This window comes from Carassius carassius, chromosome 18 (genome assembly GCF_963082965.1).
Source record: "Carassius carassius chromosome 18, fCarCar2.1, whole genome shotgun sequence".
Taxonomy (NCBI): domain Eukaryota; kingdom Metazoa; phylum Chordata; class Actinopteri; order Cypriniformes; family Cyprinidae; genus Carassius; species Carassius carassius.
Window position 1 is genome coordinate 22,619,642 of NC_081772.1, and position 72,089 is coordinate 22,691,730.

Sequence of the window (72,089 nt, forward strand, 5' to 3'; positions counted from 1 at the left end):
CCCTTTGGTCTGTTATGGACACTCATAAGTTTCAGCTGTGTTTTATTAATCATCTCATCGCTCATTTGCTCATGTATTTGAGATCCACTGTTGCAGTTCTTGGTGGTCGGGTCTTGTCTCTACTATGTGTTGTGGTGCTTACCTTCTGTGTTGGGTTTAACCTGTTGTGATTATTAAAGACTGTCTATTAGCTTCCCTAAGCATGATAGGATTATCTTGTGAATGTTTGCAATAGAGTTGTATGCAGTAGAGCAGTTTATTTGTTTGCCTACCAGAAAAAAAAAGAATAAGAAAAGAAAACATTATACTGAAAACACTGATTTGAGAATTGTTTATTCTAATTTAGGACAGGGGTTGTTACAAAAAAATACAAAAGTACTGATAATGGCCCTTGTGACAACTTCCAAATGTAACAACTAGTCCCAATCTTTTTTATTAGTTTTAAAAAGCAAAAATGGTTTGAGATCAGTGTATCTAACAACTGTAATTAAAATAAGCATGTTAGTCTGTCATTCTACAACATTCCAATTATCTTAATTAAAAGACTAATTTTTATGAATGTACTTCACCATCATTCACGATTGTCTGAATGCGGATGTTCACCATGTGCTGCCAGCTGACGCAATTGGTGTGCATTGCACTGTCGTGTCCAGCCAAGCATATCCCTCCTGATCCCACCACTACAGGGGTCAGACATGAAGGTCAAGCATCTGTCCGACTCCCACCAACATTAGTCTGGTGACATCATCACTTTGAGACTCACACAGAGCTGGTGGTGCAATGAATCATAATAACCATAGAACACAGAGTCATGGTAGTTTGATGCAATATTATTAAGTTTGATTTTATGACATAACTGTGCTGTAATTGTGTGGGAGAAATGTTTAAATATAAAATGTGACAGTGAATGAAGAAAGTAAACATTTTTCATTTCATTTTTTCATTTACTGTTTTATGAATACTATGAATTTGGATATATTAATCATTTCACATAATGTGTTGCGATTCTGAGTCTTTTTATATTTTCCTTTTTACATTTTTGTTGCACAAGCTGATATGGTCATCTTGGAACTATAATGCCACCTAGTGGCATGGATGTAATATTAAACAAAGGCATTTTTTTAAGTTATCAGTGCTATTGTAGAAATACACCATTCTATATAAGCCCACTTCTGCCTCTAAATAGAACATTAAGGTAATTGCAAATTTTGATATCACAATTTTTCTTACAATTTATATCTTGCTATTTTGATTTTATTTCTCAGAATTAAATCAATTAAATCTTACAATTGCGAGTTTATATCAGAATTACAAGATGTAAACGTGCTATTGCGAGAAAAACATGTCACGGCGCGGTAGAGACGGCGCCGTGGAAAGAACAAGGTCAGGGTCCAGATGCAGGGAAGAATTTACTTTAATCCGAACAGAACAAAAAGGCCAACAAGGCAAAAAAAACGGGCTCAAACACGATCACTGGCAAACCACACACATGCATATCTCGAGGCACACTATAGAAATAACAATCAACAATTCTCAAGTACAATTAATCCAGGCAGGCAGAGTGGTGGGAGTGAGGAGAATATATGTTTGTGAACAAATGGGGAACAGCTGTGTGTGTCTAAGTGAGTGAGTGGATGCAACAGGTGTACCGATTGAACCAGGTGTATAGTGTACGGTGAATGAGTCCGGGAGATGGGGAAGTGGCGCCCTCTGGTTGTGAGAGGGAGGAACACCGGGTCCGGACTCATGACAAAACAAATGCTATTATTATTTTATGTAAAAATGTATTCATTTTGTCCGATTATTTGAATAACAATATGAATAGACACTCTGAACTACTCCAAGGGTCTCACTTTAAACTTTTCACATCACAAATAAAAACAGTATTTTTTACACTATAACTGCAACATTTAGGAGTTAAATTCCTGTTGATGGTTTTAGAATCAAATCACTTGTAATGTGATGTAATTGATTATAACTTTTGACCAATAGTTGGCACTGTCACCGCATAGTCAGTGTGGGGTGGTAATGACCAAAGACTATAGAAATACAAAGACTGTTCACTCCTATACTTATGAATGGTAGAAACTGCAAGCTTATGGGGAACCAGTACAATCCCACCCCCACCATGCTGTGTTAGAGGAACAACCCATACTTGAACTTGCATTGAGCACAAAGGGCCCAGATGGACCAAGTAATTGCAGGGAAGCCCTGCAGAAGGGATAGGGCCATACTCACTGAGGTCAGCACGTGCTTAGTAATCGTTCCAAGTAGAATTAGTACAGCCTCGGAGCCCATAAGAGGCCAAGAGCATACAGAGAAGGCAATGCCTTATTAGTACTGGTTTGCCAGAGTAAAAACCATTTAAGCAGAGAGGACCTGAGCCTGTAAGGCCGGGACGTTCAGATTATAAAACCTGGTAAATATGGACGGCGAGGACAAGCAGGTTGCTGCACAAATTTCTGCAATGGAAACTCCACTAGACCAAGCCCAATAAGAGTGTGGCAGGGGAGGCGTGGTTCAGCGAGGTCTGTGACGGGAGAGAGAGTGAAGAGACGAGCGGTGGTCAAGTGAAAAACGAGTGACACCTGCTTCTCATTGCAGTGATTGGCGTGGGGAAGCGGTATTTAAGCCAGCCGCTAACCGGCGAGGGCAGAGAGAGCTGAGGACTCGTGGGGACTCAAGCAGATACGTGGAAAGCAAGACTGTGAATTGCCCAGCAGTGGTTTGAATTAAGAGAATGCGCAGGTGCCGCGACTTTGTTTTATTTTTGTTGATTAATTAAAAACCCACGAGCCTCAGAAACGCCGACCCTGGTCTCCTTCCTTCTCTTACATAAGAACTTTATCACAAAGAGGCAATGCCTCTTGTTGAGGGGGCCCTTACTCCCATGGGGCATTGAAGGCCCAAAGAAGAGTCAAGAACACTTTACGTACATAGCCATGCTCTGGCTTCAGGACAACCTTGGAGTCATTGGGCCCGAATTCGAGGCAGGTAGGGCTCACCAAGAGCACCTGCAGATCACCCATACACTTCACTGATGCTAACGCCAGTAGCAGAGCTGTCTTCAGTGTCATGGGACAAAGGTCAGTAGACTGTAGCGACTCGAAAGGAGGGGTATGGAGAGCCCTCAACACCATGGGAAGGTTCCAAGTAGGGACAGTGACAGGTCGGGTAGATTAAGACACCTAGACCCTTTCAAAAAGCGAACAACTAGGTTGTTCCTGCCCACCGACTGGCCAGCTATGCTATGGCTGCAACATAGACCTTGAGCATGGAAGTGGAATGACCCTTATACATCAGCTCCTTTACAATTTCAGGACAATTTCAGTGATTATGTCACAAGAAATCAGGACTGCTCCATGGGTCATACACCAGGCAGAGAAGACAGACCATATAAGGGCATAGAGCCGTCTTGTAGACAGTGCTCTAGCCTGAAATATTGTGTTTACCAAACTATCTGGAAGGTCCGCAGGCTCCCATCGAAAGGCCAGAGATGTAGAGCCCACAGCTCTGGCCAGGGATGCCATATTATTCTATTATTCTATTCTATTGCCTGAGAGAGTAGGTCTCGTCTCAGGGGGATGGGTCACAGGGCTACTAGAAGAAGCTGAGACAGCTCTGCGACCCAGTGCTGGATCTTCCAGAGCAGGGCCACCAACAGAACCTTGTGATTCTGCTCCTTGATTTGCCTTATTACCTGTGGGATCAGGGCGATCAGGGGGAACGCATAAAAGAGGAGGTTGGGCCATTTGTGGGCCAATGTGTCTTTGTCCTTCGAAAAATAAATTGGGCAGTGAGAGTTGCCTTCTGAGGCGAAAAGTTTGACCTCTGCCTTACTGAAGAGCTTCCAGATTGTTTGAACCATATGTGTGGACATTGCTTCCTGATAGCATGTCTGCTCCCTGGTTCAACCTGCCCTGCATATGCGCTGCTCTTAGCGAGCACAAGTTTAGATGAGCCCATTCCAGGAGGTGCTCTACCAGAATGAAGAGGTGCCTCGAGGAGAGACCACCCTGGCAATTTATGTACGGCACCACTGTTATGCTGTCTGAGCAGACTAGCACATGGTGTCATTGACATTGGCCAAAAGCCAATTTGTCATTGTACAAAGCTCCCCAACCCATGTTGAAAACATCTGTCGAGACTACCGTTTTTCTGCAGACCATTCCCAGAGGCACCCCCAAATCCATCCACTGTGGGTCTCTCCAAGGGGCCAGGGCTGACACGCAGGCCTGGCTCACCTTGAAACGCATGCGTCCATGGCGCCAAGCATGGGATGGAACTCGTTGGTTTCAGCCAGTACTGAAGGGGTCACATGCGAAGCAGGCCCAGCTGAAGTACTGGAGACGTGGGGCCATAAGGCCCAACATCTTCTGAAACACCTTGAGAGGGCGAAGGGCTCCAATTTTGAATGAGGCCGCAAGCTGTCGAATAGCCAGTTCTAATTCTGGCGCAACTACCTACCAGTCCTAGGCACTGTAAGTGGCTGGGGAGTAGGGGACTGTGGGATAGTAGCTCATTCTCTCTAAGCATCTTAGCAGATGCAGTACAAGTAAAGTATCGATAAGGAACAGATTTTCCATGAAAAGGGACTTTGGTAATGACACACATAAAGTTTGGTGCCATTATGCCAATGTGTTGCATTGATACAGCCTTTGATTCAAACTGGCATCATGCTATCAACTTTATTGATGCAGCAAACAAAAATTCTACTGACAGACAGTCAACTTTTTTTACCAGCATTGTCTGAAGATGATCTGAGTCAAATTTTGTGCAAATCGGATCTATGATCTAGGAGGAGTTTGAAAAAGTGAGTCGATAAAAAAAATAAAATAAAATTCTAAAATGGTGGACAGCAAGTTTGGCCTAATATGTCATATCGCTATTACTGTTCTCGGTATGACCCATTTTGGTCAACAATTGTATATCATTGTATAAAGGAAAAATTGTATATCATTTGCCTCAGGTATGCTGCATATACTGTTAAAAGACCGGTGTCATGATTTGTGTGTGTGTGTGTGTGCTTGTGTCTCAGTGGTGTGTGGTGGTGTTCTGAAATGAGAAGGCACATTTTCTTGGTTACATAAATATTACTTTAAGAAAAAAACTATTCAAATGTATATTTTAACATTAACAATGTAATCAATTTTCTATTTATTAAAGCCACTTATCAAGTGTATATTCATCAAAGCTGAGTAAATGTTGATCACAGACACCAAGATTTACTTAATATTTCACCAAGCTGATTACTCACTAAAAAGTCCCACACAAAGGATTTCAGAAGTTAGGGGTACAGAAATGTTTCTTGTTGTTGCTGTTGTGTGTTTTTTTTTTTTTTTTTTGCTTGACAGGTTCTATTATTTATTCATTAATTTATTTATCTTTTACTTTTGAGTGCTGTTAGGCAATGACAAATAATTTATATTCTATAATATGTTTTCCTGTATTTTCCTAATGACAATTGTATGATTGATATATATATATATACACTTTTATCCCATTTTTATCACAGAGTAAATCAGAAAAAATATTTTATAGTTTCCAAAGGCTACTATAATAAATGATATTAGCATTGCATTATACATATACAAACCCTTTTTCCAAAAAAGTGGGGCACTGTAAAAATTGTGAATAAAAAAAGAATGCAATGATGTGGAAGTTTCAAATTTCAATATTTTATTGATAATACAACATAGATGACATATCAAATGTTTAAACTGAGAAAATGTATCATTTTAAGGGAAAAATAAGTTGTTGTCCCATTCTTGTCTAATACAGGCTTCTAGTTGCTCAACTGCCTTTGGTCTTCTTTGTCGCATCTTCCGCTTTATGATGTGCCAAATGTTTTCTATTGGTGAAAGATCTGGACTGCAGGCTGGCCATTTCAGTTCCTGGTTCCATTTTTTTTTACACAGCCATGATGTTGCAATTGATGCAGTATGTGGTCTGGCATTGTCATGTTGGAAAATGCAAGGTCTTCCCTGAAAGAGACGACATCTGGATGGGAGCATATGTTGTTCTAGAACTTGGATTTACCTTTCAGCATTGATGGTGCCTTTCCAGATGTGTAAGCTTCCCATGCCCAAAGAGGCCCAAAGAAAACGCCTGCGCTTCTGGATCATGTTTAGACAGTGGCGGTTTCTCCATTAGGGCGATTGGGCGACGCACCACCAAAGGAAAGGGAGGGATTTTTTTTTTCCTTTTACATTCGACCACAATGTTACGCTAGCTTTCACTATTGGAGACTGTTTGTGCTGCCTCTAAATAGTCCAATCAGCGACGTGTCGCGTTTTGTGTAGTACCGCCACTTTTTGGGCGATACTAATCGCCCCGAGTTCTCTCACAGACTTCCACTCAAAGATCATTTTTTTCGAACTGCAGGCACTGCAGTGCAATCTCAATGAGTTCCGGGAGGGCTAGCCCTAACGTGCTTTCGTCATCGTGTGCGTAAACTATTTAGAATTTTATTAACAAGAAAATATGAAAAATATAGAAATATCATGAATTCATCATAGCAATAAGCCCCAAACGTAAACATCAAACAAGTATCTACAAAGTGCGGGAAGTTGCATAAACAAGGATTTTCGAGGACTTGGTCCGAGCGGAGAAAAAGGCTAGCCGGCTGCAAAGTAGCTTACACTTTACTCTGCTCATTTACTGCTGCATTTTGTTCACTTTCGAGAGCGTGACGGACATTGCATGGACAACTACAGGCGTCACCGAAATGCATCATCTCTCGGAGATGGTGAAAAAACACGAAAGAACAAAGATGCATATGGATAGTAGGGAGCAGTGTAATATAAGTGAGTAATGTAATTTAAGTAATCAGTGTAATGTAAGTGAGGAATGTGATATAAGTGAGCAGTGTAATACAAATGAGCAGTGTAATATAAGTGAGTTGTGTAAACAGTGATTTATGTGACTTTAATTATTTCTTATTCAACTGAAATCGAAGTAAAATGTTTTTTGTTTTTGTTTTGGGGGGGGGGGGGGGGGCAACGTCCTGGCGTCAGTCTTTATTTGCTGCTGAATTATGTTAACACACATATAGAAACATAAGGAGAGCAAGAGATTGATTCCTAGTGTCCGTTTATTTTTAATAGTAGTTCAGTTCCCTTTACATCTTTAACTAGCTGTTAATAAATTGAATGGGTGACCTATTGTTGTTAAACAAGCAAACATTTGCCCCCCCCCTGAGAGAATTGGCAGGAGCCACCACTGTGTTTAGATATGGCTTCTTTTTCGACCTATAGAGTTTTAGCCGGCAACAGCGAATTAAATTGTGGATTGTGTTCACCGACAATGTTTCTGGAAGTATTCCTGAGCCCATTTTGTGATATCCATTACAGTAGCATTCGATATGTGACATGTGATGCAGTGCCGTCTAAGGGCCTGAAGTTCACGGGCATCCTGTATGGTTTTCTGGCCTTGACCCTTATGCACAGAGAATGTTCCAGACACTGTAGATGCTGATAACAAACTCTTTGCAATTTTTCTGTGAGAAACTCCTTTGTGATATTGCTCCATTTTTTTTCGCCGCAACATTGGGGGAATTGGTGGTCCTCTGTCCATCTTGACTTCTGAGAGACACTGCCACTCTGAGAGGCTCTTTTTATACCCAATCATGTTAAGAAAAGAAGAAACAAAGTCGTTACATTTGCCAAGTATGGTTACCCATAATCAGAATTGGTGCTCTGCGTTTAACCCATCCAAGTGCACACACACAGCAGTGAGAAGTGAACATACACCCAGAGCAGTGGGCAGTTATAGATCCAGCGCCCGGGGAGCAACTGGGAGTTCAGTGCCTTGCTCAAGGACACATCAGCCATGGGTATTGAGGGTGGAAGAGAGCACTGTTCATTCACTCCCTCCCACCTCCAACTCCTACCAGCACCGAGACTCGAACCAGCGATCTTCTGGTAACTAGTCCAGCTATCTAACTGTTAGGCCACAGATGCCCCAAATGATTGTGCCTCGGATGAGCCTCATAGGCTACAATATTGCCTCTGCGAAAGAATGTTGCCAATTGACCTGGTCCTCCAGCTGTTCCTTATATGTACATTTAACTTTTCCGGCCTCTTATTGCGACCTGTCCCAACTTTTTTGGAATGTGTAGCTCAAATGAAATCCAAAATGAGCCAATTTTTGGCATGACATTTCAAAATGTCTCACTTTCAACATTTAATATGTTATCTATATTCTATTGTGAATAAAATATAAGTTTATGAGATTTGTAAGTTATTCTATTCCTTTTTTTACTCACAATTTGTACAGTGTCCCAACTTTTTTGGAATCGGGTTTGTATTATATTTATGTATTTATTACCTGGAGATGACTTGGAAAAACACATATAAACCATATATTGTCGCAATCGTGTGTTTGTCTTCATGTTTCATCAGTCAAAATGTTTCAGCTTTTTATTCAGCTCAGCTACAGCTACAGCCATAGCCAGATGACTTTTTTCTGTATTTAGGGCTTTCCTGGCACTCATAATTACTTTGGTTTTGTACTTTCTGCGAGAGTGCCCTTTAACTTCGAGTATGAACGAAACACATACTGCAGGAGAGTGTTCAGCTGCAATGTTCACAGCTCTGCATTCTGAATACAAATAAACATTACATCAGGTAATGCAATGACTGTCTTGTTTGCATTTAAATCTATATGTATTCACACTGGACGAATTTACATTTTATTAAAAGTGGGGAGGCACGCCCCCCAGGTATTCTATGCCCATGCCCCCACAAGTTACTTTTTCATAACATTTTAAGTCTTATTTTGACATAACACAGTGGTTATTTCTAATGTAAGTGTGTGTGTTGTTTACTTCCTTTTTTTTTTAATTAGTCTTCTCATTAACCATTATATTGTTCATTCAGACGGATTTGTGAACTCACACAAACACAAGATATGGGATTTATCTCATGAACCAGTCACAAGCTTTAGGGCACCAGGGGCCACCAAACTCCTGGAGGGCCAGTGTCCTGCAGAGTTTATCTCCAATTTGCCTCAACACAATTGTCTGGAAGTTTCAAGTGTACTTATCAAGAGCTTGATTAACTGGTTCAGCAGTGTTTGATCAGGGTTGGAAAAAGAAATTAAAGACAGGGCATCTTAACTTATGTTCCCCAGCTTTCCTCATCTTCAAGGTGTGAGTTTTTGGATATTTGTTTCTTTGATTGAATTGATTCTTTGATTGAGCGCTATGCAGTACTGAGGTCAAATTTTAAAGCACAGAATATCCATGTGTTTTTGAGAGATCATTTATTGATTGGAAAATTATTGGACCACCAAAGGTGCTTTGCATGCCACCGTTGGCCAGCTGCCACTAGATGGTGGTACAGATTTAGACTGCAATACTTCCATCTTTAGAAGACTCTAAGCAGAGCATACAGTACACACACTCATCGGAACATGGAATTTCTGATCATGTGGTTATGCCCATGCACATGTCAGCGGATAAAATTAATGGTTGCCCAAAGGCATAGCATTTAATGAGACAAAATGTTCCAATTAACCTTTTTAAGAGTGCCATTTTCAAATTTTGCCTCACTGTTTAAGACATTTATGGTTTAACCCATCGGCCAAGGATTTTCCCACTTGAGGCAAACGATGTCATATTTTTTAGTGTTGATTTTATGTGATTTCTCACCTAAGTGAAGGTTTACAAAAGACATATTGAAAGAACTTGACATTTTCAGATACATAGCTGGCCTTTCTCCTCACACACTCTTATTTTACTGCATGCAAACACACTTGCAAATGAGCACTTGAATGACCTACTTTCTTCAGAGAAATTGGTTTAAAAACACTAACATGGAATTATAAGAAGCATTTACCCAGTGACAAAAGCATAATAGCATGCAACCATCTTTGTTGAGCAGGACTTTTGTCGTGTTGATGATCAGGATGGTCCTCAAAAGCCTCAATGGTCAGCCTCCTCATTTTCATAAATGAGTGAGCAATGTTACCTTTAAAATGACAAATCAGGAGCTCATGAGACATGACAGTATAGAGTCTAAGGAATAACTCACATATGGTTGATAGCATTGTGCTTTATTTACATCTGTATGTTTTTAAGGATGGAATAAGTTGATGTGATTTTTCTGATCTTTCTAAATCTTTTTTTTTTCCAATATTTTTTTTTCTTTTTAAAAAATCCATCTTTGTGTGCTTCATTCAGGGCTGTCAGTAGAGCACATTATTAAATTATTACTTCCAGGCTGATGTAATAATAAGCACAGCCAACCATCTGTGCTTTTTTAGAATACTTGTACATAAGTGACACAATCCTGTAAAACAAACATGATTCTTTATTATTATTTTTTTAAGAACAATGTAAAAATGTAGACAAAAATAAATTTTGTATGTATAAAAAGTAATTCAATTGTACTTTTCCAAAGGCTTTTTTTCAATATATTATTAAATTGTGTGTGTGTGTGTGTGTGTGTGTGTGTGTGTGTGTGTGTGTGTGTGTGTGTGTGTGTGTGTGTGTGTGTGTGTGTGTGTCAAAGTGTATATATAATTAAGTATTATTGTTATATTCAAAGTGTATATATAATTATTTTTATTGTTATTACTTCAATTTTTAATAGTTTATCACAGTTTTTTTCACTGTGACAATATCACAGTATATATATATATATATATATATATATATATTAAACATATCTTTCTTAAATATATAGAAATATAGAAACAGTTTAATAATTTTAAACTTTTAAATCAAATAAATGCAGCCTGGATGACTTGAGATATACACACACAAATATGTTTACTGGACTGTGAATTTGGTCGGTTGAGGTTTGATACAGCGTAGTTTCATATCCTCCAGTGGATGAGAACTGAAGGGTGATTAATGTCTTCATTTCCTGTTATTAAAGACCAAAGAGGGGATGCAGGCTGCAGATAGTCAACACACTATACATCTCAGCAAAATGAACGATCAAATAATCACTCTTCAGAACTGAAATCTCCACACATTAATGCTACCACCCAGACACACACACACACACACACACACACTTTGACAGTGTATTTACCACACAGAATTATAATGTGGTTCATTGTATTTCACCTTCTTGTGTGAACCATTTACTGTACAAAATACAGTTACTTTAGAATGGCCCTGAGATTGTTATGACTTAAAATGTATCTACTCTGTCTTTTTATCTTTTCTAACATCTCTGCCTTTCATCCACACACATGCGTTCCTACAATCCTGAGAGAAAGAGAGAGAGAAGGAGAGAGAGGAACTCTGCTCCTTTGTGCGGGGCAGACGGAGGGAAAGGACTAATCACATGCACTGGATTGATTACAGTGATGATTAATAGGGTATATGGTTTTCATTAACAATTTGATTTATCACAGATCATGAGGCTGAATAATGGTAATGGTCTCCACTCCCTCATATCTCTCTCAGCAGATGGAAAACCAGCCTTTTTTCACTACTTTGTTTCCCCATTTCCTTATTTCTACAGATGGAAGGATTCATTTAAGGGTTTATCTTCCCTTTAAATTTCCATTGCATGAACCATGTTTCTTTCTTTCTTTCTTTCTTTCTTCCTTAATATTTCTTTCTTTTTTTTCTTCCTTAATATGTGTATATTTTATTAGTTATTTGTGTGAAGTGTTTTATTATTATTATTTTTATTATTATTTACAATCTGGCAGAAAATGCAGTAACTTTTCCATAAATTATTCTTTCTTTCTTTCTTTCTTTTATTTGTTTATTTATTTATTTTTTGTTCCTAATTTTAAGGAGAAGTGTGTTGTTTCTTGTGCAGTTTTAAAAAATTACAAAAATAATAAATAAATAAAAAAACTCTGTAGAAAGATAATGTCGTGGCAGACAAATTACCAGGTCAGTCCTTCTCCATCAGGTTTACCAATGTTTCATTCAACCATTTTTTTTAATGCTGTGTAATGCTATGTTTAATATATTTTTCATGTTAACATGGTTGGGCCTTAATTTTTGCAGTTTATTTTACCACAAGCTTATGAAACAGTTACTGTTTTCAAACAGGTTTCCCATAAAGCATTCTGCCAATGGGCGGTTTAACAGAACTCACACCATTGGTTGAGTCTGTTGGTAGTTGGGATGCTCACACAAACATGAATATTTACAGACCAATTCAATGTGTTAAATGCCATTTATAATTATTTGTGAAATTTACTATCCATATCTGAAAACTGTTTCAAAGTAAGTCTCTTCATTGAGTGTTTACACTTGTCAGTGCTCAACATACATATGGCTTACTTATGCATGGTCTCCCCATATTTAGGGATAGGCATATTTATAGGGATAGAAGACACATTTCAAAATATACCGAAAATTACCTTTAATGAACATGATGATGGAGTGTGAAAAGGTTTTCATTTAATCACAGATGTTCTTATTCCTGGATGCTTTATTATACATGGCTGTGACCTAAACTCCATCAAAGTTCGGAATTCTTAGTGAATTAATATACTCTTAAGATTATTTCTATGTTCTGGGTCACTTGTAGTCATAATGAAAACAACTTGCGGTCTCAATGAATGGAGGAAAATATTAAAGCACTGCAGAAAAAGGCATTTTTCCCTTTTTTTTTTTTTTTTTGGATCGCGGATAAAGCTTCTTTATGAGAGGCTGGAGAGAATCTCTTTTTGGTTGAGGTCAGGCTGTCAGCACATGCGCTGTAAGTCACTGAGCTGGAATGCACTGGTTGTACTCCCCCAGTCCTGCACACATTGTGATGTTTGTACAGGGCTGCTCCTGTACTCTCTCGCACAGAAGACACTCTGGATGTACACACACCTCATCCTGCCAGCAAAGTGACAGTGCTTAATAAATATTTTTTCACATGTGCTGTGTGTGAGATACAGGTCACTACATTGTCATCCCCTCCGGATACCTATTTTGAAGCCTGCATGGCCTGCATATATACATGCATATATCGAATATGTACATATTTATCAGCAGCCACAAAAGAGAGAAAGAGGGAGAGTTTGGGCCATGCGCTTCACCCTGTCCTGACAGCGCTAATAATATTCAGGACAGCGGAGGATGATGTCTGATTTTCTGCCAGGCCTCTGTCTCAGCGTGTGTGCGCGTGTGCTTGCTTTGGCGGGTTGGCAGGAGAATTGTGCAACTAGGTTTTTGAGGATGCACACAGGCTCAGACTATGGTAACTCATCACAGTTTAAAGCAGGTCGGGTGACAGCATGAATCAGTCAGCCTCTTCCATGCATACTGTGTAAGCGGGGAGCGAAATACAAAGGAGGAGAAGCGAAAGAGAAAGGAGAGAGGAAATGAAGTCGGAGTGCCAAGAAATAATGTGCATCTCAAGATTTAGCCTCGGGCATGGCGCGCTCAGCCCGTGTCGGTATCATTAGCGTATTTATAATTCAAATGTATGCCTTTAATAATTCACGCGCGCAGCTTTTCAAAGAGGGGCGCGCGAGATTATGTACAGACTGATGAAAGCAAGGAACTTTCCCATCTCTCCTGAAAAGTAAATAAACGACCTCATCACGCAACGCTCTCTCATCCTTTGCCTTGGAACGTTTAAGTGCATATTTGTAATTATTTCGAAGTCCTTTTCAAGTACCCGCAATGTTCATTTTGCTTTTCTTGATGTGGTTGATAGCCTATCTATTTATTATTTTGTGATCGCGTTTTGCATTTTCTTGCTGATGCATCACGCGTTTGAGCGTGTTTGCGTTTGTGATATTCAATATCGCCTATTGCCTTTTTATTTAGCCTATTTATCTATGTAGGCTATTAAATTTATTTTTATTTATTTATTTATTTATTTATTTATTTATTTATTTATTTATTTATTTATTTATTTATTTGTTAAATATGTTTGGTTTTCCATTAACAATGAGGCTTCGGTGAGAGAATTCAAATGTGAACTTGTTCTCCTCGTGCTTTCGATGCACCGCTAGGTGGGGATAGAAGGTAAAGTGACTTTGAAATTGATTGTTGCGCTGGAAAGAACAGCATACGTGAAACTGGAGCGCAGCTGTAGGTTTGCAGGAATCTCGCTGGATATGAAGAACTAGAAGAAAAGTAGGCTATCGTGCGGCTCAGGCACACATCCTGACGGGTCAAGCAAAGGTCAATACGTTTGAAAATAAAGCGGATTATCATCACACCGACATGGGCGAAGAACGCTGACATTTCAAGGTAGTTTAAAAATCCTGTTGAAAATGTTCATAACAAATTTAGCATTTTCTTTCTTTTAAAGAAAAGTTACAATTAAAATGCAATTAAAACAGCCTCATTACAATTAAAGAATACAATTGAAATAAGCTATTATTTTAGTTGTAAGCTGTTTATTTCTTTAATTCCTAATATGTTTCTTAAATTACTTAGCTACATTAATATTAAAGATGACGCTTAGCCTATCATCATTCCGTTAATCTAAATTAAAATAATAATTTATTATTATGATGCCGCACTGCAAAAGTTTATATGGGAATTTATTTGTTACTCTCGGCGTGTGTTTGTAGCAATGTCGTATCTAAAAATATAAACAATACTCACAGACCGTTATTTTTCAGTAGCTTTCGGAAGCATTTTGCAATGCCTAAATGCCAGCATTCTTTTTTTTTAATGAATGAATAAACGGAGACTAATAGGCTATAACAAACGAACGGAATATAAAATATTACATTTTTAAAAATATAGAATTTTAGTTTTAAAACTGTGATGTAATAAAGGGGAATGCTGTTTAAAATTTGGCCAAAAGTAACATTTGTTGTGTTACTCCATAATATGTAATATTTAAATAAAATAAATATTTTATAAAATGTGTTGTTGTTTTCTTTGTTAATATAAGGCTAATCGTTTTAAACTATAATGAATTAAAAATATGATAAAAATCACCATTGATTTATCAATTAAATCAATTTAAATTGTCAAATGCAACGCACAATAAATGCTTATGTACACCAGCTTAGCTTGAGTTTTCATCCCGGTTGATCTCGTTTCCTTTATAGGCCTTTAAATATGACGATGACAGTCGTGCAGAATTCCCTCAGTGTCATTTATGTGCAAAAGCGCTTGGAATATATATATATATATATATATATATATATACGTGAGTCTATAAACTGAATGCATGTTTAGACAGTTTCTTTAATTACTAAAGGAGAACAATATTTCTAACAAATATAGTTAAAAAAAAGCTAAAACATTACAAATTAAAAAAAGAAGGAAATGTAAACTTATTTACCTTCACTATATAAATGTAATGACTTATATAGGTCTATGAGACGCGCAAGTATTGAAGGACAGTTAAACAACGAAGCAGTCAAAAAATTATAGACTGTGAAATAAATATAGGCTACTTTCAAAGGCTCAAACGCTGTGATGCTCAGCGATTTGTTGAAATAAGGTCCATTCCCAGTGCGACTCGGTGCACTGATCTGATTTTGGCACTTTTAAAAATAAAGACACTCCACCCCTAGTAACGAAACGCAGAGGATGGTGGTGCGTCATCCGCGCGCGTATCCAATGTGAACACTCGCTGGCAGCTCGTGGTCATTGCGCTCTTCTTTCTCTTTGCTTGATGTAGAGGTGTCGAACTGGTAACACCCACCGCGCTTCCCAGACTCAGTCATCAGGGGTTCCGTCTTTTCAAGAAGGACCTGCTCCAAATCACCAACACAATCCCAGTCGAGGCAAAGCGTGGGTCGCAAAGAGGGACCATGAGAACCGGATAGCAGTGTTTGCCATGCCAGCCACGAACATCCCAGAATTTGGAAAGGTTTTTTCTGACTTCAGGAATTCTGTGACGGGTAAATTGCATTAGTTAGTCAAAAGGTCCAAGTGGAAGCAAATATTTATAATCTGTACTATAAGGTAAGGTTTTATTCAAGTATATCCGTCAATGTGCGTTTGGTAATCCGGTCGAATTACTCAAAAACTGAAAGTGGCTGTAAAGGAAGCGATCAGAAACTCTTCACTGGACATGCTTTATCATCTCAACGGATTACCGACAGCTCAGTCCTCTTAAACCGGATGCACAAAAGGAATTAAATCAGATTGTTTCCCCGTTGGATTAAACCACAGTTTGCATTTAACATCAACAGAAGCGTCATATCATATGCTGATGGCTCAACGGGTACGTTCTCTTACAAATCCGCCGCGTAAAAAAAAAACTTAACTCATAAAGTTTACCCAGTTTTTAATATGTCTATAAATCTTTTTAATATTAGGTAAACACGTGTGTGTTTTTGAGTTGTCTATGATGCAGTTTCTGTCTGATGCAGTACGAAGACCTTGCCCACTATGGTGGCGGTATGGATGGAGTTGGGGTCCCGACGTCCATGTACGGGGACCCGCACGCGCCTCGGCTGCCGCAAGTTCACCATTTGAACCACGGGCCTCCGCCTCATGCCAACCAGCACTACGGGGCCCACGCACCGCACAGCATCATGCCCAGCAGCATGGGCTCGGCTGTCAACGACGCACTTAAGAGAGACAAGGACCAAATTTATGGGTACTTTCTAGCAGCCATGCTGAATTTGATAGTTTAAACAATATGTTTTATTTTTTTTTTTATTTTAATGCCGTGCAGCATTATTACACCCGCATTTGACACATCGCAATTTATTTGTACTTTTATTACAGTCAGTAAATTCCTGTGCGTAGGCTATACGATCTTAAAGAATATGTCTGTTGGTTAAGCAAATTGCAAATTCACAAAATTGCCATTTAAACAATGAGCTGAAAATGATGCTTATTTTTTATTAGAAAAATTATAGAGCGGTTTTAGTCACTGAGTGTTTAACTAATTATGTGGCCGTCAAAGCAATGAAAGTAGCAATAAAACTCTAATAAAGTTTGTCAGAATTATTGCTCGATTATTGATATAGTGTTTTGATCTGTAGGTTTATGTCAGTGTTTGTGTTGAATCTTGAAGGCACCCGTTATTCCCGCTTCTGGCGCTGGTGTTTGAGAAGTGCGAGCTGGCCACGTGCACACCGAGAGAGCCCGGGGTCGCCGGAGGAGATGTGTGCTCGTCCGATTCTTTCAACGAGGACATCGCTGTGTTTGCAAAACAAGTAAAGTATTGATTTAAAAATATATATTTAATAACAATTTACCTAGCCTAAATAATCGGTTATTCAAATTAAGTAAAGGGGAAATCTAAAACTGTTGGGCTATTTGGGTTTAGTGTAGGGTATAGTTTTTATTATTATTATTATTTGTTCTAACAAACTTGTGACATTTTTTTACAGATTCGGGCAGAGAAGCCGTTATTTTCTTCTAATCCAGAGTTGGACAATTTGGTAAGTGTTGTTTCGCGCAGTTTTTGTTCCAGGTAAAGTCGCCTCAAAGGTCCATGTGAGGACTCTTTGAGTGAAAGAATGGAAGCTTTAGTGATTTGTGAGGCCCCGTGTTATCAGAGGGCGTGGGGGTCTTTGCCCTGGGCTCCCTCAAAGCATCGTCTCTGGAGGAACCTATTTACACTTCTGCTATTGTCATAACATTACATAGCCAACACAGTATGTATCAGACCTGCCAAGTTTTTGATTTGAGTGTGATTTCTCGCACGTATAGAATAACCAACGAAGTTTGATGTTTTAAGTTTTTATTTTTTATTTTTATTAACTTGATATTATTATACACTAATTGTTATTTGCTGTTACTATTATTATTGGTTGCGGATATTGTTGGTATTTTTGTTATATTGTGTAATATTTCATGCATTATTTTGCTCTTTCCTTAGATGATTCAGTCAATACAAGTATTACGATTCCATCTTTTAGAACTCGAAAAGGTATGTTAGCCTATTTATTTTATTAGCATTTTACATACTTAGATTTTTATGTTTTTCTAATAACAAACAGATATGCTAATTGATTTGTCCTCCGGTTTTTAATCAGGTGCACGAGCTTTGCGACAACTTCTGCCATCGGTATATTAGCTGTTTGAAGGGTAAAATGCCCATTGACCTGGTAATTGATGAACGGGATGGATGCAAGACCGACTTCGACGACATCTCAGGATCCTCGACAAATCTCGCAGATCACGTGAGTTTTAATTAGCTTTCTATGACATCATAAAACAGGCCAATTATACAGTGTAGTGGTACAGGCAATTTATGGAGGATCGTTAGTGACGTTTCCAACAAAGCAATAAATGAAAATCCAAATGACATTTATTTTGTATTGTGCAAACAAACCTGGTAAAGTTTACTGAACGCGTTATTTATTTAAATTTTTTAAACTTTATTTATTTATTTAACTTAACATTTGTAGTGTCTCAGCCATGCATGTGCCTTTCTTTTTTTTAGCTTCCTCCATTATTAATCTCCACAATATATTTTTGGAAGAGTCATATCTACTTAGTAACATATGCTAATTTATTTAAACAACATTAGCTAAATCCATTTCTCTTTGCACTGATATGAATCATTAAGGCATTACCCCAGGACATATCTTATTTTAGAAGAGGTATGATGATGACGGTGATGATAATGTTGATGAAGCCCGTCATGTTGGGTTCAGGTGTTGCTAAGGGTCAGGGTCCCCCCCTACAAACACACACACACACACACACACACACACTGTCCAGCCCTCTGTTAGCCCTAATGATCAACGTTACATTTGCACATGAATGCACTTTTGTCTTTGAACTGATTGGATTGTTATTGTCAAGCAGTAGGGGAGTCTTTTTTCACTCCGAGACCAACGGTGTGTTCTTTACAGTTGTGCTTCCTATTATCAACGCACCACCCCGTTACAGGAACAAAACCAGGGAATTAAGAAAAACAGAAATTTCCATTCTGCTTAGTTCTGTTCCAGGTCAAAATGGGAAAAGAGAGTTATTTTCCGTGTTAAAAAACAGATTAAAACTGGTGTTTCGTGATTTGGACTGAATGGTCCTACGTTACAGTCCTTCTATTTTCCATCATGTAACACGTTAGATGACTGTCCCCATCCACAATATTCCTGTAAATAGACTAGATCTGAACCACAGATGGCGAGGTCTAACCATCATACAGTACCTTTACTTGGTCAGCTGAAATGTATTTGATGAATATGTACCTTTGTACACTTGACGATAACTGTAATCTTTTATTGATGCTCCTGTAATGTCTTATCGGTTTACAAGTGTGCGGTGTGACACACAACAATTTAAATTAGGTGATGAAGGGAGACAGTGGCCTTCTGAAACGTTATTAACAACACACACACACATAAACACACAAACCCACAGACTGTTTTTGTGTGTCCTAATGAGAAAACAGTGAAGGGTCTTATTCACACAGCTTTTTTGTTGTAGGAGCTTATTCTGGCCTTTCTTAGGGCTCTTTAGCTGATCACCATCAGGCAAACAGCTGACGCTAAGGGCCTGAAGAGGAACGGCTGCTGTTTGCCTTCATGTTGGGACCTTCTAAGTGCTTTGTACCCTGTTTTGGATAAAAAGGGGACGCTGCCAGTTTCTTGTGAGCATTTACGGTGGCCATCAGGAGAAGCAGTCACTCTGGTTGAGGCTCCATAGGTCTACATATTCCTAGTTCATTTGGATTGTGCATTTCAGTTGTCTCTAATTTGATCAGACACATTTTTCAGCGCAGACATGGTAACTAAAGGTTTAAAAAACCTGCTTTTAAAAAATAGCATGTATATGTGCTAGTGGGTATAATGTGGCTTTTTTCACCCTTCAATCTCTGGGTTTTCATGTACCTGATCCTCAGAATCCAGCATCCTGGAGAGACATGGATGACGCTCACTCTACTCCCTCAGTCGGCACCCCAGGACCCTCCAGCGGGGGACATGCTTCTCAGAGCGGAGACAACAGCAGCGAACTAGGTAGGAAAGCCTGTCAATTTTACTATCACATCATCGTGTGCTTTGCTGAAAACAGAGTTTACGCTGTCGTCTTATTTTGTACTCCACGCTTCAAGTAGTATTGCCACTCGGGGTTGGATTTTTTTTTTTTTTTTTTTTTTGTTTTTTTTTTTTTTACGTTATACACTGAAAAAATGTTAACCTAAAAATGTTGACATTTATTAAATTTCACTGAATCAACCTCATAATGTTCAAAATACTAACACAGTTTATGCCGTAATCTTAAATTGTACTCCAAGCTTCAAGAGGTATTTTCACTTGAGTTTGGATTTTAAATTATGCTTATACATTATGCACTGAAATAAAAATGGTTTTATTCAAAGTCAGAAGTGTTATTAGATATCAGTGAATCTATATAAAAATGGGCTAAATCAATAGAAGTAGCTAACAATTACAGGTTACCACATTTTGCCGTGTATATTTGTTATTTTGCATCATGTTTTTTTTTTTTCCTGTGGACACAATTGGTGTTTAATGTTCTTGAAAGGTTAAGGGTCTCATTTAATTTGCCAGATTTTCCATTTGCACGTCACTTTTTTTTTTCTTTCTAAATTTATATTGTGACCTGCCACTCCATATCTATTGTCCTTTAGCGCTGTGTAGCTTTTGGGGGAATATTTATTTCATTATTTTATTTTTTATGACCTGTTTTTGTATAATTGCTTCAGTTAAAATAGCCTTTAGGGTTTCTCACCTCCTTTTAATAACCATCAGACAACAAAAGCCTGACCATTATGCAGCACAATAGCAGGATGTTCTACAAGACAAGAGCAACCAGAACCAAAACCCACAGCCAGATTGTAATTCTTTGACAATTCAACCTCAGTGTGACAGTATAAAAGACGCCTTTAAAATATTTGGCATAGCAGCAATGCTAGTAGTGTTTCTGCAATACTACTCGGTATAAAAGAGAGAAAAGCATCAGGGTGGCGGCATTTTCCCCACACTGGGCTTTTTTTAAACAACAGTGGGGGAACATCCAAGGCCCACGGCCTTTTGACCCCAAAGATCAAGCATTGAAGAAGGGGAAGAGGAATGACTCCTGCTGGCCTGAAGGACAGAGCTCTTCAAACTCTAGTCACAATAGAGGGTTAATATCTGGGGTTATCAGAGGCAGAGCTTGGGTTAGGATCAGGGACATCTACCTGCTGCTCCTCCAGGAGCCACTTTGGATCGGTGTCCCTCCCTTTATCATTCAAGAGATCGGTAAAGCAAACACCTTTTCCATTACAAGTGAATGGGGAGTGTTACGTCAGTCACCCAACTTGAGTCCGAAGGATTACCGGGGCTCTTCAAAGCACCTGTCTCTTATAGGGGGGTCCCTTTGTTGCTTGCACATCAGTAGAAGTTGCTCTTGTTGAGAAACCGTTATGTTAGGTTAGGCTGAAGGAAAGAGAAGTGCTCCTCGGTTACAGTCCGAATGTTCTTAAGAGCTGCTGACTCACCTCAGGGTGTTTTTTTTTGAGAGTTTGGGATGGTAGTGGGGGGTTTTCCACAGCTATCCTAAACGTGTGCGTGTTGGTGGGAGTGCAGAGCCTAAGAATGTCCATCACAAAGGCCGAAAGGGAACAAAGGGAAGCTGCAGGACATTCCAGGCCAGTGGTCACCTCGAAGGCTAAGACACAGGCTGAGACAGGATGTTTACATCTATATCTGAACCTTCAGTGGAGGTTAAATCCCAGCATGATGTATAGTGGACCAACAACAAGTGTCAAGAGCCGATGCCTCTGTGTTTTAGCCATCAATACCACCCAACTGTGGTCCAATCCCGTGGTCCTCCAGATCATATCATGGCCACGGGGGACAAGAGGATAAGAGCATCTAATCAATATGCTTTAAGTGAAACGATTAGCGAGAACAAAGTCATCTATGTTCATCCAGTAATTATCCAGTCTGTTGCGTCCAGTAGTCAGAATTATGGCCCCTTTGGAGAAGTATAGCTCGTGATAGATTGAGGTCATGGTGAGCTCATTAAGCAAGCAAACAGGATTTATTCTGTGATGCGTGCGGGGTGGCAGTGATCAGACCCGGCTAGTTTGCGCCAGGCTTCTTTGTCTGCGGGATATTCATCTATCTTCAGTTCATCTAATTATCAGCATCGGAACAATGCAGAGCGTTTCAGCTTTGGACCATGTCATCTCTCGGGTGCTGAAGGTACCGTGATGTGACACGGATGCCGTCAGGGTCGGCTTGAAGGATGCGGGAAACCGGTCAAAAATTGTACTTAAATTGGATGTGTTTTATATGCAGAACCCCTTCAGAAGTTTTGCTTTATACGTATGAGGGAAAGTGAAAAAAAATGGTGTTAGATGGAAGGTAGAAGCCTCTTCTTCTCCATTTCTTGGGGTGCTGTTTTTCTCTAAACAGCCCGAGGGCTTACTCCAGCCTTCCTCCAGGCTGCTCTGCTCTGGCCTCCCTCTGCGCTGCGCATGCAGACTGCGGGTTCGGGGAGTGAGGTAGGGCTCAGGGAGCTGCAGAGAGCAGCAGCCTTTAAAGAGAGAGTAGTCACACAGGCTGCACGGGCCAAGTTGCCAGGGAACAGTCAGAAGCGATTAGCGTCGGGTTGGATCAGCCCTGCGGCCTTCATTTTCTGGAACAGGAGGAGAGAGGCTCGAGGAGAAGGGGGGGGGGTGAGTATTTCAGACTTCCTTAGATGTAAGAATCTCACCCAGCTCTCTTTACCTCTCTTTAGAGTATTATCTTACTCTAGTTTCACCTTTTATTTTTTCGATCCTAAAAGTCATCTGTTTTTTTATACTTCCAGAATGTTCTTTTTTAACACTTGCACTAGCACATTTTTGATGTCATATTTATAAACACATTGAAAAGTTATTTTTCTTATTTCCTGTATTGACTTTTATATTGTTTCATTTACAGTTTTCACTTTCTTTTCTTTAATGTGTTTTTACTCGATCTAATGAACACAATGAAAACATCACCTTATGATTTTCTTTATTATTATTAGAATTATTGTTCCATTTCAATAGTTCTGTCCCCCTTTGAATTGTTCCAAATATAAACACACTAGAAATTCATGTTTTCTTTTCTTTTTAATTTCTTTTATTTTCTCTCTATTTATATTGTTTTCATGCTTTCTTTCCCTTTCAGAACATATATATAAAATAAAATAAAATTATAAATTTTTTTTGTTTATTTTATTTTTTATTTTTTTTTTACAATGAAACCGTTACCTCTCTGAGCCAGTCAAGACTCTGGTCAACATGCAAACTCCTGAAAGCACAATGAGAAGAAACAGCGGTCTGTGTTGTGTAGAGACAGACAGTGTGAGACCACTGCCCTGCCCTTGACTTGCATTTTGATTATAGCATCAGTCAGCCAGCCTGAAGTCCATCTACTACCCCCCTTCTTATATTCAAATGTCATTATTCGTTAGCTGAAATATTAATGCACGAATATGGCGCATGCAGTTGCCTTTGATTGATGCATCCCCAAAAACAAGGAGACACAGCAGGCCCAATCTTAAGAAAAGTAGGGTTCCTGTCCCGCCTCCGGGGAGGAGTCCCTCAGATACATTATTCACACACCCTCAGGGCAGGCTTTCAAGGCATCTCTACCCTCAGGGCAAGAAAAATAAGCGTGACTGTTAAAAGTAAATCATCTTGCCTGATGCACAGTTAATGGGAGCAGGAGAGAGGGATGGAAAGAAAGAAAGAGAAAGGAGGGTGGGGAGGAGGACAAGACGGAAACCTTAGTTTAAAAGCGGCCTCCTGCGTGGCTCTGATCTTAAACTAGATCGGATGGTAATGGAATGAAAGCAGGCTTGATCTTATCAGAGAGCTCACAGTTCAAAATGCATTGTTTGCTAAGCATCAATTGATCTTACAGTCTAATGCCTCATTCATATCTAGTTGGGATTACTGTAATTACGCGTTTCTGAATAGTAAAAAAAAAAAAGTGCGTATTATCAAACTCTCAGTTACAGTTACTGGGATTTTGATGAATTCTTAGACTTGTCTAATTTTGGACTGCATTTATATAGCGCTTTCAACAGACCACATGGCCATCCAAAGCGCTTTACAATTTTACAATTTTACATTATATAAAATAATTAATTAATTTTTTTTTTTTTTTTTACATTTTACAACACAATAAAAAAAAAAACATATTACACATGTTTAATTAGGTTTTCATACCTATATATTTATATACAAAATCCAACATTACAACGTTTTGGTCAAAGGTTTGATTCCCAAAGGTAGCAAGCGCTTGGAAGGGAAGTGATGACTGTATTTAGCTGTAGTGTGTGTACGTGGCCACTAATTAACTTAGTTACATCTTGAATATGGCTACTGTAAGTCCCTGCACTGTACACCAGTTACAAACTTCTAAAGTCTAACACGGTTTTCTCAACAACCGCTAACAGGCTTTACCTCATTTATGTTTTCCCCCCAAGTTTTTTTCGATTTTATTTTGAGTGCTAATTCAGATCAGATATTCTCTTTGCAGTGCCAAGTCTCCATTCCCCATTCAAGCACAGAGCCTGGACATTCATTACCCCATGTCAAAGACAGCGCTCACATTGAATTAATAGCACTGGGGTTGGTGCAGAACTTTCCTGGAGATCTCTGACATCGAGACAGCGAGAGAGAGAGCAGGAGAGATCTCGCTCTGTTGATTAGCGTTCCCTCTCACTGCATGGATGCTCCTGCTCACTGCGGTCCTTGTGTTACTGTTGCTAATCAAAACAAGCCCCCCGCGTGGTTCTTTCACATCGTGTTTGTGAGCAGCACTGGTGATCAATAAACAACTGACGGTGATGTTTTATCTCATTAAAGTGACTTTAATGAAAGTCACACCTTGCTTCCTTTATCAGGAGATGGCTTGGATAACAGCTTGGCATCTCCGGGAACAGGGGACGAGGATGACCAAGATAAGAAACGGCAGAAGAAGAGAGGAATCTTCCCCAAAGTAGCGACCAACATCATGCGGGCATGGCTCTTCCAGCATCTCACGGTAAGACGCAAATCAGGAACTTCTGGCCAGAATTTGGAAGACTTTGTAAAGTGGTCCAATGCATCTCTTGGTGAATTTACTCAATTTCACTGTTCTCAGCTCAGTGACCTGCATCTAAACTGCATTAAAACTAACAGGGTGTGTTATTATCTGTCTCTCGGCCCTCCCATCCATTTCACTCGTCAAAACCCAGGGCCTTATTCACCCTGGGGTGAGCACATTTTACCAAACCTTGCTGGTTTTGGACTGATTTGTGGCATTCTCAACCCCCTCAAATCTCGGCACATTTTCAACCGGTCCACCTCCTTAAATTCCCACCATTCTCTTGCGTCTTCCTGTTTTCCATTCTCTTTCAGAATTCCTTCGCTTTTTAAGGGCTACACAGGTCCTGTACACATAGTAATCCTTTCCCTTTTACCCACCTTTAGAGTTTAGAGATAATAAAGGAGAGCCTAATTGAATTATCCTCTCTCTGTTCCCAGCTCCTTTTCAGAGCGATTTGTGAAGCAAAAGTGTTTCCCATTGCAGGATGTGTCCTGACAAAAAAAACAAAAAAATAGTGTTAGAGGGGACTTTGGCCTCTGAATGGCCCCCATTGCAACACCCAGGCGATCATGCATTCATTTGAGCTCGGGCTGAATGAAAGCTGCAGGATTCATTTTGTTGGGTTCTACTTTGAGCCAGTGTGCAACGTTTGAGATGGGGGGGCTCTTACATATGGTTTAAGCCTCCATCGTTTGTAACCTATTCAGAGGTCCGCGATAAAGACCCCCTGTGCTGCCAATTTTAAAGAAAGGTGGAACATTACGATTCAGTGGAACATTACAGTTATAACTGTTAGCTGCACTGGAACGAGATAGAGAGATCTCCTTTGGCATGCAAATGGGGACATGGAGGAGGCTTCTTAAGTGGAATTCATGCAAATATGAGTGATTCAGCGAGCTTGTCGAATAGCTTCATCTTTTGAATACATAGGATCCTTGCTACAACTTCAGCAAACAATCACGGCACAACCTGCTGAGAGCTTTTTTGATAGGAGTTTAAAGATGGATCCCAGATCACAGCTCGCATACCACTGTCACTTGGGTTGTGTAGAAAAGGGGGCGGAGCTTAAAGTCATTCATCAGCACAATGACAGCTAGCAAGCCAGGAGGTGGTCAGGGAAAGCTCCGTCAGTGTGTGAGAGAGAGAACATGACATGTAACTGGACTCATCCCTCACCAGTGACCACGGGAGGTGAGGCCGTGACAGTGCCAGAATTGGTCCACACCCACGACCCTGCGATGTCTATACATTCACCCCTGCCTGCCATCTGCTGCCCTCCCTCTGCACTCACAGTGGGAGCAAGAAAGATCAGGGGCCAGGGGCCACCACGGGGCCACCAAGGGCCAAGCCCTATTCAACCCTAGACAAAACTCTCCATTGTCTCTCTTTCACACCCACTCGATCATTTGTCAAGTAATGTCAAATAATGTCAAACAAAACCACAACCACTCAGCCAATAAGATGCAGGGAAATTTTCAAACTCTGGGATGCATATGGGAAGTCTATCATGCATAATGATGTCATTTCCTGAAAGAGTCATATAGGATCCACGTTTTTGCCCGCAGTCTTGCATGGGGCGGGTAGACTTGATAGTCGAGGTCATTAGTCATTTAAACAGATTACTTAGTTATTAATGGAGACTGCAAGGAGAAATAGACAACTCTAAAAAATGAAGACATTTACATGTTCCATTCATTATCACTTTATGGATCATCAGACAGCTATGTTATTAACTGCGGAAGTTTCTTACACTTTAATATCATTTTTCTTGTTGTTTCTGTTTCTTGCAGCACCCCTACCCATCCGAAGAGCAGAAGAAGCAGCTAGCGCAGGACACAGGCCTCACCATCTTACAAGTGAATAACTGGTGAGTAACCTTTGACCTTTGACTTTTGACCTTGCCAGCTTGACCTCTCAGCATTTAGAAGTCAGGGTTAGGATCTCTGTAACATTTCCATTTCAAGTCCGGTGATCCCGGTTTCTCACACTATTATTAGACGCTGTTCAAAGCCCCAGTGAGACAAATAAAAGCAAGAATAGGAGCAATGATGAGGTTCGCAGGGGTCTCAGAGGGACTTTTAGAAAAGTTGTCAAATGTTATGTTGGCGTATTCCGAAATGCCGTTCAGTCACCAGAGTTCTCCTGAACATTTATTCTTTTAATAACCATCTCTGATCATCACATTGAAAGATTCTGGATGTATGATATGGAGCATTACAGATTGAGCAGATTGTGAGGCCTATTTGAATTGTTTATTTAGACAGGATTTATTCTGATTTATTCTGATAGCATAACTGCACATGGCCACAATCAACACTGTACTTAAGCAGACAGTTTTGATATCTATTGCCAATAGACATCAGAATACTTTTTGTTTGTTTGTTTGTTTGTTTTACTTTTAGATTTTCATCTTTTTTTTTTTTCAAAATTAAGTTTTACATTTAGATTTGCTCTTTCTTTCATGCCACTTGAATCTAGATTCTTAATTGTGTGTGCCTTTAAACCATTTAATTTAGAATCTTTTTGTTTCCTTTTTTTTTTACTTATAATTTTGGATAGCATACACTACTACAATCAACACTGTTCTTAAGACAACTTTGATATCTGTAATGATTGCCAGTTCATTTTACTTACTTTATTTTCAAATTATTTTAGATTGAATTTTACCCCCTTCCATGACACTTGATTATCTATTTAAATCCTGTATGTATTTAAACCATATAACATAGATAATTCAAGCTTATTTACTATAGTTTACACATATATTGTCGTAAAATAAGTTTTAGTTATACAGTAATAAAAAGACCTGTTACTGTATAATAAAGTCATTCATATATATATATATATATATATATATATATATATATATATATATATAATGGATATGTAAGATTTGTAACATGTTAATGTGTATTTACTGCAACAAAATAAGGTGTTCACAAACATTTGGCTAAGACTCATTGTCTATGAGTAATTCCTTCCCCCAGAGCATGTCAGGGGCATTCTCTCTCTGTTATGGGCTGCTGAAGCATATTAGTGTCTGAAAAGCAGTTAGGCTAATCATACCCTGAGGCTTCTAGGCCAATGCTATATCAATTGAATAGTTATTGAGCAATGACCCCTTTACTTGATTTGCTAATATATTGCAGCAAAAAGCACAATTAAAGCCAGTCTTAAAAACGTCATCTTTAGACCCGAGGAAAGGAAAAATACTCCCCAAATCAAATAAATCAATTTGTTTTTATCGTCGTCTACTATCAAATTCACCATTAAGTGGAATGTTTCTCAGACGCAATTTGTAAAAGGTGTTCAAATCTCTTTATTAACAAAACCTCTGCTTGTTTACAGTATAACATAGACTAAAACACTAAAACAGTACATTAGCTTTTTTGTGGACTCCTGACAGGTCCATTAACCCAAAGGCCCGGAAGAAATTGCACTGCATCAAGGGATATTTTGCAGTAAATCATAGCAAAAAGCTCACAGTAGTAAAAGTCCTGAGTGTTTAAATAAGAGTAAAATATACTGTGGGCGGTCAGTAATATAAATAGATTCAGTAAAGCTGTTCCCTGTCTTTTCTTTGACAGGTTTATCAATGCTCGACGAAGAATCGTGCAGCCCATGATTGATCAGTCAAACAGAGCAGGTAAAGTTATGGCTTATTTTCTACAATCTTTACAATCAATATATACACAGCGTGTGCATATATCACATATATATATATATTGTGTTTTTGTGTGTTTAGTAAATCAAGGAAGTGCTTACAGTCCCGATGGTCAGCCTATGGGTGGCTTTGTGCTAGACGGCCAACAACACATGGGTCTCCGGCCTGGCGGTATGTTGCACTTTGATTCTAATCATACATTACACACTTTAGTGCTGTTATAAAAATGTTCAAAGCATTTGCATGGGTTTAATTTTGTTTCTCCATCTCTCAGGTCCCATGGGAGGAATGGGTATGAACATGGGTATGGATGGACAGTGGCACTACATGTAAATGCCTCCACGCTTCCCAAACCATAAACGTAAGGAAACGCTTTGGTACTTTGAACATCCCCTCTCTTTCTCCTTTCACCAGGCGTGTGAAATCTGATTATGGTGGCAATTCTCTCTCCGACCCCCCTCACACACGGACCTTCTTTCCCCAGCTCCATCTTCGCTGCCTGTCTCTGACAGTCCACAAATCAAGACGTATCGCTCACCGCGGGCGGCCTGGCATGGAGAATTTTATTTAATACCCACACTGTGCTGCCCAATGAGCCCCTCCATAATGTCACTTACCTTGATTAATAGAGCTCTTTATATGTAAATAGGCACCGCATCCAGTTCTCCAATCGTGCCAACACAGCCCTTTCCTCTCAAATAACAACCTCAGCCTCTGCTAATGAAGGGAGCGGAGCGGGGAGGTGAGCGGAGGTTAACACCCCCCACCGAAGCCTCAGACACATTGAGATATCAGGAGCTCCAGAAACACGCAGTCGAAATCATTTCCAGACTATTTAATCCTACCTTTTTTTGATTGAATTATCATCGAGTCGTTACTGTAATTGCGTCATTTAGAGGAATGTTTCCCTGTCCTTAATTCGCTCTGGTTAAACACCATATGCTGGTGGATTGTTGGGATCATTATGAAGATCGGTTTCCCTGTGTGAAGCGGATAGAGACACATTCATGACTTTAGAGGCAGGTGTATGTTTTTGTATTTAAGGAATATTTTGAGTTGGCTACAAGTTAAGTTTAATTGACAGCATTTGTGGTTGATTATTACACACACACACACACACACACACACACACAATGCTTTCTTTAAAAATAAATACAAATGAAGGAAAAATTGAGCATACAGTAAGGCACTTACACTCTTAAAAATGAAGGTTCTTTATTTGCATAACTGAATCATTCCGAGGCATGAAAGGTTGTTTAAAGTGGTGAAAAGGTTCACTAGATTATCAAGTGGTTATTTTAGGAAATATTCACTAATTCACATTCAAGGTTCTTTGGGAACTCAAAATGGTTCCAAAATGGCTCCACGGTGAAACCCTAATTTTGCATCCTTTCTTGTGACTTTGGCCATTTTCTGGAGAATTTAAAAGCAGAAATAATTTCATAAAAGCACTCACATTGATTTTTCTTTTATTATTATTATTATTATTATTACTATTATTTTTTACTGTAAAGCTATTTCAACTGTCATTTTATGGTTGTTGTAGGGTTTTAGACATTGCATGTTATGACACTTAAGTTTTTTCATTGGATGTAACTTTACTCAGAACAAGTTATTATCAACTTGTAAACACTAAAATCATGTTTTCTGGTTATACACTGTGAAATGTATTTATTTATTGATTAATTTATTGTTTGGTTGATTGATATATAATGTATTTATTGATTTATTAATTTTTATTACATTTCTTTTAGTTGCAAATAAAAATGGAGTATGTTTTACTATATATATATATATATATATATATATATATATATACTATATATATATATTTACTATTTTACTATATATATATATCCTTCTACTTCCACATTTAATATTTAATGCAGTGTTACATGCTATTCCTTTGTAATAATCTGTGAGATTTCCTAGCAATTTCTGTGAAAATAGTTTATGTGCACTACATAATTTCACTGCAGAACTAAAAGGTGTTTTTTTTTTTTTTTTTTTAGTAAGTAAATTCACTTCTGTTGTAAGTGCCTTACTATAACCCTGATTTTTATTTTATTTTTTTTTAAGAAAAAAAAGAGGGGCGTAATCAAACAAATTTATCTCGTAATGGGCACCTACCCCAAATATTCCTTTAATGCTTTCACAGATATAAGTGAATACATCTCTTAATATTGTATTTTTCACTCCATGTTGTAGGTTTTGAAGGTGGCCTCAGGAACAGTCCCAGTACTGGCCAGAGGCATGAGGAGTCACGTCACATTCATCCTCACGTGATCACGCGCCTCCTGTCTTCACCAGACCTCCCAGATCTCTCACGGACCCCTCATCATCTGGCCATCATATCTCACCAACATCACAAAATGTTGGAGCACCAACATCACAAAAACAGACTTGAAGCATTTGTGCCAAAAGAGAGACTTCTTCAAAAGACAATTGGAGATCTTTTCCTTTTAAATTATTTATTTATTCTTGTTTTACTATCTAGAAGCACGGGGACCACACCATTTGTGCACTTTTGCTTAACCACAGAGAGACACACAGAGAGTGCACACGCTCACATTAAACACATTTAACTGTGGAATCGAGTAAAAGATGCTAAAAGCCCTCAAAAACTGAAATGTGAGTGTATGATGAGTTTTATTTTGGGTAATGTTCTATGTTTGGGTTTGTGTCGTTGACTAGTTTTTAGACCCTTGCATTTATGATTCTGCAAAATTTGAAGGAAATGAAACCACTTGATTGGATGATTATAACACACATCTGACACAAATACCAGTCTGTGAAACCACAAAGTCTTCCCCACATGCGAGGTTTTGAAAAGCATCGTTTAGGAAATGAGTTATGCGTTTATTTGTCGAATTGGAAAGCAACCGTGCTCTTGTAAAGCTAAATACGCCTGGAGGAGTTTTTAAACCACTAGAGATGTCCCATTGTACATAATTATGTAAATGTTATTTGTAAAACACATCAATGTCAAATAGGCATTCAGTCGAGATCCTTTAAAAATGAAGTTGGGATATTGCTGTACATTTTGGTCCGTTCTCACTCGACGGAAAAAGTCGATATATGTTATGTTTGTTGACGTACTGATAAGTTTAATCGATCTTCCCGCTCTGTCCATGTTTCCTTTTAGGAGACTTTTAAAGCGTCACACTATTTCTACACAGTCAAAAGTCGAATTCTTGTAATAAATGCTTCATTTTTAAAATGCTGGATCTTGCTTTGAATGTTATTTCATACACTGAATCGATACTGACGCAGTTAAAATTCATTTCAGTTATAAACAACTTTTTATTTAGCAGATAAAACGCAAATGTGCTATAAAGTAGTTAAATAATCATTAACTATTTGTCCGTTTAAAAAAAATGAAACGCAGACGAAACCACACAATATATATAGGCTATATATATATATATATATATATATATATATATATATATATATATATATATATATATATATATAATGTGTGAATATATGTGTGCATCAAACAATCATAAAGGAAACGGATAATTTACATAACTAGGGAACATATAATTTCATAACTGTCTATAGGCTACCCCCTAAACCATTTAAGAAGGTAACCTGTTCAAATTTGTGTAGAGGTGTTTTGTAAAATGTTTGAGGCAATATGTGAAGAAATAAATCACATGAAATCAATATTTCCAAATCAGGCGGCTGAACCGAGGGTAATTTTTCAGAAACACAAACCCCGCGCGCTTCTTCATCTCCAGCATCTTTTCGCGGTGACTTTTTCAAATAGTTGTTCTCCTGCTGTTTGATATCCTAGCTAAGACTGCCCTAGCAGACGTTTTTTATTTCGTCCTCCAGTTTGTGTTTCTCTAGCCTGCAGTACTGGTGAGGAAATGCTGTAGTTTGGTGGTCATTTATCAATGTCAGCGGCGTAACGATCTCGCGCAGTATTGATGAGGAGAAGCCACAGGCACAAGAATACCTGCAATCACGCGACGCCTCGGCCCTCGCGTTCCAGCTCAATCCTTTCGATTATCGAATTATTTGAATAAACCCTTCCAATCCGTTTTGTCTCTCCTTCTTTTATCTTCTTTCTTTTTTATTTTCTGTTTTTATTTTATGTCCACTGCTGAACGTATCCACATATAATTGTGGAAATAAAAGGCTAGTTTTAGTGCACAATTCGTTCAAGACATAAGCTATGTATATTTCTGTTGGATAAGACTGTGTAGGCCTATAATAAAATGAATTTCACTTCGTAAGTCATCTTAAATTTATATTAAACCAAACATTAAATTGTCGTTGCTGTTTTAAATCATAAATAGCTAGTATTTAGCTGCATGTAAAAATGTTTTGTAAGGACATTTTTTTTATAGAAAATAGTTTACTGGAATTCCAACATAGGAAAAACGCTTAATATGAAATTAACATCTGGAAAGAAAGAAAGAAAGAAAGAAGGAAGGAAGGAAGGAAAGAAAGAAAGAAAAAAAGAAAGAAAGAAAGAAAGAAAGAGAGGTTTAAAGCTGTATTTCTATCTCGAGCACAGTCAGTGTTGATACAGATAACTCAGATGCTGAGTGTATCTTGGTCAGAGATAAATTCGTTGTGAAAGCTGCCGGAAACAAGAGCACAGCTTAATGAAATATGGGTCATCCTTCCTACAATGAGCAACATAACGTACAAAGATACAACATACAATTAAGCAAACGCTCCACACCCGGCTAATAGGCTAACATATTTTCACAGCGGTGTAAAAGAAGATCGCTTTTCCATTATTAAATAATAGTGTTCAAAAAAGAGTGCCGCGAGCATGCCTAAAAAAATAATACAACTAAATTAATGAATACAATTATAGGCATAGTTACAAATAAATAAATATAATAGGCCTACTAATAATAGAATAAAAATCTAATTAATGAAATAAATAACTCGCTTAATTATAATTATAAATGGCTTAGGCTACTTAAAAATACATTTTTTTATATATACACAGGCTTAACCTTACTTGATCGTAATATTTCCCTATTTTATTTTTATTTTGCCACACATATTTGGTGATTTTCCTGGGTTTTTCTCTCTGCCTGATTTCCATAAGCATTAATTTGGAACCACGTCCTGCTATAAAAACTCAACTGAAGTGAATCTCACGAAGGAAACAATAGCGATGGTCTCTAATGGTGTTTCGTCACGGCCGTAAATGTAATAACAACTGGTTCAATAGGTGCAATAACTTCTTAAACCATGAAATCACAGTCTATTACTGAATTGTGGCAATAATGATTTTATAAATCGGCTTGTCATGGCTGTAGCAATTCTGCACACCCCTCCTCATTTCAACAATAGTTTACATCTCGCTTTGACTGCAGCCAAGGACTTGTCCGGACCTGCTGAATCGAACTTGTCAAACACAATTTCTATTGTGTATATCTCCTCTCTTTTTGGATTTCTTGAGTGGTCATGTTGAGAACCTGGCCCACGTGAGGAGATGTTTATCCCCTGGTTACAGAACAGTCAGAAGGATTGGTGTTTAAATTTGAGGCCAGAGGAAATTAGGTAGGGAGGCCTCTCTTCAGCTTTATTTACAGCAGCACGTGTGCCAATAGGTCAGGGGTCAAAGTTGAGAATTGGGCCAAAGGGAGAGCTATCTTGCTCTTAACACTGATTGTTCCACATGCCTGGAGTTCTGTGCATTCTCTCTTTCAAGTCCCGGCAAGATGATCCACGTTAAACCGCTGATGAGAAAAAGCAGGTCTTTTAATGTTCAAGAAGGAAAGCAGACTAAGTTTTTGCTCATTGAAAGATGTGAACTGGTGAGTAATGGCTAAATGATATCAAAGTATTATTAAAATGATGTCATCTATGATGTCCACCAATCAGAACCCCCCATTAAAGTCATTGCACAAAGGCAAGTGTGCCATAAAGTGAAATGTCCCCCAGAAAAATAAATAACTAAATAAATGTCAGACTGAGGATTGCACAATGCAGAGGGTCCCCAGCTGTGGAGCTGAAGGATTTTCACTTTTATTAAGATCAGAAAGAACTCAATTCGGACAGTCGTGCTGGACAGTGGACCTCAGCCATCGACCAGATGCGGTGAAATTAAAGTGACACATGTCGGTCCAGGTTTTTTTCACCTGACAACTTTATTTCCGTTTGTCTTTCTTGGATCTGACAGCCTCACACACTGTAGTTAGTGTCTTTTGTGCTTTTAATTCAGCCATTTCTGTTCATTTTGAGCTTTGTTTTGTTGTAGATCATTTAATAAAAACAAGGTTGTCTTTTTGATGCAACTTACATTCAAATGTTCTGCAACACATAGACAACCATTCGTAATAGAGCGATAGTAAAGACATTTGAAAATAAGAAGAAATGTTTTCTGAAAACCTAAACAACCTGCTTTCTGTAGGTTCATGTGTCACTGAAGACTGGAGTAATGATGCTGAAAACTCAGGCTTGCTGTCACAAAAACAAGTTACATTTATGCTGTACAAACTGTATTTTCTATCCCCATTACCTAACCCTACACCTACCCCTCAAAGAAAAGTTCCTGCAACTTTGGATTTTGAAAAAAAAAAATAATAATAATTTGTATGATTTATAAGCTGTTTTCTATGGAAGCCCGTTTCTGCCCCTGAATAAAAAAAGCTAATTCTGACTTTATATCTCGCAAATTGTCTCAATTGTGAGTTATAAAGTCGGAATTGCGAGATATGAACTCGCAATTCTGAGATAAAAAGTCGCAAATACCTGGTTTTATTTTTTATTTAGTGGCGGAAACGGGCTTCCATAGTTTTCCTCATGAGGACCAAACAAAAAAGAATAAAGAATGTCCCCACAACATCATAATTTACTGGTTTTATTATACTTGTTGACCCCACCACACCACAACATAGGGAATAGGTACACACACACACACACACAATCTATCTGAAGTATCTTATAACAGTATAACATTAAACTGAGACCTTTGCTTCAAGTCTTCAGTTTCTCAAGTTCTTCTTCTGAGAAAAAGAGCACACCATATCCATCTTTAACAGTGTGCTGAAATTTACACACGTCTGCATTCAATAGCTTCCATTTCAATAAGAACTCAAAACATTTTTCATTAGAAGACAAATTTATCTACGCTATGCTAATTTTACAGCTCTATAATTCTTACTCACATGACTGTCTTTCTTATATGTTCAAAGGTCAACAGTAAAGTTGATACACAAATAAAGCACAACTGAGAACTCCATTAAGTCCTTTGTGCCATAAAGGCTTGTTCAGAGGATTTCCTTGTGGATGCTATAGACAAAATATTTTTACATATGGTTTAAATATAGACATCCATTGACTGTGACCCCTTTTTCTGTCGGCAATATGTTCATAATACTCTTTTTTTGTGACGTAGTGTATCATTTGTGAGAGATATTGTCACCCCTCTGAACCTACGTACACAGTAAACATCACAACCGTCTACAGACTTCAGTATGGCAACACATTTCAAATACTCTAAACAATGTGTTTAATCAGTGAAGGCCACTGCTCATCTGATTGATACTTCAATCCCTTGAGTCATGTTTGCCATGGTTTGGCCTTACATTTAGATTGTCATCTATCAGAAGGTGTTTGTGTTAGTAACTGTTCTATTGCCTAATTGCTCACACATGTGTGGGGCTGCTTAGATTAGGCATGTGTTAATAAATCAGATATCGTATATCAGTCGGAATGAGATGAATTGTGGGTGAAAGGGTGAACTGAGATGCATGACTCAAATGTGACTTTGATTATAAAACCAATACAGCTTCATATATAATACAGATCACCCAAACACAAATACAATCAAAATATGCACATCCCATTATGATCAAAATAATGAATATTAGAGGCGTTTGATTCATGATTAGTATTGCAGGACCGTATTGAAATGAAGTGGAATCTAAAATCTGTACTGGGATATTTTTCTTGTACAATAAAAAATACAACCAAATACACAATCAGTGCTGAAGCAATAAACACAAGCTTTGAAAGCAATCTACACTCTCTTAGAGTTCAGGTTAAAGTTTGACCTCTTTCTCTCTCACACACACACACACACCTTTCAGGTTAAGATGTCAGTGGGAAGAGAATGTTCCAGCACATCTGGTTCTGTACTCGGGCCTCAGTGGAGTGGCTTTAGCTGACAGACAGAGGGGCAGGCAGAGGTAAAGTGGGCCCTAGGTGGGGGTCAGGGACAGGACGGCTATGGTTTGGCCAGGGGACTAGACTCCAGTTGACACCTGAGTCAGATTTCTTAGTGAGAATGACCTGTCCTCCAGGAATTTTCTTGCTTCCGGAATACTCTACTGTTGCCATGCACCCTTTACTCTATCTAACTCCAGAAATCCCAGTGAAAAACACAGAGTAAAAACAGCATTTCAACGTGTGGAAGTGTAAAAGTAATGTAACTGGCAACCCAGTTCCACTTTTTTTTCCTTTTTTTTTATCTGTAAGTAACCGGTCAACATGTAACACAATAAATAAATAAATAAATAAATAAATTATCATTAAAATTAATTTGTGTAATATGTAATAAAAATGTATTTGTTTTGTTTTGTTTATTTAGTACTGTACTGTACTGTAAAGTACTGTAACTGGTCACCATATAATTTATTATATGTATTTTGGAAAATGCATATCAGTTTTATTTATTTTATTTTATGCTCATCTGTAAGAACTGTAACAGGTCACCGTTTAATTATTTCTGACAGTTTACTAAAATAGCCCAGTACTGTGACAAATGCATTTTTCTAGTTACAAACATTCGAAAATTCCTCAAAAAATTAGGACATAATAATATTAATAATTACACAAGAGTCAGAAAATTATGTTTTGAAAAGCTGTTTTGCACGCCTATTATAAAAACATGCATTTTTTATCATATGGTTCCTGCTAAATCTAATGCTTATACAGTAAATCAGCCAGCATAAAAAAGCGATGTCCATGCATCCATATTATGTTAGTTCAGATAAAAAGCCTGTGGTGAGAATCTCACACGGATGACAAATGTTTTTGCCCTCTGTCTGCAACCAGATCTGACAAGGCCAGAGAAGAGAGGAAGTGCACACGGACCAGTCTCATCATATAAATCTCACATGACCCCTAAAAAAACAGGGGGGAAAACTACAGAGGGAAAGATCTTTAATAGAACCTGCCATGACAAAACAGGCATTTTTTCAGACAGCATGGATCCTCTTCACTCTATTTTGTATGAATTTATCATTGCTCTTTTCATCTTTGGTTTTAGTCAAATGACAGGCTGTTAGATTACATCTCAAGTCTTTCCCCAGAAAACTAATCAAGACAATTTTTTGAGAAACGAAAGATGAAAATGTTACAATGTTATAAAAATAAAAATAAAATGTTAGTGCCAGTGTCATCAAATTAAGAAGTGTAGAGCAGCCTGTGGCTATGTGAAGTTATTTTAAACAAAACACTTCTGACTCTTTGCATATAGGCCAAGACAGATATGAGATAGCCTTTACATGTATTAATGATGTAAACAAGTTCTTCTGAAAGTGAGCGATAAGAGCAAACTCTTCATATACACTGCAGATTTGATTTACAGTGATGAGTGGTTTTAAAATAACATTACAGAACCAAAGCCCTCTGAGGGCAATTTTTTATTGCTCAGATTTTGCATTTTTGTAGTTCAGAAGGCTTATTTAATTTCTTTGAATAAGAAATTTGTCTCAGATCTTTATCCTAAAATTGCTTATAAAATCCTTATATAAAGTCATTATATGAATAAAAGACAAATGTTGACATACAAAAAGAGCTATTGACTTGGTTAACTAGATTATTTTATGACGGATGGAGGGAGGGAGGGAGGGAGGGATGGATGGACGGACGTTATTAATTATAATTTGTTTAACAACATTAAACTTATGTTGTTTAATTCAAGTTTGTTGCATTAGTTTAATGTAATGTGTGTTACAGTGGTGGAATTTTGTATGTGTGAGTATGACACAGTGTAGCTTTTATAGTATTACTTCAGCTTGGGAAAAGGCAACTTGTGACAAGCTTTGATTCATCATTTAGATTTCTCTTTAACACCTGTCTTATGGATGTCAGACAGAGTTAAAGGGGTCATCGGATGCCCATTTTCCACAAGTTCATATGATTCTTTTTGATCCTAATGAAAAGTCTATAACATACCTTGTTTAAAATTGTTCAATGGTAGTGTTAAAAAAAACCCACCCTTTTTATTTAATCAAAATCAGCTCTTTAGAAATCAACCAGTTTTTTGTATGTTGCTTTAAATGCTAATGAGCTCTGCTGACCACGCCCCTCTCTCCTGTGGGGTGCTCTGAGAGACTGTTTACTTTAGCCACATTTAGCTTTGATACTTGCTAACTAGCATGTTGTTAGGAACAGCATTTTCAAAGATTCATAAAAATAAAAAAAAACGTATACTCACTTCTGCTGTAAGTGAAGCTGGATCACGAATGATTTGCGCGAACATAAACACATTTAGGTACATCAGGGGCGCATTCCCTTCTCAAACCAAAGTAATCCACTGCATCTTCAGTAGTTCAGATGTCAGGAGTAAATGACGACTCCTATGTTCATTATTACATCCAACAACAGAACACCTCAATCAGTATGGAGCCATTCTGTCTTTACTTTTTGGATGTATGTTTTATACTACTCAACTGTAACGATTTAGCATTTAGTAAGTTTCATTTGATATTCTCTAAATTTTGCTTTGAAATTTGATATTTTGTCTGTACCCAGTGTGAGATATTATTGATATCTCCTCTGAAATTCAAGATGAGACAAGAGATGACTAGGATCTTTATCTCAAGAGAAAAATGTAACTAGAAAGTGACCTACCAGTTCTCTATTTAATCTCATCCCTTTTGTGATTTTTCTTTCACACTGGTCTGTCTGTAAAACCGTGGTTACTCAAGATATGAGGCCAGCTTAAGTGATAATTTCAATGGACCTCACATCTCGAGCTGTCGGCAGCCATGTTAGCATTAGCAACATCCAATACGGTCCTCTCAGCAAATCTCTTTTCAGGCCAGAGTGTGTGCGAAGACCCTCCGCAGTCGCTGAGTGAAGTAAGAAAACAAACCATTGGAGTTAATGGGTGAGAGCCAAAGTCCCATGACTGTATATTTACTTATGTCAACTTCAGACGCTGGATACTGATTACCTTTATCAAGACAATCTGTCGCAATTACTCCGCCGAATAAACACGGTCCCAGGTTCACGGCCAGTCAGAATCCCATTCAAACGACTCCCGAAATTATCTTTATGATTCTGATATGACATTAGTTAATAGTGAAAATCAGCTGAGGCGATCCTGTACACCATTGCATTCCAACTTTGTTTGGGCAAAGCATTTCTTAATGAAAAAGTAATCTTGAGAAAAGTCACAGTACCTAATTTTGTCTGTGCCACACAAACAAGTCAGAGGGGGTGATGATGAACGAGTGCGCTCTGTGCAGGGTCATCCATCACCTTCGCTGTCCGTTTGCCAGCAGGAACGTGACAGGAACGGTCAAATAACGTTTAGCACACGGGACCTGGTGTTGGGGGGGAGATTACTACTGTCAGAGCCATAATGGATTAGCCTAGGCCAGCCAAGCAGCAGCCAATCAGAAGCCAGCGGCCACATTAGCATAGCTATCAGAGGGCCAGGCAGTCGGCAATGGGGCAAACTTGATTGACAGATGGAGGTGGCCGACCGGCAGACATGCAGCCAGACTGAGGCCAAACAGAGAGAAGCCAATTATGAAAGGATGCAAGGACATTCATCATTCAGTTAGACACCTCTCCGGCCCTCACAAAGGAGAGAAACTCCATCCCTGTGCACAGAAGATGCTCATTAGATTGGACTGGAGGAAATAAAGGAAACCCGGTGGTTCATTGTCAGAGCACAGTGCAGTAAGACAAATGGAGGGTTGGTCTGAACACTGACGGCTGGCAATCCACAGATACAAGGACGTACAAATGGAAGACCCTAGCTCTTCACATTTACTCTTTTGTTTTACCTTGTAGGCATCTCTCTCTCCCTTTCATTCATCTGCATCCTCTCTGTCTAACATCCTGCACAAAATCTGTTTTTATCATGGGAGGTATTTCGATGTAGGTCTAACCATCAGCCTGCCCTTCAGTTGTTTGTGGAACGCTGTGAGTTCATGCTTAACGTCAGATTCCTCAACAGAGAGTGATGATACAATATTAGCCATATCCCCAGCAATGAGGTGAGTTTGAATGACGGGTGGAGGTTGCAAAACTGCATGTAATTCAGCATCCCCACAAATATGCAGCTGCCTTAGTTTGTGTCGCCACAAAATCCAACGATTAATACAGCGACTATTCTATTGGTTTCACATACAAGGGTTGATGACATGATGATTTTATTTTTATCATTTTTAATTAATGAATTCATGATCTGTCCATGATCTTTCTTTTCTTATTTCAGAAATGTCTTAGAAAAATGTTGTATTATGCCTCAGAAAAAAACTACAAAATAAATAATTAATATTTAAAACAAAATGTGGTGCAACAAACATGCAGAAACATACTAAATAAATATAAAACAAGTCTCTTAAAATATCAGATAATTTAATATTGTTGTATGTTAGTATGGCAAGGTTGGTTTAGGTTATAAAAAATGTGATAAGCCCCCCTAAGAATTTAAAGATTTTTATAAATAAATAATTCATGGTATTAGGAAATGACATGCATACAGTGAAAAATATATTTTTTAACTTTTTGTTTATATGCATATTTTTAAATATGCATATACATTATATACAGTTGTGAGGAAACTATGTTACTTTCTACCTAATAGTTACACCACATGACATTTTTAGAGTCATTAAATGTAAACTTTTCTTGAAAATGGCAAGGAAAAAATGAAACCAACATCAATACAAAAAGTAAAAATGCAGAAGATTTTAAAAAACTTGGCACTTGCAAATTTTTCCTTCTCTGAGCGACAATTAAGAATAGCAACACCTGTAAATTTAATATCAGGTACAGACAGGTCATAAGTATTGTTTTGCAATATGGATGACTGCATTTCCCAACAGCTACTACAAAGAAATACTTACTGCTTCTGCTTTCCTCAAAATTGATTCTAGAAGATTGATCTTGTCTGGCTGGCCAATCGGTTTCTCATTGGGGTCATGCCTCATTGGTGTGGGTTCCACCCACTCCACTGATAAGTCCTCCACTGCAGAGAAATTAACAAACGTTTGACATTTGTTCCACGTCCCATTGCTCAATAGCCAAGGCTGAGCACATGTTTAATCAACATTCATGTCCCCCAGGGAGCTCTGAGCTGCTTGCATCATCACCCTCTGCCACATTACCAGCCTGTTCCTTGTGCACCGGGGCAGACAGTTGGCACACACGAACCGGCCAAGGATGAATCCACATGGGATTTCCATGTGGGGGTAAATGTTGTCTTTTCACTCCATACTGTATTGAAGAACATACTAAACCCAAGACCCGTGTGGTTTGACTGAAACTCCAATGTTCTGCTGGAGCACATGTTACTCACGCATGAGCACCCAGGTCAGAGCCCATGCTGAGAAAGAGCTAGCATCAGGAGGATGATGGGATATGGTGTTGGGCATTGCAAGATATGCATAAGCGAATAGGGAAGGGAGTTACAGACAGACAGCAAGACAACGTGGGCAGATCCATGCTCAACATTTGGACGATGTGAGCTCCTGTCATTTCAGAACAGCTCTGAGCAATGAATGACAATGCTAGTTCATAGATGACTGGAGACCAGGGTCAAAGCTGTTCAAATTAAAATAAGAACCATGGGATGTGCTCATTAAGAGCTTGGAGCTTCCACAGCTTTCTTGCCTACTTGAAAATAAAATGATGACAACCGAGTCAATTTACACCATAAAAAGAAACTATGGAATAACCCGACCCTGTGAGAAAAAATGTAACTTGGCGAATTTGTATGAATTCATGATTCATATAAAATAATTAGATTTAAAAAAAAGAAAAAGAAAAGGAAGCATGAAGGTCCACCCCTAAACCTAACCATCAGTTGAGTGTAAGCAGGTTGTACAAAAAGTCGTAAGGTGCTACCAACAAAATCATGTGGTCCAAATATCATGCAAAAACATGACTTAAACTCGGTGGTACAATGTCCAATTTACCTGTCCAATTTACACCACCATGGGCACATATTAGAATAAATACACTGACCTTATGAACACACGAATGAGATCTTACACATTAGCTACCAATTTACCTAAATGTAAAGCAGTTACATTTGCCATTAGAGTGTGTTGCTACAGTTTGAGGTTCACAGATACATAAAAGCGCACAAACACACATGCAGGAAATTGCTTCACAAAAGCATATCCATACACCAACACTGAGGACAGGCTATGGTAATTCAGCCCTCCATGTGGAGAATTATATCAGTATGGGTGTGCAGTGCAGATCCTGTATAAGTGGATGTGCCAGAGGATGATGAATGACTGAGTAAATACCCAGCATCCCAAGAGCCCTGATACAACCAGCCCAAACCCCCATCCATCTGAGCCTGGTCCGCATCACCTCATTTGTCAAGGAAAACCATTTTCTGTGCAGCCAGTTTGGGATTACCGCTCTCTCCCTTATTACAACCGAGGGGATACGTGGAGGTCTCGTGCACTTCTTAGGAATTCCTTTCATGATTCAACACAGCGTTTTTGTAAGAGATTCCAAGAATTGCATTTTTGTTTAATCGCTAGACATCCCTTGGCCCCTTTTTATCAGCTCGCTTTTGCCACTTCAAAACTGATATAGGACTGCAGGTGCTACTATGTTGTGTGTGTGTGTATGTGAGTAGGTAAAAACAAGAGAGATAGAAAAAAAGCAAAATAAATGCAAAAAAAATATACATGATAATAATAACAACAACTACACACACACACACACACACAAAATTATTTTTACTATTGTATGACGAAAATTAAAGTGGTGCTTGACCCTGCTAAATTCACCACCACAATTGGAATGGTTGCTATGTTGCTGTGTGGTTACCAGGGTGGGCTGGGTGGTTGCTAGGGTGTTCTTGTGGTTTCTATGTTGGTAACCATATCTGGTCCTCTGAGATATTCAAGTCCTTAGATACTGAATATGTTGGGTCCTTAGTTCAGTGTGGCTATATGAATAATTTTCTCATTTTATCGTGAACTATTTTTTGAATGTGGAAGTAAATTCCTATATATATATATATATATATATATATATATATATGTGTGTGTGTGTGTGTGTGTGTGTGTGTGTGTGTGTGTGTGTGTGTGTGTGTAATTTAAAAACAATACAAAAAAAAAATAATAATAATTGTGCCAGCCGTCAGTGTTCAGACCAGCCCTCCATTTGTCTTACTGCACTGTGCTCTGACAATAATAATACTAATAAATAATAAATACTAATAAATATGAATACAAATGCGCCAGGAAAAGGGTCCAAAAATCACCAAACGTAATGATGAGCATAAAATGGTGTTGGTTTCTTTACCGAGTGCCTACCGCTAATGACATGTCTGGATTTTACATTAATAAATAGAATACACTGCGTTTTGATGTAATTATCAGGAAATAATGATGCAGGGTTTCAGTGGTTCTCGTACAGTCTGTATGTATGAGGTCTTATCATAAAGCCCGGGTGTGTGTGAATGGTATTTAGGCTCGAGCTCGACACAAACACAGAGAGAAACAAAGAGTGAGAGCCGTCGTCATTAATCTTAGTCAGTGGCCGGTGCTGGCGCAATCTGCATGACCGGGGCAGTGACAAATGCCACTATGTGTCTGCAGCTTCCAATCTCCCCAGCTTCATCTCCCGTTAATGTCACATCCGTCAGGCCAGCCGCTCGCGCCATGTCGCAGAAAATTAAACTGCTTACAGATAAGGGCTAGTTGCATGGACAAGCGCGCGGTGAAGGGGTGGTTGCACAAACTGTGCTTCTCTTGCGTGTGACTTCTTTGAAATATGCACCCCCTTATTTTGAGGGTGGTTTAAACAGGACATAGGCCTATTTAAAAGCAGTATCTCATTAAACACTCTGAACATTTTTGAAAAGAATAGGCTACCCCAAATCTTCTATTAAAGATTTACATTATTTTGGGCAAACTAAAGAAATGACAGCCTGTGCCCAGAGGAGTAGGCCTAGGGTATTTTATTTTATTATTATTATTATTATTATTATTATTTAAGTTTTAAGTGTTTTTACAATTGTTTTTAGTGTCTGAGATGGATACCGTTGGATACAACTATATTTATTTAACTCACCTTATGCTAGGTTACACAAAGCAGAACTACATTGCTTTGTGCCTCGATACCATACAGCTTGACACTGTCATCTAGTGGTCAAACTCTGCTTGTGAGACTTAGCTGTCTATTTCGATAAAATAAAATAAAATAAAATAGAATAAAATAAAATAAAATAAAATTTTATGGAATACAATGCCTTTATAAACAAAGCCCTCTCAGGCAATATCAGGCTACTGTATTAGGCTATAATATACAGGCACATATACAAAATATATATATCTTAATATTGAACATGCCATCCCTGATTATTTTATGCACATTATGTGAAAAGTGAGTTAATTCTAAATTTACATGAATTTACTGTTGTGAACGTGTGTTCTTACATTGTGAGCCAAATAATAGACAAATAATTTAGCTTGTTCACAAATTATGAAATATGGAAATTATGTATCATTAATTATAACTTTAAAGAATCGATTTCGTACGGAAACAGTAAAGAATACTGTATTACTTTCTGTTAAAATATATTCGAGACATAGGTTTGATTAATATGATTTAGTTTAGTTGTGTTTTGTTTTTCCTCTAGCTGGTCTTCACATGAAATCCCAGTAGGTGGCGGAATTTCACATCAAGCTGATGCTAACCGCCACAAAACGTGAAAGAAGAAGTAGTAGCGTCTGTTATCACAAGAGCTCGTGCGAGGACAGAACTGTTGTTAGAATTGTTCCTTGTATTAATGTATTTATGTCGGAAGTCTTATTGTCAGTTTCGAACACAAACTGAGTAATTCGTCTCTCGATTTAACAAAAGGAAATTCCTGTGGTAAGGTGAAGTTATTGCTAAATTCATTCTTAAGATCCCACTTCGTGTTAATTTCGCCCACTGGAAATGTTCTACTTATGCTTCTGCATGTGTATGTGTGTATGTGTATTATTTTTGCAGGGAATGTGATGTACTTGGTCAGGTTATATTTAAAAAAGAAAGAAAGAAAAAGAACCTGATAACTGATCTGATCCCAATCAAATGAATGGCTTATAGTGGCACAAGTCTGAAATAACTGCAAATAGACAACAATATGGTTGCTGCACAGATGCTTTTGACACCCTACATGACATATGATGGAGGGGCTTTCTTTGAGAACTATGTCCCAGGACTGACATCAAAAAGTATAAATCAAAATGTTGACAGAAATGCTAATGTCTTTGTACTTTTGAAAACCAAAGTATTTGAAGAATTATGTGCTTAAGAAAAGGGATTCACTAATATTATTCTGTCTTTGCAGTGCGTGAAAGGAATGCTTAACATTTCAAGCAGGATGTCAACTCGGATGCAACTTTCTCTTCTAAATGAAGGAGGTTTGGATCTTCACACTGGACAGAGTCCTGGATATTCTTCCAAACCTTCGGATGGTCAGTGGATGGAGAAAAACCAAATATTTGAGGAGGAACAAAAAGCCAGTGCCACAACTCAAAGTGAGGACAAGGATGTAAATATGAGCATGTTGCAAAGAAAGAATTCTATTGGAAACAAAAGAGTTTATGATTGCCCCGTGTGCCAGAAACGATTTGGTGCTCCATCCAAACTAAAAAGGCATTGTCTTATTCACACGAATCAGAGGCCCTTTCAGTGTTCCCTGTGCTGCCGTGCCTTCAGAGAACGCTATCATCTAAACGTTCACGTCAGAACTCATACAAACCCTGTGAAGAAGACAACACCATCACTCCAGAGCTATAAGGACCACTGTAGTCAAACATCCAAGTCAAGGTTAAAACCTTTTCCAAAAAATCGAGCTGCCCAGAACGATACCAGTTCAACACATAAACAAAAGCCAGCAGCAACAGACGTAATCAAAACTAATTCAGGTACTACAAAAGGACATTGGTGTTCTATATGTTTTAAATGCTTTAAAGCCCCATCAAAGCTCAAACGTCACATTCTGATTCATACTGGGGAAAAACCTTTTAAATGCTCTGTGTGCCCTAAAGCTTTTCGAGAGAAATCACGCTTGAAAGTTCACAAGTGTAAGGAAGAATGCAACTCCATTTTGAGTGATTGGCAAGCGAAAGGGAACACTGTCAAGTATAACGCTGAGGAAGGTGTTGTGTCTACCGCAGTAGATGATTCAAATGATAATCAAGTTAGGTACTCATTACCAGATGTAATCACACCTGGCGGAAAAAGGATGTTTCAAGTATCCAAGTCTTCTGATCGCATGTGTATGCCTCAACTGAAAAAGAATAGTGGAAATCAGTGTGAAATATGCTTGAAGAAATTCAGTTACCCCTCAAAACTAACTCGACATTTGTTTGTTCATTTTGACGCCAAGCCTTACACCTGCACAATCTGCAGAAGGTCATTCAAACAGGCCAATTATCTCCATAAACACCTCAAGGTACATACAGGAAAAAGTAACAATAAATCTAGGTTGTGTAGAGTCCCGCAGAAGCATGAGGCCAAACCTCCAAAACCTGGAGCTTTAAAAGGTACAAATAACTTCAGACCGGATGGTGTTAATGTGTGTTTACCTCAGATATTAGACTCTTTAGAGACCAAAAAGCATAGAAAACTTGAATGCCGAAGCAAGCTCAAGCAAAATGTCCCACTGACTGAGTCAAATTCAAATACCCTACAGATTAAAAGCTCTGATGCTTTGAACAATGCTGAAATGCAGATCAGAACCTCCAGCCCAAGTTACCTTAAGCGCAAACAGAAAAGTGTGAATCAGTGCAGCATCTGTCTGAAGATCTTTCCGTATCCTTCTAAGCTCACCAGACATATTTTTAGCCATACAGATAGCAGACCATTTGAGTGCCACATGTGCTTGAAATCATTTCGATATCAGTCCCATTTGCAGCTCCACGTGAAGATCCACAAAAAAAAGGGTTGGAATAAAATTGCTGGTCATTTGGAACAAGATAATACTGTTTCTTTTAGTAATGCACAAAAATCTAAAGACCAAGATGTGCAAATATCCTCACAAGATGGAGCTGAAGACTCTGCTACAGTTCACCAAGATCCAAATATGGTTATAGAGTCTCAAAAAATGAGTGGTGATTCAAGTGTTTATTTGCAAGATTCTCTTCTAAATGGAGGTTTGAATCTTCACACTGGACAGAGTTCTGCATATTCTTTCAAACCTTCAGAAAGCCAGTGGATGGAGAAAAACCTAGAAACTGAGGAGGAACAAAAAGCCAGTGTCACAACTCAAAGTGAGGACATGGATATAAATGTGAACATGTTGCAAAGAAAGAATTCTAATGGAAACAAAAGAGTTTATGATTGCCCCGTGTGCAAGAAACCATTTGGTGCTCCATCCAAACTAAAAAGGCATTGTCTTATTCACACGAATCAGAGGCCCTTTCAGTGTTCCCTGTGCTGCCGTGCCTTCAGAGAACGCTATCATCTAAACTTTCACATCAAAACTCATACAAACCCTGTGAAGAGGAGAACACCATCACTCCAGAGCTACAGAGACAACAGTGTGTCCTGTGATCGAACATCTAAGTCAAGGTTAAAACCATTTCCAAAACATCTAACTGCCCAAAACAATGACATTTTAACTGAGAAACAACAATCAGCAGTTCACCATGATGAAAATATGGTTATAGAGTCTCAAAAAATAAATTGTGACTCCAATGTATATTTGCAACTTTCCCTTCTAAATGAAGGAGGTTTGGATCTTCAAACTGGACAGAGTTCTGCATATTCTTCCAAACCTTCAGAAGGCCAGTGGATGGAGGAAAACAAAGGAACTGAGGAGGAACAAAAAGCCAGTGTCACAACACAAAACGAGGACAAGGATGTAAATGTGAACATGTTGCAAAGAAAGAATTCTAATGGAAACAAAAGAGTTGATGAAAATATGGTTCTAGAGGATATGGCATCTCAAAAAATGAGTGGTGACTGGGGTCACTCAAATGTATATGTGCAAGATTCTTTTCTTAGTGAAGGAGGTTTGGATCTTCACACTGGACAGAGTTCTGCATATTCTTCCAAACCTTCAGAGGGTCAGTGGATGAAGAAAAACAAAGGAACTGAGGAGGAACAAAAAGCCAGTGTCACAACTCAAAACGAGGACATGGATGTAATTGTGAGCGTGTTGCAAAGAAAGAATTCTAATAGAAACAAAAGAGTTTATGATTGCCCCGTGTGCCAAAAACGATTTGGTGCTCCATCCAAACTAAAAAGGCATTGTCTTATTCACACGAATCAGAGGCCCTTTCAGTGTTCCCTGTGCTGCCGTGCCTTCAGAGAACGCTATCATCTTAACGTTCACATCAAAACTCATGCAAACCCTGTGAAGAGGAGAACACCATCACTCCAGAGCTACAGAGACAACAGTGTGTCCAGTGATCGAACATCTAAGTCAAGGTTAATACCATTTCCAAAACATCTTACTGCCCAAAACAATGCCAGTTCAACAGAAAAACAACAATCAACAGTTCACCATGATGGAAATATGGTAATAGAGGATATGACATCTCAAAAAGTGAGTGGTGACTGGAGTCACTCAAATGTATATGTGCAAGATTCTTTTCTAAATGAAGGTTTGGATCTTCACACTGGACAGGGTTCTACATATTCTTCCAAACCTTCAGAAAGCCAGTGGATGGAGGAACAAAAAGCCAGTGTCACAACACACCGTGAGGACAAGGATGTAAATGCAAACATGTTACAAAGAAAGAATTCTAATGGAAGCAAAAGAGTTTATGATTGCCCCGTGTGCAAGAAACGATTTGGTGCTCCATCCAAACTAAAAAGGCATTGTCTTATTCACACGAATCAGAGGCCCTTTCAGTGTTCCCTGTGTTGCCGTGCCTTCAGAGAACGTTCTCTTTTAAACGTTCACATCAAAACTCATGCAAACCCTGTGAAGAGGAGAACACCATCTCTCCAGAGCTACAGAGACAACAGTGTGTCCTGTGATCGAACATCTAATTCAAGGTTAAAACCCTCTCCAAAACATCCAACTGCCCAGAATGATACCAGTTCAACAGATAAACAAAAGTCAACCGTGCACCAAGTTCAATATATGGTGATTACAGATGATTTGCCATTTCAAAAAATGAGTGGTGACTGCAATGATTCAGATTTACATTTCTCAAAAACTACTAGTCCTTTAGAGGATTCAGAGGTTGTTTCCCGGTGTAGCAACGAATCAGTTTGGGCTCTGACAGATAAAACTGACATCTTGCTTGATGAGAAAGAGGCATCTGACACCGTGCCTTTTGGCAGGTTGAGTGACTGTCCACCCAAAACTGAGTCATCTCTCCATCACTGTGCTTATGAATCAAGGATTGAAGAAAAATGGGCCCATCACATGGATGATATTAAAGATTGTGTCTTTGTGAACTCGGACACTGTTAAATGTGTCCCTGATTCTTATGAGTCCAGTTCATGTAAGTATCAACAGAAAGCTGATGTGACGGGACTCAGAGAAATTGTTGTTGTGGGCCTTTTGGACTTTCAGGATCCAGGTGAATGCTTTACCAAACCTCCACATGACCTTCCCGTTTGTCCTGACTGTAGTCAGTGTTTTCCTTCGATAAGGAGCTTATATGCACATAAATGTGCACACAGATATTCTGAAGGGAAAATAAAGAAATCCCACCAGTGTGACATTTGCTTAAAATTCTTCAGTGCACCATCCAAACTGAAGAGACACTATGTTACTCACACCGGTCAAAGGCCGTTCCAGTGCACACAGTGTCAGAAGTCCTTCACACAGTCCCATTATCTGAAAACACACATGCTGTCCCACGGGTAGAAGGATTACTCTAGGGTTGCCCAAAGATATGACCAAACCAAAAGAGATTTCACTGTAAATTAGTTTATTAGTGATTGATGTAGTTTCTTGAAATACTATGCTTTGGCTTTTCAAATAAAGAAACAGAATTTGAAACCGTAAATTTTGTTTTCTTATTTTTACATTTTTGGATTTCCTATTACAGTGTGATGTAACCATACATTTGTGTGTGAAAAAAATATATTAAAAAAATACCAATTTGGTTGTCCATAGTGGTTGTTCAGTTGTTGTTGTTGAACTCATTTGCAGTACTGGAAGAAATGCACATCATTACAACAAAGTGTTGCATGGCATTTGACCATCTATTTGTCCTTTTTAGCTTATTAACTCTTGCTATAATTCATTCATTTTATTCAGTTGTCTACACGATGGTCATAGTGTGGTGTAATTTTTAGTAGTCCCATGTATATACACTAGATGGTGTATTTTGTTTTCTCAATCTTAGCAATTGTACTCTTCTGGTCCAGTGCATATGTATATAACTGAAATTATATATCTTTATGGCTTTTACAGAGCTACCAGTCAGGTATAGTTTAGTATGGCTACCATTAATGTATATTCTATATAAAAGCCTTAATCTTATCAATACACAGTATACATTACTTTTAAAACTTGACTTTCATTTTGTAAACTTCTTGAGTCCTTAGAGTTTCCTTCAGTAGCCGAGAGGTAATACGAGTTAAAAGTTTAATTAGGAAACTAAAAAAAATAAATAAATAAAAATTGTTAATGTCATTAGGTCAGTCTAATCAAATATTTCCTTAAATGAGGAAGTTTGTTTATTTATTTATTAGATTATTTTTACCTCAGCAACCAAAGTCCAATCATAATAATGGCTCATTGCCAACAAGAAATAGGCTTTATTAAATTTTAATAAGTGTCTGCTGTGCCTGGGGATAAGTTCACCTCACTGGACACACTGACCTCTATGTTATGCCAAGGTTTAATGGTATGTATTAAACTCTTATTGGTTTCATTAAAAATGGTGGAATAATAGGGGATTTTGTTTAGTCCTCATGTCACAAAATTAATAACATCAGAAAATAATTATGAGAATATATAGCCATGTCACCTCCACTACATACCCCCCCAGAAGAGGTGTTTATCTTGACACTACAGTCGTGGCCAAAAGTTTTGAGAATAACATAAATATTGGAAATTGGAAAAGTTGCTGCTTGAGTTTTTATAATAGCAATTTGCATATACTCCAGAATGTTATGAAGAGTGATCAGATGAATTGCATAGTCCTTCTTTGTCATGAAAATTAACTTAATCCCAAAAAACCTTTCCACTGCATTTCATTGCTGTCATTAAAGGACCTGCTGAGATCATTTCAGTAATCGTCTTGTTAACTCAGGTGAGAATGTTGACGAGCACAAGGCTGGAGATCATTATGACAGGCTGATTGGGTTAGAATGGCAGACTTGACATGTTAAAAGGAGGGTGATGCTTGAAATCATTGTTCTTCCATTGTTAACCATGGTGACCTGCAAAGAAACGCGTACAGCCATCATTGCGTTGCATAAAAATGGCTTCACAGGCAAGGATATTGTGGCTACTAAGATTGCGCCTAAATCAACAATTTATAGGATCATCAAGAACTTCAAGGAAAGAGGTTCAATTCTTGTAAAGAAGGCTAGGGCGTCCAAGAAAGTCCAGCAAGCGCCAGGATGGTCTCCTAAAGAGGATTCAGCTGCGGGATCGGAGTGCCACCAGTGCAGAGCTTGCTCAGGAATGGCAGCAGGCAGGTGTGAGCGCATCTGCACGCACAGTGAGGCCAAGACTTTTGGAAGATGGCCTGGTGTCAAGAAGGGCAGCAAAGAAGCCACTTCTCTCCAAAAAAAACATCAGGGACAGATTGATCTTCTGCAGAAAGTATAGTGAATGGACTGCTGAGGACTGGGGCAAAGTCATATTCTCCGATGAAACCCCTTTCCGATTGTTTGGGGCATCTGGAAAAAGGCTTGTCCAGAGAAGAAAAGGTGAGCGCTATCATCAGTCCTGTGTCATGCCAACAGTAAAGCATCCTGACACCATTCACGTGTGGGGTTGCTTCTCATCCAAGGGAGTGGGCTCACTCACAATTCTGCCCAAAAACACAGCCATGAATAAAGAATGGTACCAAAACGCCCTCCAACAACAACTTCTTCCAACAATCCAACAACAGTTTGGTGAAGAACAATGCATTTTCCAGCACAATGGAGCACCGTGCCATAAGGCAAAAGTGATAACTAAGTGGCTCGGGGACCAGAATGTTGAAATTTTGGGTCCATGGCCTGGAAACTCCCTAGATCTTAATCCCATTGAGAACTTGTGGTCAATCCTCAAGAGGCGGGTGGACAAACAAAAACCCACTAATTCTGACAAACTCCAAGAAGTGATTATGAAAGAATGGGTTGCTATCAGTCAGGATTTGGCCCAGAAGTTGATTGAGAGCATGCCCAGTCGAATTGCAGAGGTCCTGAAAAAGAAGGGCCAACACTGCAAATACTGACTCTTTGCATAAATGTCATGTAATTGTCGATAAAAGCCTTTGAAAGGTATGAAGTGCTTGTAAATACATTTCAGTACATCACAGAAACAACTGAAACAAAGATCTAAAAGCAGCAAACTTTTTGAAAACTAATATTTATGTAATTCTCAAAACTTTTGGCCATGACTGTAGTATATCAAGATGTCTTTTTTCCCCTCCAAAAGTTGTGAAATATTGCTTACTCGGACGAAGAAAAAAAAAACTTCATTCAGCCAACCTAATCTTTCACAAGATACTTCAAATATCACGACAGGTCATAAATGTGTTGTGGGTTAGTTCACACTCTATCACTTTTCAAGTTGTATTCTAGGTCACCCTCAGATTAAGCTTTGTTCTCATCATTTACATTTCTCTTGAGGAGGTTAACACAAAGTCTAATCCAATGAAAAGTCTCTATCTGATAGGATCATCAATTCATTTAGGGCAAATACATTGTTAAATATCGGCTAATGATGTTTTATGGTGAGACAAAAGGATTTTGTTTATCCAGTCTAATATATCCACAAATGCTTATTCAAGCGCTTTGATTTCATAGCCATGTATTACTTTTATGATCTTTAATGCGTGACCCAGACCAGTGAGTGGATATTGTCCTGCCAAGCGGATGAACATTTAACATGCAACTCACAGCTGGCAGGTCATTAGTGCAACAACAAATGACTTCACTAATTCACTATGCTGATTCAGAATTCCCCTTCTAGGGAACATGCGCTGTGCCCTTTAGCAAACACTTTGGGGGCTGTCGCCAGCAGAACCGGTGTCTAAAGTATGTGTGAAAGAACTTCAATCCCACTGGTTTATGTAGCCCTTGATGTCATAGACGGACACCCAGAGGTATATGTGGGCACCTGCCGAACATGTCACTTTTGTTGTCATCAGTAGCTGTTTGACAGTGCGTGCGGAGGAATGGAGAAAACCAAGACAGGTGAGCGTTTAAGAAAGTGTGTGCCTCTGTGTCCTAGGTTTCTGACACCCGAGGACACACATGATCTGTGTGTTGTCTTGGTGTGGAGCACGCTTGTTCAGTGCTCGAGGACTCTGAATGCGCTCATTATGATACATTTCCAATGAAAAAGCTCAGCTTGTGTTTTGTCTCTTTTTTCGAGGGATGAGGCATCTTGCGAGGCACAGCGTATACTCTGATCGTAGGCTTCAGGAAGGTGAAGATGCAGTCTGGAATTTTATTCCTCAAGTCTTCCTCTGAAACCTCTGAGGGAGCTGGACTGTCTCCTTCCCCTTCCCCTTATCCCCTTACTTCCCCTTATCTCTTGAGGTTAGCCACGAGGTTTTAAAATGGATGGCCCTGTATGTTGCTTTGGCTTATTGTAACTGTAAGCTTATTGTAGCCTTCTGAGGATAGCTGTGTTACTAGCTTGGGTAATGGAGTGACACTTAGGATTGACTGGGTTTAAAAAAAAATTAAGTTTTCCTCAGGTGTCTATAGCTTGCCCCCTTTCTGAGGTAAGGATTGGTTTATGCCTGTAGCATTCTGTCCCCCAAAGTGAATGCTAGAGGACGCAGCGCAAGCTCCCTAGAAGGGTAACATCTCGGGTTACCCATGTATGGTCCTCCTTGTAAGTAACTCATGTAACCCGAGAGGGAACGAGACGCTGCATCCCCGTGCCTTGCCTAGGACTTCCCTGTTTTCATTTCTCTTCAGACAAACAAGTTGGTGACGTGTTTGGCAGGTGCCCTCTTATACTTGCGGGTGCCTGTCTGTGACTTCACTGGCTACGTGAGCCACAGAGATTAGAGTTGTTTCAGACATGCTACAGAGACCGGTCCTGCTGGTGGCAGTCCCCAAAGTGTCCGCTTGAGGATGCAGTCTCGTTCCCTCTCTGGGAACCATGGATACATGAGTAACCTGAAATGTTTAGCGTGTTTTTTAAACCTAAAACCAATTATTAACTTAATCATACAATGACCCATCTAGAATCTATATATTAATAGATATTACACATATTATTTTTGCAATTCATGTTGACACCTATTGGGTGTCTTGTCTTATAAGACTATTTGTGCACCAGTGGAAACCGAGTGAAAGGTTAGGATCCATTTATGACGAAACAAGTGATAGCCAGCTGTGTCTTTTGTGCTCCTCTGTGATTGAAGTCAGCAGCTGAATATGGGGAACCTCTTGTGTTGAAAGCAGTTGGTGCACTCTGCTAAAGACTACTGCCTGCAGCATGAAAAAAAAAATAATATGTCCATTGTTTAGTTCTGATCATTACCTTATATATATATTTGTCACTAGAGTTAATTTTCTTCAGCTGTAGTGCAAATCATGATGACTGAAAGGTGTCAACGTGTAAGTTCTCCCATGCTATATCTGAGCACTCTGACCTGGCCGTCCAAAACCTACAAATTGTGACGTTATCAGGCAGTGTCTGAAGGTATGATGCTTTGATGCAGATCCATGTCTGCAGTGAAAGATTAAGAAGCTGTGCATTTTGAATCTTCTCAAAATGAGAAGTTAAAACTTTTAAAACTTCAGTGCTTCTTAACTAAAAAAAAACCCTTGCTTTAAATCTGAGCTTTTGTTAAACACTCTGTTCAATTAAAATCTCTAGAGCTCGGATGTTCTCATTTTCCTGTAGTGTATGCCCAGTTTTGTGTGCAGATTCAAGCTCTCTCTCTGTGATGTGAGGAACTCCTTACAAATCATTATATCCTTTATCATTTCAACAAAGGCAGCTCAGTGTCAATAAGACTGCAGAGGGCTGTATGTTTTTATTATGAGCCAGTGAAAGATGCCAGCTGAGTCCACCTCTCAGTGGGATTCTGCCATACTCGGTTTAAGAAGTGACAATGTCAAACTCCCTGCAGGCAACAGGAGTCCAACGGTTTCATTTTTGTCAAGTAGGGCCAGTCATGCAAGGATGCTTGCAGATCAGAAAAACCATAAAACTAATATATACAATTTTAATAATAATAATAATAATAAAATACTAATTATGTAAGTAATTTAAAGTAAATGTTAAATGCAACCCACCGGTCTCTTTCTTGAAACCAACACATAAGTGACTTAAACTGCAATTCATCGGCTGGCTACTAGATACTGGCTCCAAAAGGGAGTCAATCCCATACCCACAATTTTACAGCAGAAAAAAAAATGTTTACAGCCTGGTACAGTAAGTGATTTTGGTCTATGTAGCTCAGGGTTATTCAAATCTTACCCTGGAGGGCCAGTGCACTGCAGAGTTTAGCTCCAACCCTAATCAAACACACCTGAGCCTGTTAATCAATGTCTTTGGAATCATTAGAAAATCACAGATAGGTGGGTTTGATCAGGGTTGGAGCTAAACTCTGCAGTGCACTGGCCCTCCAGGGCAAGATTTGAATAACCCTGATGTAGCTAATTTTGGCCTTCATGAAAACTGTGAGGGGGGTGAAATTTGTTTTACTCCTCTGTTTAAATTATATTAAGCCTTAAAGTTCTGCATAATTAAGGGCGTGGCCACTTGAGTGACAAGTGGATTTGTGCTGCTGTCACCACTGTCGAGGTAGGCGGGCGTGATTTCAGCAACCAGCTCCACCCACATCCCGCCTCTTTGCCCTTTTTCGATCTTCCGGGAGTGATTCCCTGCCAAGATGGCAATGTTTTGGCTCTGCCCACTTTAGGCTTCAAAAATGTTCTTCCATCCTACGGCTGGTGTCACGGACACTACGTCCATGTTTTTATTCAGTCTGGTTAAATGACTGCCTGGCGGCAATATAGATATGTATGGTTTTTTATAGCATGTTTCTAGGCTGTGTTCAGTGTTGCTAGGCTCTTACTATCATGTCATGAGTGTTTGCTACAGTAAGATGTGTGGCTGAGTGTTTTCAGCTTGATATGTACACTAATTTCTATGTTGCTAACTCAGCCTGGCCAAGCTGGTGTTTAAATGGTTTTAGCTGTTTGGTCAGCTGGTATCCCACTGCGACCAATTAAGACCAGCTTGACCCATGATTTTCAGTCCTATAGAATGGCTCAAATATTTTCTTCAGTGTATGACTATAGGACTTTTTTGTCCCTTTTATCATCTGCCACATGAAAACCAAAAGAAGTAATAGCAAGTCAGACAATCTGAGGTATCAAGCATGTCCATCACACTATTGGTACAAATCTTTATTTGACAATTCCTGATTCAGTTATAATGAGGCCAGGATCATGAAATTAGCTGCAGCCATCCCATTATTCATGCTGAAGTACATTTCCTGTGCTGTCAGCCAAAGAGACTTATCTGCACTCTGGATTGGCACCATAAAGAGGTGCTCTTCCCATAACCCCAGCGTTGGATGAAGTTGCACACATAGGTATTCCAGTGATCTGAAGCCACAGGGGTCTCTCTCAGCTGTAGCCCCCAGGGTCCGTCTGCTGGACCACTGCTGTGTGTTACTGTTAGTGGATATAATAGAAGGTTAAGTGTGTGATGATGCGGGAATGAATCTTTAGAGCTGGGGTGAGAATGAGAGGCATCTCTGAGGGTAGGAAGCCAGGATATTTTGGACAGGCCGGGGCAGGGTCTTTGACTTCAGCAGCAGAGGCTCTGGTTTCAAGGTCGTCCCCTCCTCAAAGCACAGAAACCTTACACCACAAGAGTTTACTTAATGTGACTCAGCTCCTCATCTTTTCTGACGACCATAGTGGGTCAGGTATTCAAGGCTGGAAGGTCATGCGGTTGTTTGGATCTCTGAGCATTGTTGCTGTTGCTTGATTTATTATTGGATCTTTAATAGTACTTGAGGCATTTCATATTTCCTGGTGCTGGCTATGGAAAGCATCACGATTGCTTATATATGAAATACATAATTGCTACACATACCCTAAATAACTATTTGGCATATGTTTCCCAAACAGTTTGTGCCATGGACATGAATATCTCCAATCATCGGTTTAAGGAGAGGTGTTCTATTCTTTTTCTAAATGAAGCTATGAACCAATTACCATAGAGACTTTGGTGTAGCGAGTACATCGGATATTATAGGAAGTGTTCCCAGTTCTGGCTGACCTAATAAATGCAGCATAACAATCCTTTAATGCATTTGAATTATAGAAATGTGTTAGTGTGTTATGTGTAAGCCAGGTTAAAGAGATGGGTCATTAATCATCTTTTTTGCTTCTGACTATAAATTCCCAGATACCCTAAAACCATTTAGCAATGCCATATAAACAATCAAGGATATTCTAATAGCCACAGACCAACTTTCTAACAACCTCTTAGATCATATTAGCAAAGCATTAAAAAGAAAAAGCATTGAAATGACCCAGAGCACCGTAGGAGGCAAACAATATGATAAACAACCACTCATGGGTGCATTTCCAAATGGCAACTATGGTTGCAATTCCGTCATTATCAATAGAGTTCAATTGAACTTGCAACCATAGTTAGCTAATGATGCTTTTGGGAAATTAAGCAACTTGTAATTACCTAGAACACATTGCCTTGTGTGCAAGCACCATTCACATTTACTTGAGAAAATGTCAAAATCTTCAGTTATATGGAAAGTTAGCACAATTGTGAATTGTAAAAGGTTTCCTTGGTAACTGACTTTCAGCGTGGCATGTCCATTGTCTGTGTGGTCTAAACACTTCCTAGGGAAAATGTGTCACAAGATTGCTGACCTGTAAACAAACAACAAGCTTGACACCTTTTAAGTCTTGGGTCTTACTGTGCATTGTACTCTCTGTTCTGTGAAGACAGGTGTGTGTGTCTGTGTGCGTGTGTGTGTGTATGTGTGTGAGTGTGTGTGTGTGTGTGTGTGTGTGTGTGTGTGTGTGTGTGTGTGTGTGTGTGTGTGTGTGTGTGTGTGTGTGTGTGTGTGTGTGTGTGTGTGTGTGTGACCTGTGTCAAACACCCCAGCAGCTGTTCCACAAGTGACCCTCCCTCTAAACACACACATACAAATCCTGTCAAACTAAAAGCAAAAGGTAGCCGATGTCTGTGAAACAGTTGCTCCATCCTTTTTTTAAATCCTTTACAAATCACAGCAGATGAATCAACACTTGAAAGAAGATTTTAGCCACAGAACTGTTTTAAAACGATCTCAGGAACACTGGACCACACATGAAAGAAAACTTCTCAAGACACCTGGAGTCTCCAAACCTGGGAGGACAAGCATTTAGTTTAGATATTCCATGCACTAATATCTCTTAAGGTGTCTTCACATTTCTGTGAAATTTCAGGGTCAGACAAAAGATTATTGTAGCAATGTAGAAAGCAAAAATTCAAGAAGCTTTTTGTTGGTCAAAGCAAATTTGAGGCTTCACCTCTCTTCAATTCTCTTTTCTCTTGTGGCTTCATGGGACAGTAAAGTGTCCATTGAATGCAAACTCCAGAGTCTTGGAAGTAGAAGGTCATCTGGGGACTTTTTGACTACTGTTTTAAGCAAACTATTAATTAAGAAATGCTACTCTTTTGGTGTACTATTTTATAGAATAGAAGTAGATATTCAGATGCAGTCTGATTATATTACTTAAAATGTGTAATGGAATGGATTACATTACTGACTACAACTTTTGTCATGTTTGGAATCAGTAATGAATTACAATTTGTAAGTAATCTACCCAGCATTGGTTATGTTTTGATAACCAATTGAAGTGACACACATTTGGCATAAAATGGTTGCATGAGTGTGTCTCTACCATACAAGAGAGAAGAAGAAGCGAGAGGGTGGTGACAGGTTATTCCTGTGAAGCTGGCATGAGTTCATCTCTCCACACATAGAACGAGAACGCAGAGAGGCCGTGGATTCAGCATTCCACGCTCCACTATGAAATGTCTGGCTCTCACCCAGCCTGTATTCAAGATTATGTTTGACACAGACCACTCAATCCCCAACCTATGAGTCTGACCTTTATGTACTATAACTGCTTATTGATTACTGATTGATCTACTAATTCAAAAACTATTTTGAGTACTATATCTGGCAACAAGTGTATTTTATTTGCTTTGCCTGACATGGGGTTGAAGCTTGGATGTCTAACATGTATACATACATGTATAAATACAGCGTCAGTTCTGTGGATCATTCAGAGCATATGATGAACAATAAGAGAGGTTAGCGACATGCAACATGGCTCACATGATAATTATGTAATCGTAGAGCTATTTATAAAATACGAGCAGAACATTGCTCAGTACATAGTATTGGATATCTGTGTTGTATTAAATGTGTTGTTTGATGAATGCACCAATCAATTCCTTTCCAGTGGATGAAATGCATCAAGTTTCAGATGGCTATAGAGAGATATTGCCGACAGCAAGCAACATATCCTGTAACAAGACCAGTCGGCATTACTATCCAGAGAATGTGGCCCTAGAATAATAATGGTTCTCTGCTCAATGGAAACCACAGCTCATCTGAAGACTTATGACATTCAACTTTCCTTTTTAAGTAAGCACAAGAGGTCCTTAAAGGGCAAAGGAGATGCATGTACATTTCAGAAGAGAGATGTCACAGAAACCATTAGCTGGGAACACTGCGAACAAAAGATTACTGTAATTTTGGAAAACCGTTAGGAGATGCCTTCAGCGTGAATGTTAAACAGTTTTGAAGTGTGAGTGGATTACTGGAAGAGTTGCATGAGAATTAAGCGCAAATGCTGGCCCTTTACAGGCTGTTTTGCTGCTTAAATGGATTAAAGTTTACTGTAAGTTCAAAGCGACAGTATTTCAGAGAAAAGCAAGTTGGGTAAGACTTGAAGTTTTCTGGTTAGATTTCATTCTGTAGCTGCACATATATAAAGAATAGCCTTGAACCTTTTGGGGAATATTGTCTGGAAATACATTTTCAAACATTGACATATTCACACACATGCGGTTCATGGAAATATCACGGTTATTTTTGTAGCAGCCAAATCACCCTTAACACATCCACAACGAGTTCAAATGGAGGGAACCTTAAGCCCTGCCGGCTGACAGATGCTCAGCAGAGAATGTTGGGGATTATGCAAAAAACAGCACGTTACATCACTCGGTAGTGACATAAATTGGTAGACAGAAGACTAAAAAAAATACAGGAGAGAGGAGGTGAACTGAGAGGGATGATAGGCTTACACCACAACTCAGCAATTGTTGGTTAAATATTTTATTAAAGCACACGCTGGCAATGGTTGGGGATGTGACTTCCACAGTCCCTATATAACAATCCTCTATTCATCATTATAACGGTACTAACCTAAGGTCAGTGGGTCTTTGTAATGGATTTTCAAGAGTGCTGATGTGCTTCCTCAGGTTTGCAAAGTGATCTCAAAATTCAGAGTGGCTTCCTATAAATAAATGTATCTTGAACACTGCCTTTAAGCAGTTGATGACTCTCAAATCAAATAAAGCCTCATAAAGTATCATTGATATACAGTGCAAGTTCCTAAAGCAGACAAATAACCCTACATGAGTTTTGCACTTTGCCGTTTATCATCCTGAAGCTCAAACACTTCAACTATGATATAAATGGAAACAAATGGCAGTGACACGTCAGATGAAAGGCCTGGCCTGAATGGGGGATGGATGAAAAAACAGCACATTTTGGGCACCATGTCTTGTCTATTGTGGTTTCAGGATTTTGCTCAAATGTAATTTGCACAAATGATCATTCTCCCTGATACATTTCTATTCTCAGTCCATTCTATATAGATTTATCATTATGCTTCAAATTTTGTTTCCAAGACTAACATATGATTTAATTTCAAAGTCTATTTACTTATCCTAATGTAGTGATATTAAACTGTGTATTATATAAAGATTATGGCTTTTCCCTGCTTATGATAGATAGATAGATAGATAGATAGATAGATAGATAGATAGATAGATAGATAGATAGATAGATAGATAGATAGATAGATAGATAGATAGATAGATAGATAGATAGATATTTAAATTTTTAATTTAGCTTTTCTAATGTTATTATAACTTCAAATGTTGTTTAAAATATAGTTAGGCCTAGAGAGAGAGAGAGAGAGAGAGAGAGAGATCGCTTATGTTTCGTCATTTATTTAGCGTGCAACGTGCTGATTTTAGAAATGACATTTCATCAGTGTTTATGGTGATTAATAATGACGTGCTGAAAATCGTGGAAAACCATCACTCGCCCCCCGCGATGCTTCCCCGCGTCTCTTCCCATACATGGGCGTAGGACCGAATGCCTCGCGGGGGTCTCTCCTCTCCGCGCCCTTCCATTCATGGCCACTCCGCTCTAATGGCGCTCGGGCTACCAAATAAGGAGAGGGAAGTCCAGCGGGCGCCGGGCCACTCTTGGAGTATAAATTGGCTGAGCCTCAAGGCGCCGTCTACCATTCACTCTCCAAGGGAACCAGCTCCTGGTGCTGATCTGGTAAGTACAGCTAAAGCTTTCCGATATGTCAGACTTCATTTAAAGGGATGATCTTCTGAACGCTAGGATTTAAGCTAGGTCAGCTAATAATATTATATTTATCTAATATAGTTAAATATTAGTAATTATTAAATAATTACTAATTTCAGAGGATTGGAGTTGTCAGTTATAAATACTTTGCTGAGTTACAAAACAAAGTTAATGTTTTTACTTTTGAAACTTGTCAAGAGGATTAGTCAATCAAAGATGAGCATGTCAGCATCTCAGGAATTACAGAACTATGTTCTCCAAATGGTTCTCTCTCTCTCTCTCTATAACACACACACACACACACTCTCTCTCTCTCTCTCTCTCTCTCTCTCTCTCTCTCTCTCTCAGTTCCCCAAAGAACCTTTCAGTGAAAAGTTCTTAAAAGAGCCATTGTTTTCATGGTGTTTCTTGGTGTTTTAGAATCAAAAGAATTTCAGATTGTCTTGGGGTCTATTCTGCAGAACAAACGTGAGCTTGTCAAGAATGCAAACATATTGACTCGAATGGCCACAGTACAGTACGTGTATCTGATCTTCATTTAGAGCCCCAGCTGACACCATGTGTGACGACGACGAGACCACCGCTCTTGTGTGCGACAATGGCTCTGGCCTGGTGAAGGCTGGCTTTGCCGGAGATGATGCACCTCGTGCTGTCTTCCCCTCCATCGTTGGTCGTCCTCGCCACCAGGTACAATGGTTTTTTCGATTAAAAAATGGTCTAATGAGGAATATTATACAGTTTGTACTGAACTATTGACATAATCTCTTCTCTAACAGGGTGTCATGGTAGGAATGGGACAGAAAGACTCCTATGTGGGTGATGAGGCTCAGAGCAAGAGAGGTATCCTGACTTTGAAGTACCCAATTGAGCACGGTATTATCACTAACTGGGATGATATGGAGAAGATCTGGCACCACACCTTCTACAATGAGCTGCGTGTGGCCCCCGAGGAACATCCCACCCTGCTCACCGAAGCTCCTCTTAACCCCAAGGCCAACAGAGAGAAGATGACACAGGTAAACTCTCTTCAACTTTTTCAGATAGTGCACATTCACATGACTTTAGAAACTTTATTCTGCTTACTAGACTATAAGGCATGGAGAAATTACAATATTATAGACATGAACATATTTTGCTGTAAAGCTGCTTTATACAGTAGATACATTTGACTTCACAAATGTCTGGCATCCATTCATTTGCAGATCATGTTTGAGACCTTCAACGTTCCCGCCATGTATGTGGCCATTCAGGCTGTGCTGTCACTGTACGCTTCTGGCCGTACCACTGGTGAGTGTGGTATTTGTGAATACAATCATGAAAATATTTCTTGAAGGTTTCCCAGGGGCCTTAAAGATTTGTTGTTGTTTGTAGGTATTGTGCTGGACTCCGGAGATGGTGTGACCCACAATGTGCCCATCTATGAAGGTTATGCCCTGCCCCACGCCATCATGCGTCTGGATCTGGCTGGTCGTGACCTTACTGACTACCTGATGAAGATCTTAACTGAGCGTGGCTATTCGTTTGTGACCACTGGTATGAATAAGCTATTCTGTATCATTATTAGAGTTGTCAAACAGGTATTATAATAATATATTGTGTTATTAATGGAAAATATGCTCACAGCTGAGCGTGAGATTGTCCGTGACATCAAGGAGAAGCTGTGCTACGTCGCTCTGGACTTTGAGAATGAAATGGCCACTGCGGCTTCCTCCTCTTCTCTGGAGAAGTCCTACGAGTTGCCTGATGGTCAGGTCATCACCATAGGAAATGAGCGTTTCCGTTGCCCAGAGACTCTCTTCCAGCCTTCCTTCATTGGTGGGTGATATCATATTATTCTACCATAAAATAATAAAAAATAATAAAACAATTTATCTGCATATTGGTTAAATATGGTATAATCTGGTTCAGTATTGTTTTAGTATTACTTGTATATTATTATATAATTATTAATATTTTGAATCAGCTTTGATTTTTATATTTTCATTTTCTTTCATCTAATATTTTTCATTTTATTTAGCTTTTTTTTTTTATTAACCAAACACGATTTTACATAGTTTTAGATTTGTTTTTTATTTGCTTTTGATTGTTTTTTGTGTAATATTTATATTTAACTTTATTTAATTTCAGTTTAGTTTTATTTAGTTTTAGTCAGTTAATTTATCTTATTTTGTTGCCAAGGCCACATTTCTAATTTCAACTATATATGTCATTTTAGATTTTATTTTATTGTTGTATTAATAATAATAATAATTGTTATTATTATTATTTTGAAATGTGTTTAAACTTTATTTAACAATAACATCAGATTTAACTAACCCATTTTTGTAATTTTATTATGTGCTTTAGTGATTTTTATTACTTTTCATAATTCTAAGTTACTTTATTTTTTATTTTAGTTTTAGTCATTTTAGTACTCCAACTTAATTTATTTCTGTTATTTACCAAGGCAACATTTTTAATTTTCATATTTTCACATCCAATATTTATATTTCACTTTATTTCTACTTTACTTAAATTAATTAATAGCTTTAGATTTAGCTAACAATAACAACACAGTATTTTTCTCACCAAAGGTATGGAGTCTGCTGGTATCCATGAGACCACCTACAACAGCATCATGAAGTGCGACATTGACATCCGTAAGGACTTGTATGCCAACAACGTCCTGTCTGGTGGCACCACCATGTACCCAGGTATTGCTGATCGAATGCAGAAGGAGATCACTGCTCTGGCCCCCAGCACCATGAAGATCAAGGTAGAATATTTATTCAGTCAATCAGATTTGCTGTCTTCTTTTAAGTTTAATTCAACTAAGTAAGACGTTTGATTTGTAATCATCACGTGTCTTCTTTCTGACAGATCATCGCTCCCCCTGAGCGTAAGTACTCCGTCTGGATCGGTGGCTCCATCCTGGCTTCCCTGTCCACCTTCCAGCAAATGTGGATCAGCAAGCAGGAATACGATGAGGCTGGCCCATCCATCGTCCACAGGAAGTGCTTCTAAGTGCCAGGATACCCATATTTTACACATTCATTCTAACAGAATTAACAGAAATTCTCAACATTATTTCCGCCTGTTATGCATACAGGCAGATTTTGCCTTTATTTTTCCTTGTACAGTATGTTTACACCAAAGTGCAATGTGTTTGTAGTTACTTACTGAATCATAAATAAATTTGTATGTGGATATTTATTTGTTTTTAAATAAACAAGACCAGGAAATCTGTAAAGAAGTACATTTTTGTCACTATTTTAATTTGTCTTTAATTTATCTTTGTCATTTACTGCAAGAAATGTAACACTTTGTTCATTAATACAGTAAATACAGGATTGCACAAAAACCATCTATGATGGATTCATATTTGCAACTTCAATTAGCACCTAGTTTAAAAATAGCTGAGGTTCTCTAGGAGGCGAAGGGAGATAAGAGGAGAACACAGCTCATTGGATTATGAGGATTTTATTTTTGTCTTATCTACACTAGAAATATGCAAACATTGCATTGCAAACATTGAGTTATCAGTTGGATTCTAGCAGGGATTTTCCATGTTTTATCTCTCCATCCTAGTGGGAAAGCGATTACTCACCAGTGTAAGTTCACCACAGGCATTACCACAAATAGGCCTACCTCTTCATCACCTGCGGGAGAGTGCAAGTGAGGGTTAAGGGACTGTGCTTGACTTGAAGCGTTCAGATTAACCAACTCAATCAGCTGTTTACAAAATAATTGTTTTGCATAACAGAAAACGGAGTGTCATTTTTACATATGTAAAAATGTAATGGGTTTCAGGGCAGTCGATTGTTTTCAAGAAATTCTAAAGTAAAATTGAGTTAAAGTATAAGGTAATTTTCAAGAAACTATTGTTTGAGGTTCATTTGGTGCAACAGTTAGTCAGGTTAAACGACATATTGAATTGCATAAAGGTTCCATCACATTTTTTCCCAAATCAGCTTATAGTGGTTTTGTTTTTTACGCGCTCTGGCTATAGTTTGTAATCTAAATCATTAGTAAGACGTTGGAAAGCCCGTCTGAAACCTGGACTTACCTTTTGGCTTTCCTTGCCGGGGTTCAAGCCTTAAATACCCCCCATGATCCGCGCCCTGTTCGTGCGCGCACACGAACGCGAACTCTACAGTAAACTCTAATCTCCCATCCTATCAAGCGGGTGCGTGTATGTCGCGGGAGAAATACTTCCCCTGTGATTTGAGTTTATCACCAATGATTTTATTACGGATTAATCAGGGCATCTCTGGCATATTCGGAGAATAATGAAACGGAGGGATCCTGCTGTTCTGGTTTCTCTCCAACAACCTGTCTACGCGTGACGCAGGGGGAGGAGGACGGGGGCAGTCTACTTAAAGCGGGATTAGCACGAGCCAAACATTATATTCCCCTCCGTTTAGGCTCAGAGCGACCTGTCGACAGAAAATAGGAGGACTTTAGACGGATCGGGACCTCAGACGAGAGCGCGCGCTCCGGAGCGACAGCAGCGACTAATCAATGCATTCGCCCGATACTAGTACACTCGCCCTCGGAGCGGAACAGTAGCTCGCATTTGGTTTTACACGGTCCACTGTGTTATATCGTCTCCGAATGAAAAGCCATGGGGGAATGGACCATTCTCGAGCGTCTCCTGGAGGCGGCTGTCCAACAGCACTCTACTATGATCGGGAGGTGAGGAAAAAAAGTGGAAAATGTTTTTTGATTGCTTTGCATATTAAAATAAAAATACTGAGGTCGTTACGCAGTGGCCCTTCTAAATCAGGGCGATTGACTATTGGAGCTTGATGTGCCCTTTGTAAAGGACAGGACGATGTTCGAAGAATTACGATAATGCTTTTGATGTTATTGTTGTTACAGTTATTACTGCACATTTTGGACAACAAAGATTTTGTGGCATCGGTAAGACTGCTGTTCCGTGTCAGATCTGATTTGCTTTCAAAGAAATGTGCGCGCCCTGCTTGGCTGGAAGCGCGCGTTTGCCTGTGGAGAGAGTTTCAGCACTGGACAGCTCCCCTCGTCAATCTGCACAGTCAAAAGAACAGAAACCGTACAGTTAAAACCTGTTAGTTGGTTAACTGTAAATTACCATATCATATACAATAAACAAGAAAAAATGAAAAGTTAGATTCAAAAAGAAAAGTTATATTTAAAATACACTGCATGTGATTTTACTGAAAATACATTTTACTGATCGTTTTACTTTAGTAATGTTTTTGAAAGTATAAAAAGTTATAAATTACCATAACAATTAACGGTGTATTTGTTATATTCGACACTGCAATAAATCTACTGTTATAATTATTGCAGTAAAAGTCACCTTATAATTTACGTTCTCATATGAACAAGTCCACGCGTGACACGTGACATTTCAATAAAATACTGTTTCTTTTTTCTAATCAGTCATGTACATTCAAAGAGTATTGTATGTTATTTGTTTAATGTATATAGCATTATTATTTAGCCATGTGTTTTGTGTGATGCAAATGAGCACTGTATGCTGAACGCATTTATATACTGTGGACTTATTGGGTATTTTTGCAGAAGCTTCCCATTTGATGAAACTGAATTCATCATGCAGTCTTATGTTTAACAAAATGTATCAGTATATGCAAACAACAAAGCTTAGTACATTGGAACATTAATTTTGTCAGATAATTGTATCAATAGATAGAATGCGTACATCTGTGGAATATTAACATTATATCAGTTCATTAAATATACTCAGTCATGATGTGCAAAACGTGTGCTATTTTTTACAGTTAATTTCTAAAAAAAAAGGAATGTTATCTTTAATTGTAATGTTTTTAATTAATTAATTAAATGTATTTATTTATTTATTCATTTATTCATTCATTCAGTCATTGTGCATGTGCAGGGTGTTAAATGTATTTTCTGTTTTTGACTCAATATATATATATATATATATATATATATGCATACAGTATATAGTCTGCAAAAAGGTGCAGAATATGAACCCTTTAAAATGAAGTGTTGTTAATGTATTTTTGCAGTGAATTTCTAGCGATCACATTTCTAACAGTAAATGTATTTATTTATTTATTTTCCATTTTGGCAAGTGTTTTATATTGTTTTTCTTGCTTTGACTGAACTGTTTTGTGAATACTGGATCAGATACACTATGAACTAAAATATTTCTGACTTTATGTTTAGGATCCTACTGACAGTGGTGGTGATCTTCCGGATTCTAATCGTTGCAATAGTAGGAGAGACCGTGTACGATGACGAGCAGTCAATGTTCGTATGCAACACTTTACAGCCGGGCTGTAACCAAGCTTGCTATGACAAAGCATTCCCTATATCTCACATCAGATACTGGGTGTTCCAGATCATCATGGTTTGCACACCCAGTCTATGCTTCATCACATACTCGGTGCATCAGTCGGCCAAACATAAGGAGCGTAGATACTCCATGGTCTACTTGTCCCTCGACAAAGATCATGATTCAATGAAACGAGAAGATAGCAGAAGATTCAAAAGCACCATTGTGAACGGAGTACTTCAAAATACAGAAAACTCCACCAAAGAATCTGAGCCCGACTGTTTGGAAGTGAAAGAGATCCCCAGTTCAGCCATGAGAACTGCCAAATCTAAAATGAGAAGACAAGAGGGTATCTCAAGGTTTTACATCATTCAAGTGGTTTTCAGGAACGCGCTGGAGATCGGCTTCTTGGTGGGGCAGTATTTCCTGTACGGATTCAACGTTCCTGCCGTGTATGAGTGCGATCGCTACCCTTGTATCAAAGATGTCGAATGCTATGTTTCGAGACCCACTGAGAAAACTGTGTTCCTCGTCTTCATGTTTGCAGTCAGTGGGATCTGCGTGGTGCTCAACCTTGCAGAACTCAATCACCTGGGCTGGAGGAAAATTAAAACGGCAGTAAGAGGGGTTCAGGCCAGGAGAAAGTCCATATACGAGATCAGAAACAAGGACTTCCCGCGGATGAGCATGCCGAATTTTGGCCGCACTCAGTCAAGTGATTCAGCCTATGTCTAATTTACCTTCATGTAGTTCATCAGAGCAGAGGTGCTCAATCCTGGTCCAGGAAGACCACAGCTTGCATATTATAGATGAAACACCCATTTTTAGTCTTGGAGCCTTTATTCTAAATGAATATTTCACTTAAAAATGGCAATTCTGCCATTATTTACTCAACCTCATGTCATTCCAAATCTGTATTACTTTCTTCTGTGGACCACAAAAGAAGATATTTTGAAGAACGTTATGGTCCATGCAGTCCAAGACAATACTGGACCCCATGGACCCTACTGGGATTCATTTTTTTACTTATGTATTTCAAATATCTTCTTTTGTGGTCTAAATAATAACATCAGGGTGAGTAAATTGTGACATCATTTTCATATTTGGGTGCCAATGGCGTACAAATTGCATTTCTGGAGGCCTCCAGAACCAGGATTCGATTATTCAAACCACTGCATCAATTATGTACAAGAAAAGTTATTTAATGAATTGTTCATCTCACCTGTTTCATGGTGGGGTCGATGGTATTTATTTGTCTGTTATGGACAAACAGAACAAACGGACCAAACGTTTGGTTCTTATGAGCAACGGAAGGGCACTGATGCAACTTTTTTTTATTGGTCAGAACGGAAAGCTTGGAATGAGTTTTCAATATTTATTTCTTCGTTCGCACAATCAGTGGAACCTGAAATATGTTTTGCACTAAATATGGATTTAAAGAAGCCAAAACAAATCAGAATTGTGCTGTGAAGGTCTTTTGTTTCATTATATTGTATTCTCATTCTGGTTTTAGATCGCACATGTGATAGTTTCAGTTGACTCACCGCAACTAGTTAGACTGCAGACACATATGTTTATATGTACTATATGAATCATATCTCTCTTTTGGCTTAGATAGATTGCCATATTTAATGTTTTGATTGCCTGTGCTTGCACCACTGACCTTAACGTGAGTTATTGTTCTGGTATATATTTAAGCTGACTTGCAGATCAGTAGCCGGTGAACTGGCCAATGCTGCATAATGTCGATCTTTTGTATTTATTTATTCATTAATGTATTGGATTTATTTATTTATTTTTGACACCAAAGCGCCCATTGCTTTCATTTGTGGAAAACAGATACATTGCTTTTATGTATTCAAGTGCCATATGTGTACATATATATATATATATATATATATATATATATATATATATATATATATATATATATATACACATATTATAGTATATTGTAATCCTTATCATAAGATATGAATTCCAGGAACTCTTTGTGTGGACTGATTTAAAGGATGTACTATCCCTTTAATGTGTTTGGGAATGGAAAAGTGGCGAAAAATCATCCATCAATATTTTGAAAAGTTGATATTGCATTTAAAGTACATATAAAGCACAGTTGATGCGAAATCAGTAAATAAGGGGTTGAGATACACTTCCCCTGGTGCTTCTACTTCTCAAAAAAATGTTAGCAAATATGTGAGATGAGAAAAAAAAAACCTAATAATAAATTATGGAATTCATTATTAAAAGGCTGTGTGATTTGCTTCATTGATTCGTGATTTGCTTCATTTATGATAAAACTTGAATTTTAGACTAATGCATTAGCAAAAAGTGCCATTTTCCTCAGGGATTGAAGTCCCTGTCATCTTCCCCATGAACCAATGTCCTGTCAGTTAGTTGAAATGCATGCTTGTATTTTATTCTATTTTTTGACTGGTTCAGCAGCACAGTGCTTAAATTTGATCCGGGCACCATAATTCTACCTGTCCAGCTTCAGCCATGCTGACACGATGACAGGAGCTTCCTCTCGGGCCGGTGCACTGCGTACAGCATCTCTATGTGATGCGGAGGTCCGGTCCCTGTGGAAGCCGCGGTGGCCCTTGTGCCAAGGTCACAGAGAAAGTGCTGAGCTCTGCAGCCGGTGGCCTCAAACCGGGATTTCTCTCTGCTGACAGCATGGGAGAGGCCTGAGACTCACAAAAGTGCCCTAGATGACGCTTCAGCAGAGATGAGGGGGAGGGAAATCAAGGCACAAGCATCCTGACAGATCAATTTGGAATTCAGCAGGGACCTGAGATTCCTCTCTGACACAAAACAAACAGCAAAGGTCCAACCTGACAGGACATCAGCAGAGGCTGTTGTTGTGTGTGTGAGTGAGTGTGTGAGTGTGTGTGTCTTGTACAATTTCAGTCTGTGTTCTCTTACCCTCTCCCCTTTCATTATTTCCTTCTACTTTCTCCAAAAGTCCTAAAAATGTCCTCCATTATTTGCTCTCCGATGTATTTGAAATAAATCAATTCGGGTGTATGACAGAGATATGGCAAAAAAAAAAAAATACTTTGCCGAGCTATTATTGACATTAACTAACATATTTTATTATTATTATTATTATTATTATTATTATTATTATTATTATTATTATTATTATTCATTTTATTATTATTATTATTATTATTATATTTAATAAAAAAACCTTAAAGGTAGACAAGCATTTAAGTCACATTTAAAAAATGCATCAGATACCAAAATATCTGTGGTGGAATCTAATATTTAAAACTGTTGCAAGCAAATATTTCACACACAAATAAAAGAAGAAAAAAAAAGAGATAAA

At 38.6% G+C, this 72,089-nt stretch overlaps 4 protein-coding genes across 7 annotated transcripts; all 4 read left to right on the forward strand.

Moving 5' to 3' along the window:
- The first annotated feature begins 14,052 nt into the window (after positions 1-14,052).
- LOC132092672 (homeobox protein Meis2-like) lies at positions 14,053-31,761 on the forward strand. Its single transcript, XM_059499004.1, has 14 exons — positions 14,053-14,173; positions 15,567-16,115; positions 16,264-16,493; positions 16,917-17,058; positions 17,236-17,286; positions 17,727-17,777; positions 17,884-18,030; positions 19,701-19,815; positions 24,689-24,828; positions 26,664-26,740; positions 28,461-28,519; positions 28,619-28,708; positions 28,812-28,898; positions 30,746-31,761. The coding sequence occupies exons 2-13, from the start codon at positions 16,098-16,100 to the stop codon at positions 28,868-28,870; spliced, it is 1,179 nt and encodes a 392-aa protein (XP_059354987.1). The 5' UTR covers positions 14,053-14,173; positions 15,567-16,097; the 3' UTR covers positions 28,871-28,898; positions 30,746-31,761.
- Positions 31,762-45,456: 13,695 nt separating this feature from the next.
- On the forward strand, positions 45,457-50,700 carry znf770 (zinc finger protein 770). Of its 3 annotated transcripts, none has more exons than XM_059499006.1 (3): positions 45,457-45,618; positions 46,074-47,883; positions 48,742-50,700. In XM_059499006.1, the coding sequence occupies exons 2-3, from the start codon at positions 46,086-46,088 to the stop codon at positions 50,556-50,558; spliced, it is 3,615 nt and encodes a 1,204-aa protein (XP_059354989.1). In that variant the 5' UTR covers positions 45,457-45,618; positions 46,074-46,085; the 3' UTR covers positions 50,559-50,700. The 3 variants fall into 3 exon arrangements, with proteins under 3 accessions (XP_059354989.1, XP_059354988.1, XP_059354990.1); XM_059499005.1 differs by having other exon boundaries at positions 45,457-45,613; XM_059499007.1 differs by having other exon boundaries at positions 45,457-45,613; positions 46,074-46,146; positions 49,339-50,700.
- An 11,595-nt stretch (positions 50,701-62,295) lies between these two features.
- On the forward strand, positions 62,296-65,710 carry LOC132092675 (actin, alpha cardiac muscle 1). Of its 2 annotated transcripts, none has more exons than XM_059499008.1 (8): positions 62,296-62,445; positions 63,018-63,162; positions 63,252-63,491; positions 63,678-63,762; positions 63,847-64,008; positions 64,099-64,290; positions 65,049-65,230; positions 65,335-65,710. In XM_059499008.1, exons 2-8 carry the CDS (start codon positions 63,034-63,036, stop codon positions 65,476-65,478), a joined length of 1,134 nt encoding a protein of 377 aa, XP_059354991.1. In that variant the 5' UTR covers positions 62,296-62,445; positions 63,018-63,033; the 3' UTR covers positions 65,479-65,710. The 2 variants fall into 2 exon arrangements, with proteins under 2 accessions (XP_059354991.1, XP_059354992.1); XM_059499009.1 differs by having other exon boundaries at positions 62,317-62,440; positions 63,001-63,162.
- Positions 65,711-66,727: 1,017 nt separating this feature from the next.
- Positions 66,728-69,740, forward strand: LOC132092676 (gap junction delta-2 protein-like). Its single transcript, XM_059499010.1, has 2 exons — positions 66,728-67,149; positions 68,650-69,740. The coding sequence occupies exons 1-2, from the start codon at positions 67,079-67,081 to the stop codon at positions 69,491-69,493; spliced, it is 915 nt and encodes a 304-aa protein (XP_059354993.1). The 5' UTR covers positions 66,728-67,078; the 3' UTR covers positions 69,494-69,740.
- Positions 69,741-72,089: the final 2,349 nt, after the last annotated feature.

Coding starts and splice junctions, on each gene's coding strand:
- znf770 (XM_059499006.1), top strand. CDS start 46,086: ATGCTTAACATTTCAAGCAGGATGTCAACTCGGATGCAACTTTCTCTT. Junction 47,884..48,741: donor AGATTCTCTTCTAAATGGAG/GTTTGAATCTTC, acceptor TTCTTAGTGAAG/GAGGTTTGGATCTTCACACT.
- LOC132092672 (XM_059499004.1), top strand. Junction 17,778..17,883: donor ATCTTTTAGAACTCGAAAAG/GTATGTTAGCCT, acceptor GTTTTTAATCAG/GTGCACGAGCTTTGCGACAA. Junction 19,816..24,688: donor AGACAACAGCAGCGAACTAG/GTAGGAAAGCCT, acceptor TTCCTTTATCAG/GAGATGGCTTGGATAACAGC.
- LOC132092676 (XM_059499010.1), top strand. CDS start 67,079: ATGGGGGAATGGACCATTCTCGAGCGTCTCCTGGAGGCGGCTGTCCAA. Junction 67,150..68,649: donor CACTCTACTATGATCGGGAG/GTGAGGAAAAAA, acceptor CTTTATGTTTAG/GATCCTACTGACAGTGGTGG.
- LOC132092675 (XM_059499008.1), top strand. CDS start 63,034: ATGTGTGACGACGACGAGACCACCGCTCTTGTGTGCGACAATGGCTCT. Junction 63,492..63,677: donor ACAGAGAGAAGATGACACAG/GTAAACTCTCTT, acceptor ATTCATTTGCAG/ATCATGTTTGAGACCTTCAA. Junction 64,009..64,098: donor CTATTCGTTTGTGACCACTG/GTATGAATAAGC, acceptor ATATGCTCACAG/CTGAGCGTGAGATTGTCCGT.